The sequence below is a fragment of the Chaetodon auriga genome, chromosome 8 (genome assembly GCF_051107435.1).
Source record: "Chaetodon auriga isolate fChaAug3 chromosome 8, fChaAug3.hap1, whole genome shotgun sequence".
Classification (NCBI taxonomy): Eukaryota; Metazoa; Chordata; class Actinopteri; order Chaetodontiformes; family Chaetodontidae; genus Chaetodon; species Chaetodon auriga.
In genome coordinates, this window is record NC_135081.1 from 20,406,710 (window position 1) to 20,466,227 (window position 59,518).

General features: G+C 43.3%; 1 protein-coding gene across 2 annotated transcripts; it reads right to left on the reverse strand.

Moving 5' to 3' along the window:
• Positions 1-627: 627 nt before the first annotated feature.
• On the reverse strand, positions 628-26,635 carry ube2e2 (ubiquitin-conjugating enzyme E2E 2). 2 transcript variants are annotated; one of them, XM_076737156.1, is made up of 6 exons: positions 26,444-26,635; positions 24,820-25,003; positions 23,741-23,791; positions 7,503-7,635; positions 2,878-3,025; positions 628-1,468 (listed from the first exon to the last, which is right to left on the reverse strand). In XM_076737156.1, exons 2-6 carry the CDS (start codon positions 24,993-24,995, stop codon positions 1,371-1,373), a joined length of 606 nt encoding a protein of 201 aa, XP_076593271.1. In that variant the 5' UTR covers positions 24,996-25,003; positions 26,444-26,635; the 3' UTR covers positions 628-1,370. The 2 variants fall into 2 exon arrangements, with proteins under 2 accessions (XP_076593271.1, XP_076593272.1); XM_076737157.1 differs by having other exon boundaries at positions 26,397-26,622.
• Positions 26,636-59,518: the final 32,883 nt, after the last annotated feature.

The window sequence follows — 59,518 nt, forward strand, 5'->3', positions numbered from 1 at the left end:
TGTCCAGAAGTTCTTGAAGTATCTGAGTATTGAGTAAAGTGGTGGACGGACCAGCAGAGCAGCATCACAATCCCTGTGAGAGCCACACTGACAGCTCGGCTAATAATCATCAAATGTAGCTGAACACACACCAAAAAGCTGTTTCACTACAGTAACACGAGTACTCCAGCTAGTTCATTCCTACAACCTAATTTGACTTCTTATGGCCTCAGAACTGTGATCAAGATCAATTTACAAAGGATATTCAACATCTGGATCATTGCCAAACCTCCTCTCCTTGGCCCAAAGGTCTTTCCTCAGAACGTCACAGATCCATTCACTAGTTTCTCCCTGCAGATAGAGACTCACAGATGAAAACATCACACCTCCTCAATGGCGGCAATAAAAACTACGAGATATGTCAGGAGTGATAACGAGCCACGCCCCACTAAAGCAGATAAATGAGGAGAACTTTATTTGATTTGAGCAGATGTTTCCCACTGTTAAGTTTTATAATCAGGTGTGTGTGTGTGTGTGTGTGTGTGTGAGACATAAAAGCAGGAGATGAGAGCCGGACTGAATGAACGGAGGGTCACCGAGCAGGTCTGAATATCTCAGTCAAAGACAAATCCCAGACAGAGCCGAGTGTTTTCTCACAAGCCAACCACAGTGTGTTTTATTGGGTGCTTCAGTAATACAAGTGCACAACAAACCACTCTGCAATTGCAGAGGTGGCGGGTAGCCAGTAAATATACAAGTCCTGCCTCTTTCACAGGCAGACCTATACTTTTGTGGTCTGCCTCAAAAGCCTTTGAAAAAATACATACAGTACAAACAAAATCAGAGGAAGTTAAAAAGCATGAAGGATCCATTGATGCAAACCTTCCTGTTCCATGCAGATAACATATTGATGACAAATACAAAAAAACAAAAACAAAACAAAAAGGAAAACAGAGTGAAAGCATATATTCTGCATGTTTGTTCCAGGTGCCACTAAGAAAATGAGAATACATACTGTACTGCAGAGCTGGAGGACAATGTGTATGATAATAATAATATTCTGTGTTTTTTCTCCAATACAATACTTCCAACATTCAGATATTGGAAAATAAAAATCCCAATCTACTCTTTGTATAAAAAAGAAGCTTTCAAGTCAACAAGGAACAAAGGACATTTTTTTGTCTTGTTTGATTTTTTTTTTCTTTAAACACAGAAAAGGTAAATAAAATGTCAGGGTGGAGGAAGAGGAGGAGGACGAGGGTGATAGGAGGGCAGGTATACCGTTGCACTTAGTGAGTGTGCTTTGACAGACTATGGGTGAGAGCGAGAGGTAGAGAGAGGTACAGTGAAGGGTGAGGGAGGTAAAGGAGGGGCGTTTGGCGGCGGGGAGTCTATGTGGCGTATCTCTTCGTCCATTGTTTGGCTATTCTGTCATGCTCTGTTCTGTTGGTCAGGTACTGTGTGGCGATGCTTCCCACCAGAGGGTCGGCTGAAAGGTGCAAAGACAGAGAGGGAACACGTCAATCATTCAGCGTCATCACTCGCCTCAGCTGGGCGCTAATCACAAAGACGGTGCAGAGGAGGAGGAGGAGGAGGAGGAGCAATGTCTCAGAAATCATCACAGTTCTACTGGATCATTTGCAAGAGGCAGAGTTTAGGTCGTGTATTCAAATCTAAATGATCAGATACTTGAAAAATGAAATCAAAGGGCCAATCTGTAGTTTTCTGCGATATGTAAAGGTTTGACTGATTGTGCCTTAGAGGCCATTTACACCTGATATCAACCTGATCTGGACACATCATAGAGATAACATCTGATTCACAGGCCTGAAGCATTTTATAATAGCACTTTATATACAGTGTGGAGTATGAGAATAAAGTAATACAGGCAAAATGGACTGTGTGATTTCATACATTTTATCATCTCCATCAACAATGATTTATAAAAACACAATTCGATTTCATTCCAGATGATTAAACCCTGGACAGGACTCATGCTGGCTGATCAGCTGGAGCTTTAACTGAAGAGTCTTTCCTGTAGGCACGGATGCAGCACTCGTTTTATTATGGTGCGCTGACCTTCAGTACACTTGATTACACGGTCTCAAATTCAGCTTCATCAATAACCCGTTAATCACACGGACGCACAGTCGAGCCCTGCAGGAGCAGCGAGGGCTGCGTGTAGAGACTGAGGAAGAGGAGTTGTGGAGAGCCTTAAAGTGACTGTAAAACCACCATATCGCAAGTTAATTCCCTGCACTTGGCTGGCTTCCATTACCCTCACATAAATCATACTGAACTCAAAATTACTAAATGTAAGACAGCAAAAAATGACCATCTTACATCTTTCTCCAATTATTCCTTCGCCCGGCCGAGTTTTCTCGGTTTTTACACTCATTTTCTATCCTGTGCTCGCCCCTCCTCGTTCATATTTCTACCGCTTTATCACCTCAGCTGATGCTTTAACAGAGAGCAGAAATCATGAGTATTGTTATTTTTATAGCATCTCCTCTCTAAGCAGCTCAATTGCTCATTTCTGCTGTGAAAATGTGGTTTTATTATTTACAGCTTGGGGCTGGTGACCGTGCCAAAGACCTGTCAGTGCTGGACGGCCTTGGGAAACAATGAGGGTTTGAATTGGTCATGGCTTACTTAATGCACCCTTACTCGCTCAGTGTGTCGGCTTGAAATTTGGCCTTGAGTAAAAATAAACAGTACATTGAAAGAAGAGAAAGACCTGGCAATGATCTGTTACACAGACTCTCAGTTACATCCAGTGAAGGTGGATGAAGAGAGCTCTTCAAGCCACTCCAGCACCTACTTACCTCTCACCAAAGTCTCTTAACAAACTGCATTCGGCAAAGGTGAAATGGTCGTGTGTGAGGACGATGACGTTACCTGGGTTACAGTCTGTGAGCAGGGAGCAGATGGACAGCAGCACCTTGGAGATGGTGAGGGCGGGGCTCCAGTTGTCCTTCAGGATGTCCAGACAGATCACCCCCTGACTGTTGATGTTGCAGTGATAGATCCTCGTACGAAATGTTACCTGCAGACACACCAGCAGTTCAGAAAGGTCAGAAAGCAAATGAGCTCATTCTCCCAAATACAAGGACACAGGACTTTGGTGGTGGAATGAAGGAATGTGAGCGATGAATAAAGAAAGCCAAAAACAGTTCAAAAATAACCAAGAAACAACTTAAATAAAAGGAGGGCAAGGCAGGGCAGATGTTGTTACCTTTAAAGAGAGGCTGGCAAGCTGTTTCCCCTGCTTCGTCTTAGCTAAGATCAGCTGCAGCTTAATATTTAATAGACAAATACAAGAGGAGGAATATGTGTTTTCCCTAAATGTTGGACTATCTTAAAGACTGACACAAAATAATGAGTACACAGTAATCAAGCTGCTGTTGGACATCAGAAGCAACGCCGGTTTACTCAAAATTACCATAAAATTCAGCTCCAAGTGACCTGAACTTGGGCTGCTGTGACCCTGAAGCCGATGACCTTGCGTGTGAAAGTGGCCGACGATGCCATCGAGCGGCTTTAAATGCACCATGTTTGTTTTATTGCCCTTCAGTAACAGACCATTGTTACAGTGTCTTACAATGAAACAATGCATCACACTGCAGAGGACGCAGCCATCGTGTCACCACAGAATAACACAACTTTAAAGCAGCATAAACCAAAAAATCTGAATCTCAAATGTGAAAGTTTGATGCTTTTTAGCTTTCAAAGTGAATATTTCTGGGTTTTGGATAATTGGCCAAAGTCAGCTATATGAATATGTCAACTTGAGCTCTGAGAAAATGTTTTTTTCAGATTTTATAGACTGAATAATCGATTAATTATGAAGATAATCAGCTGATTAATCACAGCCTAATTCAGTTCTACTTTGACAGCCGACACTGAATTATCTCATTTAAAGACTTTATCCAGACAATCTTTTAAGTTGATCTCAGCAGAACACTGAGCAGTTCCACTGGAGCAGTGGAGGGAAAAATCTTTGACTTTTTAACTTTTCCACCATAATTTAATAATACTGAAAATTTAGAAACTGATCTGCTTCAGAGGTTTTTACTGGAGCTGCCATTAATGATGGGTTCCATTAGGAATTGTGAGATTTTCTCGATTAGTACATTGATTGTTTAGTCTATAAAATGTGGTGAATATATCAGAATTTCCCAGAGCCTGAACTAACATGTGCACATTGCTTATTATTTGCTTTTCACGCTGACAGAGGTTCACTGCAAGAAAGGTGAATTTCAATCTTTGTCCAGGAAACCATCATTATCCTCCATCTGACGTGATCTTTCAAATGTGACTGTGAATTTGTTACCTTGCAGTTACACTTTCAGGCTTTAATTAATTCCATAACTGTCCTCACTTTAAGCAACAAACATGAGTAAAAGCATGTTCGCAGCAGATGAACTAAAAACATGGATGGCATACTTTGTGAGTCAGAGGTGTCTCCAGGAAATGAGTTTTAAACCCTCTAAGAAAGACATTTTTGCTGTGTGGTGTCAGTCTGCAGGTTTATATCAGGGGAGACATGGGGGACAGTGACAAGCTGCTGTGGGCATTACACCTCCTTTTCTCTTTCATTCACATTAACACTGATCTATCAGCATCAGTACCAGTATAATGGGCCTGCTTGATTGCTCCACTGAGGGTCATTTAACACCATTTATCACTGTAGCTGCATGAGCATGTCTCCACAAACACACGGTGTATCTAGAAGGGCAGTATTTTATTGCAGTCAGTGAACCATTTATTATCTGAGCCTTTGAGTTTTTTTGATTTCTTGAAAACAGCACTGGCTCCATCTAAACAGAGAAAAAAACCTCCTGCACTGATAATGTGATACTTGCTGAATCACAATGACCAACAGAGGGCAGCATGGTGCAAAATGAAAGCACAACAACAAACAACAACAGTTTTATTGTCACTTTGATTACTGGACCCACTAGGCGTGAATGAATTCCTTTACTTGCCACAGTGAAAAGTCCATAACATGCAGTCTGCCGCTGCCTTGATTAATGCTGCAACTGTGCTCGTCTCAAACGCCCTCAGCGAGCAAACAGCCAACCCAGCACTGTTTATGCCGTCTGTCTCAGCTTGGATGTGAGCTTGACATCTGTTTGGAGCAGTCGGGCAAACAGTGGTGTCAAGTGTCAGGACCGATCACCAACATCTGGCCCCCCTGACCCTGACCCTCCAGAGGAAGCCTCTAATGAGCCTCGGCATTCCCAAAAATCACACAGGGCAGGACGTTATAAATAACCGACCCCTCTGCAGACCCCGCGCTCCAGGAAAGAAGCACAGAAACACATCCACCTGGCAAACTCGTCGACTCTTGTTCCTCATGTTGAGATTTTAAAAGCTCTGGATCTGCAACGCCCAAGTCTGAGCGCATTCAGCCACTGAGCTCCACTGGAGCGTTTCTGCAGTGAGGGAGAGTATGGCAGCTCCAGGCCCAAGGTTTGGTGTGAGTGCATGTGTATGCAGGGGGGTGGGGGGGTTGGCTGCAGATCACAGTCTGTCGCAGGGGTACGAGGTATTGGAGGGGGCGGAAACACTCGAGTCCCTCTGGCAACAGAAAGCTGGGCTGGAGCCTGTGGATTTGTTTGAGTCTGCTGTCAAACACAGAGCTGGTGGTTACACAGCACAAAGGACGAGAACGAGGGAAAAGAGGGCGAGCGAGCCCGGGGAGGGGGTGTGCATAACAGAGAGAGGAGAGAAAATGAAGGCCAAGTGAAAGGGTAATGGGGTGCGCTGCAAACTAAAGGGAGATTGGCCCCGACGGGTCCGCGTGCTCAATAATGACATCCACTCGACATGTTTAAAGTGCTCTGCAGACAGCGTCACATAAAACAAGAAGAGGAGGTCTTCAGAAGCTGACAAGGGAACGGGTCGGGATTCAGCATGACCCAGATTGTGAGCTCAAATGGCGATTCTTCATAAAACAAAAGTGCAGGAAAGTGCAAACCGAGCTGTGAAGAAGTCGTGTCAGAAGCTGCAGCACTGACTGTACAGCTGCCACCAGGCCGGGCTGAAATAACGTGCTCTGCTCGCTTACTGTTAGAAATACCTTGAACTGGCACTTTATCACATCACACCGTCATCAACGAACATAAAAGTCTGTCCAGCCATTCATTTTCTACACCTCCCTGTCCTGTGCAGCAGGGGGTTCCTGATCCCCGGGCTGTGGACTACTTCTGGGTCATGGAACATTTGCTACCGGGCTGTGATGAAACAATATGACTTAGTGGAATAATACATTTTTGGCCATGATGGCTTATTTTGTGAGAATTACCTTGAACTTGGTGCAGCCTGTCTGTGCAGCAGTTCATTCATCACCCCCAGTCACACCCCCACAACAATATACTGATTTTAAACTAAAGTAGGTCATCAGCACACGAGTCATCTCCACCTTTCAGCAGTACATGAAATCTGTGATCACACCACCTGAGTGATGCTGAGACGTTCTTCTCCTTTCATTCGTGACCACAGTGGAACAAATAAAGTTTCATTTTGTGCAGCGTTTTTTTTTTGCTTGTTTGCTCTCTCTGCCACTTTCTAACTCCTATCAAGGCTTGGGAGGATAACTGGAGAGATGTCTGGTCATGTCTGGACCAAAACTGACATAAACAAATGTTTGAACCTGTAGACGAACCAATGAAAAACCCTGTGTTATAACTTCATCTTCCTTTCTGCTAAGTTAAGGGGTGTGGAGACCAATGCCGCTCCCTCGTCACACCCCGGCCCCGATCAGGAGGACTTTCTATATATAAAAACAGATGGTCCATGGCTGGAGCCTTATCCAACAGAGGTAGGTAAGGGTTGCCACTCTATCACAGGATGATCAGAAAAAACACGTCCCATATAATGTAAGATAATGAGTCTGTTCAAAAAAAACAGTTACAGCAGCTATGATCAAGACTTTTTGATGGAACCCCCTCAGTATTTCAGCGTCTTTCAGCTTCCTCTCTGGTCTCATCAGCCTCATTTACACCAACAACACACAGCTGTTTTCAGCAAAAACAAACTCTGATAAACCTGCTGTATGCTGCACCAAACAGGCAGCCAGTCAAAGTTAGCGACTCAGCGGTAAACACAGTGGAGCATTTAGCAGCTAAAGAGCCAGATGTTTCCTTCAGGAGCTAAAGGGAGAGCGAACACTGGAATAATTCATCAGGTGGCCAGAAATGTGACTCCAAATCAATGCTGATGTTGCTCTGAATCAGCTGGTAACGACAGCCCACATGTCCAGATGTAGCTGCAAATTATTCTGCACAAAACACATAAAACAGAAAGTGACCATGTGTCTATGGTGGAAGAAAATGTGTGGTTGTATGGTGTGTGTGTACCACCACAGGCCAACCTGTGCTCAACACTTACTCAATCTCTTAACTTTTCCACATCGTTATATCATCAAACATATTTCCAGGCCCTGTGCAGGAAGCTGATACTCGGTCAGCCACTCAAACACCCAAATGTTTTAACAGTTACGTCTGCCGGCTGCTGACCTTGGGAGGTTTGAACGGGTAGTCTGGCGTGAAGGCGATGTCCAGGAAGAAGACGCCTCCCTCGTACACGGAGCCCGGGGGTCCCAGGATGGTCGACCTCCACTCGTAGATGTTGTCTCCTTTGGGGCCAGCGCTAGGAAATTGAAACAAAAGACGTGTTAATATGTTAATGAGCGCAGCACACTGGAATCGACAGCCTGGTGTTCAAACTGCCAGCGGGCTGACAGAGATTTGGGGAAGCGAGCAGCTCAGGCGGTAAATGCTACCTTCTGACATGTTAATAATGGAGATTTGGGGAATGCTGAAGCCGTGGAGGTTTGAAGGTTTTCAGTTCAAGGCTATTTTAGTAGGATTTAGATTATCTTTCAAATTTTGATTTGAAGATTAGATTACCTGCAACTGGGAGGCGAGTTAGTGAAGCACATCACACTGACGCAGCAGTGAACCAGTTTGAGCATGCAGCTCAGAAAAACCAAAGATAATCTTTTACATAATAAAAAAAAGAGATACTACATAAACAGGTATTCAGATGTCAACCAGTAAAAAGGATTTCATTTTCCAGCCCGTTTCTCTTCATGAGATGAGTATTTATGCTGAGTGGAGGCTGAAGGTCACAGCTGTTGTATAGGCCCAGTAATTAATTCCATTTCCATATTAAGGGCTCCCTCCCCCACTGTTGTTTGTGGTAAGACCCTGAGCTGGCACAAAGCCAGGAAGAGACCGGGACAATGTCCAGATCGCGAAGCCAGGGACAATGAACAATCCCTCCGATTTCATGTAATTACCAGGGAAGGTGTTTAACGCCAGCCCTCAGCCGCTGGCAGATGTGCTCACAAATGCGCGCAGGCGAACTGGCCGACACGCCGGGTTTGCTTTCACTCAAGGCTGCTGTATTATTGTGTGTACTGTTCACTTTTATTTAGACATAAAGCAATAATCTCAGACAGAGATTTCCTGAATGCGACTGTGCAGTAACCTCAAAGAGCGAACCGTTAAAAGCAGCATCTGGCTCTGAGCATGCCCTTGAAAATAGATCATTCTCCATAAATAGAAATTAGACAGTAGACATTTCCTTCATCCTTCAGTGTCAACACATGCAAATTTCCACTAATCTACTTTGCCACTCTTTCACTCTGCCCCTCTCTTAAGCCTTCTTTAATTAGCTAATTATGATTACTTCTTCTCTGGGGAATTACTTCAAAATACACTGTTGATAAGGACTTCGCCAATCTGGACTTTGTTGTTTGAGACACAAAGAAAACCGTGGATTTTTTTTTTGTCATAGTGAAAATAAAATAACAAAAGAAAAGAATGTACGGGGACCACACTGGACATTGTTGGTGCATAAAAGGAGGACACATGCTGGCCATTTTTCTTTGTAAACTTCATACTGTAAGTGGGACTACAGTAATTGAAATCTTCCACCACACACACGAACAGCAAAACACACATCTGTCAAATAAAGCTGGTGATGTTCACATTAAACATGTTGGGCAGGTTTATTTACAGAGCATTAATAATGCTGCTTTCATTTGTTTTGGTGAGGACAAGCGATGATGTATGGCCAAATGGCACCAAATAACCTGAAACTGCAGGTTTTTGTCTCTTCCAGACAAATTGTGTTGCATTTTGGTTGGACACAGAGAGCAATATCTGAACCAACTACAGGAAATGACTTCAAAATACAGGGATTTATAGGCGCACAGAGACAGATGTTGACATCTGATAGCCAGCAGTTACTTATGCTTGAAAAGCCTGTCATAACAACATAAAGCGAGGGCAGACCGCAGTACGAACTGGTGGTCACATTCAGCTGTTCCTACATTCCTCCGTTGTGTTATTTAAGAAAAGTTCAATTAGAGCAGAGGAGTTCAATATTTCCAACATGCCTTGGCTGGAAGTGGATGAGCATTAAGACGTCAGGTTGTTCAATAAACGACCTACTTGAAGGGCTGTCCTTGACGAAAGAATTCAAATAGTCACAGGAGCTCTTTGACTGATCAATCTGTCCAACGCAGCCATGCAAAAGGATCTCTTTGCCCATCAAAGAGCCAAAGATGTGATGGCTAATAAACCAATCTGCATGAAAAGAACAGGACAAAAACAACTTCAGATTCTTTAGTCCACCAAGAACCCAACGGTTAATTAACTGACCAACTGTCTAAGGCTGCATTCAGGACGACTTCAGCCCTCCACGAAAAAAACACAGCTCGTTCATTTGAATGCAACCAGTGCGGTGACACAGTGAAGTTGGTATTTGGTGGAGTATTTTGTAACGCGAGCGCTGCCTCTCTCCTGTTTACCTCGCCATCATTGTGACCAAAGATAAAATAGCTGCTTTCCAGAGTTGTAAAATCCGGTCCTGAGTGCTGTAAACTGCTTTGCAAGGTTTTGGCATCTGATAAACCTTCAAATTCTTGGATGTGAACTGGATTTCCTGGATTATATTTCATGCTTCACCAGTACCTGAAGCAACACACTCCCACCACCGCAGCCCCTTGCAATTTCAGTCTGAAAGCCGGCTATGACAGGACTGCCTGAAGGCACCTGCTTCAGTCTGACAAACATGCCGACTGCAGACAGTTATTGTCCAGGTGTGCAGAGGTGAAAAAGCAGGCAGGGGTTAAACTTATCTCTCTCATTTTTACTTTTCACAAACTCTTTGTACCACAAATGAATGCAACATTATGAATGCCTTCAAGGACAGACTGTCTAATAACATGCGTCCTCTATGTCCAAATCTGAATACTGATTTTATTCAGAACAAACACTGTAAACGCTTCCGATGTGGTCAAACGACACAATGTACTTAAGTTCATTTGAAGGATTCACCTGCATTTAATTGTGACTAGAAATAACTTTTGATGCAAGTACTGTTTAGCTTGTAATTAGGGATGTTTCTAATGATCTCCCTCATGTTTAAAGAAAAGATCAAACTTAGATTGGTCAATCACTCCTAAAACAGTCAAAATTGAGCACAATCTAATCTGTAGGGAACCAGTCCACTGATTTCACTGGAACACGTCCGTGTTCTTGTCTGAAAATATACTGTATGTTTGAGTCATTTTAAAATGTTAATCACATTCTTCAATAACAAAATCACATTTAAAATGTCGCTGAAATGCGAAACACTCAGCGCTGCGCATCAGGTTTCCATTTCCCTGTCCTGGAAGACTTGCGCGTCCCAGACAAATGGGACAAATTCCAGTCAAATATTACTTGTGTCTATGGACACTATGTTCCCATATTTTTGTGCAGTGACTAATGGTCCAGTATTAAGCATGAGATGGGCTGTAGTGTAATCCCTCTGGGCATTTGCTCACCATCACGGTATGCACACGAAAGAAATGTTTGTTTTTGCCACTTACGAGGTCAGATAGTTATTCTGTGTCTGACAACATTATGGAAACGATCCCTGCCTGACTCCATTTACAGAAACAGCAATTTTATCATTGTAAAACACACTTCATTCAAACTTGATTGAAACAAAATAAAACTCACCAAAAACTGTTCCAACAATCACCAGCAACTCTTGTTTGGTTGAAATAAAAACTCACCAGAATATTTTCACATCTAACTCTGGAATTATTTTCAACACACATTACCCTGTCATCTAAATGTGTACATTAATAAAATAAAAGGTTAAATAGAGAGGGAAGCAGCGTTGACTCTGACCCTGACTTATTACTTGAAACATCTTTTCAAAAGTAGCTGATGACTAAACTTGTTGTGGCCACTCTTCAACCCTGCAAACACGACTTTCTATGTTTCCTGCTGTTGACAGAACTGCATAGGTTTATTTTCCTTGCTCTCGGCAATCTTCCCTCTGTGAAACTTGTGCTTTGATTTCTATGCTGCACACACCTCAGGGTAACACTTCCATTACTGCCACACTATTCAGACGCTTTCCTGACACCATGGTGAAAAGAGACAGCCGTCTCTTCCATTTCCAGACATCCCCAGCAGAAGCAGATGCTCACTTCCTTTGAGGCTGATGAGTTTGTAGCAGTGATAATAACTTAGACATGATGGAAAGATAGAGACGAGCGGGCACGGCAGAGGTCCTCGCTCGGCACCGAGATTGCTGTTGAGGATCTGACAACCACACAAGGGCTGTGGATAAAAGCTAAGTCAATAGCTGAATGTGCATGCCACCGCTGGCTGTTGCTTGGAGACCTCCTCCCCCCACCGGCTCAGGCGTTCCTGTGGTGCTTTGTTGCAGCTGGTTCAGGGCCAGCTCTTTCAGGATGTGACAGTCTCTCTACTTTGCCATTAGCGTTGGGAGAGGTGAGTGGTGTGGCCATCGCATGAAGCTCAAGTTGAGTCATGTCAGTCTACAGATTCGCAGTGGCGGTGAGTGTTTGCAGTGTTTTAATTAATGCATGGATATGTCAAGAGTTACATGGCTAATGGTTTCTTGAAAGTGATTAATAGCTATGCGGAATATTATGCTCAACTGACATATTCAACTTATGACATATTACTGGATAATGAAAACATTAAATAGATTTCAGGTCTGCAAGTGCAACTCCAAACCAACAGACTCATTTCTGCATGTGTCATGGTTCTGCCCTGTCATGCATGGCTGCAAAGTGCCCATTGAAAAATCAGTTTCACTGAATCAATGAGAAGACAATGAAGGCTTTAAGAACAAAAAAAAAAAAACATGATGCAACACCAAGCCCTGAAACTGACAGCAACAGTCAGCTAAATATTATGTGTCACTCCTGTCTTTTCTTTTTTCTCTCTATGGAAAAACAATCTTCCCTTCAAGCAGACAGATCTGCTCAGCATAAATACATGACGTTGGCTGGTGTAACAGTGCTGCTTATGGGCTTTGTTGTAGGCTGCACTAATAATAACCTTTCTGTAAGTAACACTACATCTGCAGCGCACGGTCAGCCAAACGCCTTGATTCACTGAGTATTTGGGTCATTTGTTTCAAGGGTCTGGGATACATTAGGGTGCGGGTGTCCGTGAGAATCTTGCCACTGCCCTGTCCTCAGAGATTATACTGATGTAAGAACCCACTCTGACAGATGGGCCGCTTCCTCCACAACACATCACCAAAACTGTGTTTAACCACTGCTCTCTTTCTTTGAGATCCATCCTTTTCCCCACTTACAGTTCGTCTTTGTGTGACTATTTTTAATAGAAACAACAATACATTTTCCTCCCTAAATGTCACCAGCAGCCTGTATGGTCAGCATGATTCAGTCACAAAGTAGTATTTGTGGTACCTGTGAGAGAGCATGTAATTGCATCTTTCAGTGACCTTGTTCAGTGCTCCACCTCAACAAAGTAAGATTGGACTCTTTGAAACCCAGAGACTGCACACAGACAGCTGTCAGAGTGGGATTAAGAAACTGTTTCTTCATAGAGCATAAAGGAACATTTCACCACAGACCTACTTCGTCATTTTTACCTCAGTTCCTGAAATTGATGCAAGCTGTGCCCTATAATGACTGGCAGAAGTAATAATTTCCATGTATATTGAATGACCTTTCCTCCGCATGATACAGTGCAGCATGAGAGACCAGTGTGTAGTTTGCCAGTTTATTCATCCACATTGCCTCATTCATAGACAGGGCAATCTGCAGATGGGTGCCAATGCCAAGAGATAACCCTTGTGTTGTGGCGTGAGAGCTGGGCTAATCTCCGCAAATCACTAATTTACCTTGACACCCAGAGCCAAGTCCCACAAACATCAGGGCTTGGGTTAAGTTGACGAAAGACATGTAGTCATGTGACAGGCCTGTGCCACTCACAGGTGGATTCATAGGCAAGGTCAGTTAGGACCTTATTTACAGGGAGGAAAGAAAGATGTCTTTATGAGAACATTGTTAAACAACATCTGAAGATATTCAGACAGACTTAATTTGGGAATTTGGCTGACACCCAAGAGCAGACTGCAAAGACAGACTAGAATAAACTTCTTACATCAAAGACAAAACTACAAGCGACAGCTATTACAGAATGCAGAGTCAAAACCACAGTTTGGAGGGAAACCGCAGGAACAAACAGGCTTGTGTACAAAATAACGACTGTGTACAGTAGCATCAGAAACTCTTAGACAGACAATACACAGTCCCACTGTCAAAGAAACCACCTGTTATATTAGTGCCAGACTGCGTGGGCTGGAAACAGTCAGTTCATAGTGATGAATCGAGAACACACAGAGGATGTTCACTGTCCGCTCAAATAAAACCAAGCATGTAAGTCACAGGCATGTGAGGAGTTCCGGCAGTGTTGGGCAATCTGTGAAATTTCTGGCCGACCACAAAGTCAAAAAAATACTGTAAATTGAAGTTCTTCCACCTCTCTTCTCAGGAAACTGCCAAGAAAAAAAAAAAAAAACAACACTCACACCCTTTCAAAGAAATGTTTCTTTCACCTTTTGTATCTGATACAGATATCGATTTCACAGACACGAGAAGGTTTGGGTGAATTTAGCTCCTCTGACACATATCTCTGCAGACTGCTGTAACAGATGGACAAAGCAGTGAATTTAGTCAGAATTCTGTGGAAATGTGACTGGAACATACCGAGCATATGGGTGAACGGTGCCGCAGAAGCGGTCTGAAAAGTCTTTTTGATTTTTTTTTAACCACCATAAAAACTGGTCCCTGGACGAATCCACTGTGACCGGCGTGAATCCAAGCCGACCACAGCCGCGGCCCTCTGTGAAACGACAAACTACGCTCTCTTTACAGCCATCTTTCAAGTCTAAGCGTGTTGAGTCATTGATACTCTAAAGATCAGCTTACATTTAAAAGATCAGACGGGCGGAATATCACTCAAACACAACAACACAAAAGGTCAGAAAACACACGGTAATGCATCACGATGGTCGGACGTGTTACTGCATGGTGAAAACACTCAGCACAGCACAAATGCAGCGTGTTCCTGAAGCAGCCTGTCACGCAGCGAGCTGTTTACGACAGCAGGTAAATAGCTGTCTGAGCCAAGACCTGCACCGAGGGGCTGATAAATAAAACAGGAAAGTAAACCAGTAATTGAATGTGAATCAGTGTGTTTTGGAGCTTGTGAATACCGCCATGCACAAATAAATCCATTATCTGCATTATTCGCCATTCCAGTTCATTCCCCGCGGGCTTTTTTTTCCTAATGGCACCGTCATTCACTTAAGATCTTCTTTTCTATCAGAGTGGCTGCTGCGGTTATCAGAGGAGGAACTTTAATGAAGCAATCTTATTTCCCCCCGACCGTGAAAGAGCCCCAAGCCCAATTACTGTGCAGCTCAACGGCCGAGGTGACACCTCCTTCCTCTGTTCTCTTGTCTTTATTGTCTCAAATGACATGGTTTGTTTTTTAATCAAGCCTTTTATTGTTCATCTGCACAATGAATACTGCAATTACTGACCGGACGGTTTATCCAGCTACAGGGGAAATGGTTGAGTAGGTGGCTGCATTGCACGCTTTCCAAGTCGAAAAGGAATAACACAATTTTATTCCCACAGGAGGGAAGCCTCGCATGCTGGCCTGAATCAATGTGAACAGCAGTCAGTGTTGAACTGAGGAAGTATACTTCGAAAGAGAGGTCTGAAGAACTGGACTTTCCCTCAGGAAGTGTGTCCTCACTGGGGTTTTAAAGTCATGTTGAGGAAGCTGTAAACAGAGCAGAGGTTCTGTTCTTTATCCCAATCCTTCCTTTTTAATTCAGCAAGATGCTTCTGAGGTAAAATTGAGATTTTGGTGCGGTAAGCATTTTTCTTCTCGACATCTGAGCTGCAACATGCACCCAGCCTCTGATGCAGTGCAAATGTTTGCCTCTGGCTAAGAATGAATAATGCAGAGCATATATCATTACCATAACACACAGACTTTGCATAAAGGAAACTGCACAACATCATGAGTCATAAAATATCACTTAGCCAACAAAACATCGCTGTGTACCCAGAGTGAAGGATGACACAAAAACAAATATTAAAAACAAAGAAAGAAGGCTTTAGTTTCATAAATGAGCACTTCATGACCCTCCAACTGAAGTCGTGCAATCTGGCAGAAAATGCAATCATTACCATTTGAGGAGCATTGTTTGAGATATTAATCACACTTGATGTGGATAAGTAGCTCTTTCTAAATAATTTCTGTAAGAACATAAAAGGGGTGTGTGCACATTTATCTTTGTGAGAGCCAATTTGAGTTTTAGGTCTTGGGAGTGAGGACATTTTTTGGAAAGTGAGAACCTTAGACGGGCTGTTTGAGGGTTCAGACTTGGTTTTTAGGGGTTTAGGTTCAGGAAAGGATAGGGAAGGCATGTCAATGAGGGTCCTCACAAGAATAGAAGTACAAACTTGTTTGTGTGTGTGTGTGTGTGTGTGTGTGTTGTCAAGGGGTAATTATAAACATTTGCTTTGCTTGAATAAAGCGAGTTCGAGTTTGTGCTGACATGATGCAAATGGCTTTGCAGACCAGGGAATCACAGGAAAACTGCTTCAGGAAAGGAAACTGCCTAAAAAACAGATTCGCCTCCGAGACGAAACTGCAGCCTCTTGCAATTTATCAACTAAATTAGTCAAGAGTACGGTGTTAATATTTGTAATTTCACAGCTCTGCGCCAAAAGTCTATTTGGTCGTGATTAGAGACAGTGTCTTCAGCCTTTCTGCTCCCTCCACAAAAGCACTGTGGGCAGCCATTTGGCCCCGTGGACGAGGGAATGGACTTATTACCAAAAGGTCAGCGATGAGGACAAGCCGAGCTGCCAGATCTGCTGCGGAGCCTGAAACTCTGCCGGTCTCCTCGACTCCACATTAGCCCTCAGGTTCGCAGGTAGAGAAGTGTAACAAGACTTTGAAGCCGCAGGTTAAACAAATCAGCACAGAGAAAAGGGCATTCCTCTGGGATGTTATTCACTGGTAATTATTCATTTCACCACTTACAACAGAATGTTAAGAGTGTTAACATTTCAGACCACAAATATGTCATTAAGACACTTTAAATCTCTTTGGCAGGAGCTATGGTTTGTGACTTCATGGGAAATCTATCAGGCTCTGAGATCCCAGTCACAGGGGTAACGGGATCTCAGAGCGATTGTTTACTCCACAGTTACTGTATTTGCTCGCTTGCCAGGCGATTCCTGTGTTTGCTTTGGTGTCAGGCTCAGATTACCATTCAGTCATTCTCAAGGACCTAAACTGCTTCTGTGAACGGCAACACTCCACCACCAAACATCCACACACCATGCTTCGTGCTTGGCTTCCCCGCAAACCCATTAATAACGTTCTGGACAAATGTTTGCCAGAAAACTACCTCACAAATGAGGACATTGAGAATTCAGTGACACACATGAATCAAGGCAGGCCATGTTCGCTGTCAAACAAGTGCCGCAGTGGAAAACATTAAGGATAAATTAAACTCTGGGCGGTGTCAGAGGCAGAGCATGTGTTACGTTCTATAGGAGCAAATTTATTTCTTTTCCGCTCAAAAACTATGTGTGAGGGGAAAAATGATGAGGGTTTGCTTGGGAAGAAAATGATTTTCAGCAGATGTTTCATAGGTACGCAGGGAGAACGGCGGCCATAACAAATCAGCAGAGCCCAGTCTGGCACGGTCCATCTGCATGCTGACATCCGTCTGCGCTCACACCAGCCCTGAGACAGCTTCATTTGTCTTCAGATGAGACCGGTCTCTGCAGACAGCAGATTTCTTCCTGTCTTTGAGGACGCTTATATTTATCTAAGATATAATACACTTACTGTCAGCAAATACACAGTTTGAAGTACTCAAATTTAATGTCCTTTCCACTGCTGCAAACTAGAGGCCCTCCTGATAACACGCTACTGTTTTCTCTATTTTAAACCAAAGCATCTTTCACTCCTTCAAAGTTCAGAGGCTGTGCCAATCTGAATCTTTCCAGTACATAGTTTAGAAAACTATGCATGTTTATCCAATATAATGACATGCCATAGAAACATGATCAAGGAGGCAAAACACAGAAGTTTCTCCATTGTGAGGATTTGCTGCTTTTCTCTGTTTTATATTATTGTACACTAAATACCTTTGGGTGTTAGTGGACTGTTAGTCAGACAAAACATTTGAAGGTGTCACTAAGAATTCTGGGAAATTGTGATGGACATTACACAAGTATTCAATCAATTGAGAGAACACTGACAGCTTAACGTTACACAGTAATGTAAGTAAGCTGCAGATCTAGTTTAGAGCTGTAAATTCGTCCACTCAGTGGAGGTTTCCTGAGGTAATCACGTATTCAGCTGCTTTTAAAATTCACAGCCTTTCTCTGCTTCCACAGACATGACAACAGAAAAAAATGTGGCTGAGGTCAAATCTGTAAAGACTTGCTTCCCATTTGTTTTTTCCCCCTCATTCTTTACTTCACAAGCATTCACAGTCTGTTTTTATCCAAACCTCAGTAGGCGCTGACCCGGCCTTGTGCCGATGCAAATGTTTGTTCGGCTTTAGCACAAACATCTCTTATTTTGCTCGTTGAGCAAAGCGATCCAGATTCTGAAACGTTGCCTTTATGAGTGTTCTTATATTTTGCAGTCAATGGACAAGACCTTCACTGAAAGGTCAGGAACATGCCAGCTTCAGACACAGATGGGTGCCTATAGTTCATCAATATTTATAAAGGCGGTGATTATGGAACAAGACATCGATTAGGGCTGATTCATCCAAGGTCAAATGGAACTGTCACCAAAAAGCATTCACTTGCTTTACTCCCTTCAAATTCACATCACATTGCAAAGATCCTACCTGCGATAAGACAGTGAAGCTGCCATGCAAAAATACAGTGATCAACTCGAACACCCAGGAGGTATTCCTGCAGACCCCCCCCCCCCCCCCCCCCCCCCCCCCCCCCCCGGTGGTCCACATCCCTCCGCTCCCTCATGAATATTGATGAACCCTCCCTGCTGTGCTTAATGGTAACGCGGTGAAAAATGATGCTGGGTGTGTCACTCGCACATAATCCCCCAGGGGCATGGCACAAAACTAATATGCAGCTTTCAAAGATATGAAGATGATCCCATCAGCGAGAAGGGAATTAGAGGCCAGAACCTACAATAAAGAGAGCCTCATTTCTTGGTGAGACTCGATGGTGGTGGAGATACATATTCATGCAGAGGCTGTGATGCAGTGACCAGCTGTGAGTGTGTTTTTGAGAACAGAGTTCCCCTGCAGCTTGCATGATGTCATCAGGGAGTGACGGCTCTGTTGTGGGCATCGTGGGGGCATTACGTTACACGCGGAAAATCCGGGGACCAAAGAATGTTATTTGTTCCAGTGACTGGCCACATACATTACAACTCACTAAAGGGAGGGTGGAGTCAGCTGATGCTCTAATCAAGAGACAAATGATGGAAGAACAACACAAACAGGAGGGAATTTGCTTGGAAAGCGAGCATGAGATATTTTACTTATTTAGTTTACAGCTTAGCTGGGACTAATTGTTGGAGAGGATGTAAGGAACAAACAGCAAACTAGACACACACACACACACACACACACACACACACACACACACTCTTTATGTGTCCAATATTGATAAATTTTGCCAAAGAGGTTCAGAGAAAAATAGATTTTTGACTAAAAATGACCTTTGAAACTGGAAAATACTTTTGGCATTAATTCAATAGGAAAGATAAAATCAGCTGATAGGCAGCTCTTTAGCATACTGCAGGTGACAAGGACGGGGAGGCAGCCAAATACATGAAATCTACGTGGCGTTCAACAAAAGAACAGATGCTGGAAATGGAAAAATAAACCCTTACAAGCAGTGATCACACACACAAAACTGAGATTTACCTCAAATATAAAACAATAGTTCAACGTCATCCAAAATGTCCCCCTCGCCAATCCCAACATCCCCTCTTCTACCCGACTCCCTCCATTTTTTTTTTTTGCTGAATTTGTGTCTCGTAACTATATTCTCTTATTTCTTACTTGAACTGCTTTAAAAGCATAAAATGTACAATGGACTGTAAACAATTGTCTGGAAGATGATGGAGGAAACATTACAGTAAAGTCTACATATATAAACAACAGAAAATAAGAATTGACAGTTTGCTAAACTGCTCCCTGAAAAAATGACTGCGCAATCATAGTGTAGCCACCGTAAAGCTGTCAACCTTCGGATTTCACCACATACTGAAACAGTGTGACAGAGCTGTTTGGTACTCTGGATATAAAGAGTTTGGAGGGAGGTGTCCATATGTTTTAGTCCTCCAACACCAAAAATACAAGACATAAGTGTAAAGAATGTAGTAAACAGTGAGTTTGTTTGCTCTAATATAACCTGAACATTAGCACATCTGCTAATTAGCAGACTTGTTTCTGTCTTATTATGTCTTCTGCAGGGATCATTAACCAATGAGGATGCTCACTTTTTGCCTGGGACCTGCTGGCATTAGCTCAATCTTTGAGCGCTCGATCAAGTACGTAGCCACCGAGTGCATTCAAGGCCTTTTACAAGAATCTTGTTTTAAAAGCATCAGTTGAGACGTGAAAAAGTCAGTCAGACTCTGGCCTCTTTAGCTAACTAGCTACAGCTGGTTTTACCTGTCAGCGGCAGGTTTGTGAAGTGTAAAGCTCTACAGGGGCTATTCTGTGATTAAGTTGTGTGAATTACTTGTTGCAGTATCAACCTTATCTGCTTCCACTTCAGTTAGTGGTTCCTTCCATTTCCCAGAATGACTTGTGACAAGCTGACAGTGGAGGGGGGTGAACCTGTTCCTCAAAATGCACCGTGGGTGGCGGCTGCATTGCATTAAATCTATCTGAGCTGCCTTGGGATGAGAAGTCGGTGCCTCTGCCTCTTCTGCAATGGATTACTCTGCTGTGATTACAGTGTACAATAGCAGCTTTACATTTTTTCTCTGAATCTGGATGGGGACACCAAAACCTGACATTCACCAATACACTTTAGGCAGCTGAGCATCGTTCTGCTATCACAGCATTGTAACTGCAATGAAAGTATCTGTTTGGCCATCTGTGAGAGGAGGATAAAGAGATCAAACAGCACATCGGTCCAGAACTGTGAGGTACATCACCAGTAGCTGCTGTTTTAACAACACCACAGCGTCTTTGTTTGGATTTCTGCTTGTAATGTTGGCATTGGTGAATCAATATTAAAAGGAAGGAATAGTAACACAGAACAAATTCAGTTGAAACAAGTCCTCTGATACAGCAGCAACGCAAACGTACAAGACAGAAGTGATAGGTTGACGAATATGAACCGAGAAGCAGAGAAGAGTGTTTTTATGACAGGAGCATGTCGGATGTGGGGGAGACGGAATGTGATCCAGGCAGGAATGTGATATAAAGCAGGGTGATTTTTTCAGGTTGAGAATCAGCACATTGTTCCCACGGTCTCTGGACGTACGAAATACTTTAACCAATTCAGCAGAAGCTTGAACTTTTTGATCCATTTGTTCAACAAAACCATCACGTTAAAGAAGTCACATTGAGCTTCAGGAAATTGTTTTTTTTAAAAATTATTTTCTGACAAGATCAATTGAGAAAATAATCTACAGATTTATCGACAATGAAAGTAGATGTTTGCTGCAGCCCTGATGTCAGGCATTCCGGTTAAAGCTTGACAAGAAATAGAAAAAGGTAAAAGCAACCAGGAGAATTTTCTAAGTAGTTCTTAGTTTCTCAGGTTTACAGTTCAGAACTGTCAGCTCAAAAAAACCAACCAAACCAAACACCTTGTGTGAGTCAACAGCCTCGCTCACCATATTTTGTACCTGCAGAAGTGGCTTGACACTTTTATACGACAACAACATGATTCTGAATCTTCATGTCGTTGGAAATTCAGTCACACCAATGGGCCTGTCATATCTCTCTTTTAGTGGAGCTAATCAAAGTTTTATTCCCGGTAAGATTATTGCAATGTTTGTGCGACTCGCAGGCAGGAGAGCACTTTTCCTTTCAGACGCCGCTTCATTTGCAACAATAGGTGTAAAAACATGAGCCACCGTACAATATACTTGAAGTATATGACAGTGAGAATAATTGCTATGTCAAATCCTCTTGGGCTTCAGCGTGTTCCTGTTCGTTTGATGCATGACAACTGCCAAGGTGACAAGCGAGCTGTCACAATGCCGAAACCGAGATGAAGCTCTGAGACGAATTTAAATACTTGTTTGCATTTTCCAAGTAGTGACATAGCGCTAAAAGTATGACAGTCTTGTTCACGCTCTATGGAAATTGATTTTTTTAAAACAACTTGAGCACTAATATTACAGGAAACATTAGAAAGTGTGTGACTGCTCAACACACACAGGTTACTGTAACACTGTAATACTGAATGCAGCTGAGGGGGGACACAGTAACCTTAGCTGAAAGCTGGAGGAAAAGGCGTGGGCGTTTTATTAGACTGATCAAATGGGCACCGCCTGCCACAGATGTTTCACTAAATTAGATCCTCAACACTTCCACAGCGTTAAATGGTAAATTCTAGCTCTTAGCATACATCCACACTGAAAGACGTGAAGCAGAGCTCTCCATTTTGCAGCGCAAAACGCAGCGTGGTTCCTTCCACATCCCCGAAGGCGATACTGGAGAGACTGTAGGTGATGCGAAGGAGACTGCAGATTTTAACTACACGACGAGGGCGGCAAATCCTCTCTGACCAGGACAAAGCGGCGAGGGAGTCTGAGGGGCCACGAAACGGATGAGATGACATCCATCAACTGGCCCCCAGCGTCGCGTTTGCTGAATGTGCCGAAGTGAATCTCTTTAACACGACTCTCTGTCAGCCTCCTGAAGGGGGCCAACAGTCTGTGACTCCATTTGTCGCGGGGAACGAAATGAATAACCTTTCGGGCTAACCTGGCCGGGAGCGAGGAGCATGTGGCATACAAATGACGACACTGGCTCCACCGCGAGCGCTCGTTCATGCGAGAATGTAAATGGTGCCGCGATCGCTTGCATGAGAAATTTGCCGTTTGATGCATCTGAACCCCCGTCACTGTTAACAGAGGGATAATCTATTTGGGTGCATCACAGAAAACACATTATTAGATTTTGGTATCACTTTGAGCGTACAGAAAAGGGAACACGCGCACACACACACACATACACAGAGAGAGAGAGAGAAAAGGATTATCTTGAAGAAGCTTAATTGTTTCCCAGGCAACTAGTTCCCCACTAAGACGGTGACTGTGAAATTTCCGCTAGCGATTATTTTACTTTCAAATGACTTACTCGTGTCCTCCAGCTAAATCCTTCATGTGAGCCAACCTAGTTTTTTTGGGGAGGTGGGGGGGGGGGGGGTTTGAAATAGATTAGAGTCCTCGAGGAAAACAACATCTCTTTTAGCCTCAAGTACAATAACAAAACTGGGCTGTGAGCTGGAATGAAAAGGTTAGCTCAATGTTTATCATTAATGATGGTGGGCTTCTGATGAGACCCAGCAGGGGTGATTAATTCATGCAATAAACAAGCCCGTCTAGGGTGCAGTAATTCCAAATCACCAGATGAGTCACGCAAAGCCGTTTTCCTTAATCATTTTAAGCAGGTGCCTGTGAGCGAATATGGCCAATCCAGAATGGTCAGGAAACATCAGCATCTCCCACAAGTGTCCTCAATCTTGCACCGACGGGCTTCCATTTTCTTTCTTAATTTGCACTGTAGTGCTGATTTGAGTTATTATTGTATTATGATAAACATGATCGATGTCACTTTGTGTTACTTAAGCTGATAAAAAGCGGGCTCCTGTGCCACATCCCAAAGGCATGCCTTTTGTCATGTCAAGAGAGACTGATGCACATGTGGTCTGCCAGTCGCTCGCGACCATATCTCTTCCTCAAAGGGCTGAGAGCCGCAGCAGCAGCACACAATAACCATTGTCTGTGGTAAATCCCCAGCAGAGCGAGGGGGGAACCACACGAGAATCGAAACAGGTCTTAAAGTCGCGCTGCTGCTCCTTTTCCACCATTTCATCGCAGTCATAATACTGAGATCTGAAAGCCTGTGTTTTCAGCAGAGGTTGCAGCGTGCATTATGCTGCAACAACAGCGCCAGAGTGGGCTACAGTCACTCTAATTCACCTGAGATTACCATCTCAAACAAAAAACACAAACAGCAGCATAATGGGAACGGAGACAAAAGTGAGTGCGTTGCAGTGTGGCCTTTCCTTTTCAACAGCAAGAAGCCTCGCGCGGCCCTGCATTCATTACAGCTTGCACGTCTGCACAAACAGGCTTGTGAATCATTAGAGAAATGCTTTGACGAGATAACGTCCTCTTACCTGCAGTTTGGAGGTGGGTCTAGTGTTATTTCTGCAAGCTCTTTCTGAATCCTGGAAGAGAGAGAGAGTTGATTGTTAAAATCAGTATCAGGAGAACATAAAAGCTGAAGGAATGGACATTTCTCTAACACGTGAAGTGAGTGTTTCCAGCTTGTGATGAGGTAAATGTTGCTTCTAGTCCCACCTTCAACCATGTGGACCTACAGCTGTTAACAACACAGCTGCAGAGAACATTGCACTTATTCCAGTTTACAGCAGGCAGGCTGTAAAAGGTGTCACGACTTCATTTGCTGTCCATATGAGAGGCATAAATTAAAGCCAGAGAGCTCACTTCAGCATTCCAGCTTGAATACAAAATAAATGATTTAAGCGTTCATGTTTTGTCATTGTGGTCATTTGTGGAGCACTCGACTGCTTGGAGACTTTTGGATAACTCTGCAAAAATGATGATTCAGACTGTGAAGGGCGACACAGCGCAAACGCTGCTGCTAAACTCGCTTTAATATAAAGACAATACTTCAGACAACAGCGGAGGCTCTCCGTGTTACGGCCCCTTGTTGTGCTGAAGGCCCTCGGAGAGACTGTTTTTAAGCGAAGCACAGCCGCACAAAAGGGAGATGATCATAACATCACTCACTGTTATAAAAAGACTCAGCGGCCTCAGCCAACCCTGTGCTCATGCGGTTGCATAATTCTGTCATCGCCTGTCTTTTTTTGGGAATAAGTGCTGAGACTGGTGGAGGTAAGTGTTGGTGGTGGTGTTGGCGGCGTAGGAGAGACAAAAGCGCCGCGGAGCACGAGGCGCGTCTACTCAAACAAACAGGCTGGAACGGGAATATCTCTTTCAAATGACAGCGACGACACTCGAGTGCCGAGCTGTGCAAGACACCACCTTCCTGTGGGTTCGGTGTCACGCTGAATAGCACGGATGTTTGAAATGACAATGCCTGCGGGACTGTAGGCTTTTTATATACCTTCACACCCCCGTGGGCATGAGGAGAGAGGCCTTTAGTTTAACAAACAACCCCCGTGTAGCTGTCGCTCTCCAGAGAAGTATTCACACTCCTGTCTTTTCTTACCTCTTGGCACTCGTTGAAAGTTTAGCAGCGGTTTTACTCGAGATCTTGGTCTCCTTCTTTTTGGGCTGTGCTTGCTCCCGCTCCTGTTCGGGCGGTACCGATTCCCTTTGTTCAATGTCTGAGCTTCCCCCGCTGGTGCTGGGGCTGTCGTCCGGTCTCTGCACTTCGCTGGACATCGTGGGCCCTGATCGGAAAACATGGACGGCGTGTAACGTGAGCAATGCAAGTTTGCACCATAGAGATGATTTAATGTCAAACTGCTCGCTGGTGCCACCTCAGCAAGATGAAGCCACAGGAAGGTGGGTTTAATCAATGTACAGCTGGACGTGGATAAGGAGGGGTATGCAAAGTGTGAGCTGATGAAAAGACATTTGTCAGCCTCTGGTGCTGTGAATTACAGATGTATAGAGCCCTTGTTAAAAAGAATATAACAAGCCACTGGCCTAATGATCTACTCTGGGTCATATATTACAGGCTAATTGTTTGGCAGACTTTATATCAGCAGCTTTACTGGCTTAGGTTTCTAAGGCAGACTAAAGCCCTTACTGCTGCCCTATGTCTTCATTTCCCCTTTTCTTTAAACAAATACTGGATAATATTGTGGTTTTGGGTCAATGATGTGACCCTACAAGATGGATTAAACAGCTCATGAAAGCCTTGCAGGCTGATTTAGTCAAAAAGTGAGACGTGTTATCAGTGACAGATGAGACAAGACACTTGAAAATGAAGACGAGCATCGTCCCGGTTTGTTTGACATGATTCAAGCTCTGTTTAACAGACGACAAAGACACGGCTAAAGCACAGAGGCTGGACTGGAAATGTAATATAAGAACAGAGATGTGATGGATGAGAAGTTAATCAAAGCGATGAAGTGGAGAGGCGGACAGCTCGCCTTTCCCGGGGGGGCGTTTCACGGTAACGATCAGGGGGCATCAACGGCCGAAATGTACCCGCTTCAATGGCCGTTGGAGAGGACGAGGTCGATGCGGAGACGTTACAGTCCCCCAAAATACCAAGGGAGACAAGTTAAGATGTTTGTGTGTGGGCAGACATCACTTCACGGCGCGGTCAAACCGGGTAGGTCAACATTTGAGGGGGTGAAAACACAATAGGGGTCGACCGGGGGGCTGAAACCGAGCCGTCATACAAAAGCGACCGTAAACATTAAGCTAGCTAACGTTCCGAGGCCGGGGGGGCGGAAAGTAGGGTGCGTTACGTTACCGTTGAGGGGTAATTTTAAAAGAAAAAAAAAGAGCCGAACAGGCCTCGGTGTTTTAAAGTCAATGAAAATGCGCATAGGAGAAGGCGTTTCTGCCGGGCTCGTCCCGAAGAGCCGACGACCGGGCTGATGGAGGACGGTCAGCGGCAGGGCCGAGCGGAGCGGCGGCGGCGGCGGCGGGGGCGAAAACGTGCGGAGCCTCGCCGTTTCTGGAGTGTCCACATTGTGCGTTGAAGAGCGGTGACCCTGCCTCGGCACAAAGGGAGGCTCGTCCCACACATCCACCTCCTCCCCCCTCACCCCTTTTCCTCCTCCTTCTCCGCTGGAAAACGACACTTTTCACGGGACATTTACTTACTTTTCGCGTATCTACGAGGGGCCGCTGAATGTGTGCGTCGGTATTACCTGGCGGCTGGCCGTCGATGCTGCAATTCCGCGTCGTAATCCCAAAGGTACCGAAAAAAGTATATCCTCACACGGCCGTCTGCTCGCTCCCGTGTCCTAGCTATTTAACTGGAGGTAGCAGCAGCAGAAAAGCGATTACAGAAAACTGAGGCAGCCCCGGACCGCCTCCGCGCGCGCTCCCGGCCTGCGCGCACTGCTCGTGCACGTGGGCTGCATTGGTAGCAGAAGTAGCCTGTGCAAGGCCATGCTCTGTAATGAATTAATTAAAATGCTGACAATAAAGGCAACAATGCTGGCGCAGATGCATGTAAACGGTGCATGAAATGTCTTTATTGCCGTCTCCTGTGTGTGTGTGCAGGGGTGTAGCTAGAAATAACGGGCCCCATGTGCAGAAAATGTTGACCCCCTGCAGTTTCGTCTCCTCCCTTGTTGCAATGCACACAGCACAGGGGTACTCAGCCTGGTCTCATGCCCGGGGCATCAAATACTGGTGTTTTGTCACACCCCTCTGTATCTCATCCAGATTCGTGAGGTACCCTTTAGCATCTGCATGAGATGGACCAGACCACGCCAATATTAAATGCTCAGAGCAAGGTGATGTAGTATAAAGAGCAAGAAAGCCTGCAAATGAAGGAAGGTGTGGTGGATGGTTGAGTCAAACACATGCACGACTTTCACTCAGGAGACTGGGCTTCATGTCCTTTGACGAACCAACAGAGAACAGTCCTTTCTTGATAACCAAGGAGTGTGAATTTAACCAAACCGCCACCTTTTCTCAACATTAACCACATGTTGGAAAGGATTTCTGGCAGGAAGGATTTGTGGCAAGAGAGGGACGGCTGCAGGCTGCGATATTGCTGCAGATAGGTTTACATTGGAGTTGAAAGCCTGGTGCGTCTCATAACAGACACTAAAAGATACCTTGTGCATCTGTCTGAGATGTTCTGGGAATGAGCTTGAAGTACTATGGGCACAGTTTCAACGTTCACTCATATGAACATGCAGAGTTCACAACCTTATTCAATATTCTGGTGGATTATTTTCACAATCCGCAGCTCTGGAGCATCACTGCAGAGCTCTTTGATGGACAGAACTGGACAGAAGTGCCAGTCTAACATGGGGAAAATGCTGGTCTTTGTTATATCTGCGTCCCTGCCTTTAGGACCCAGCAGCAGACCATTATCATGACTAAAATATGAAGCCTGGTTTGCATAGCATGGTTCTGATCATTTTAGTGAAATGGTCCAAAAATGCTGAGTGTCAAGTATGTATGTGGTCAGGAGGCCCCGATAATGTTACATTATAATCATCATATCAAAAGTGTAAACCACAACATCATGTTGTTTTGCACATGAACACAGACTTCAAGTTAGGTCATCAGGATAAAACATTTGAACCCTCCCCTTTCTTCAACAGCCTTTTAACTATCACTTCATCAACTTTGCGTAAGTGTGTTTTAATTTGCCCAATCAACCGGCACCTTAAATGTAAGCCAATCAGAATGAGGCCTTTTCAGTGTGGTTGAGTGGGGTCACTGGCTGAAATCTGCACTCGGGCTGAGTTTCAATGTCCCCTGTTATGCACTCACAGACTTTGACGCACTCTCCTGCTAAGTCTGGCCCAGGGCTGTTTGAGTGCTCTGGTTCATGTTCTACACTTTCCATTAAGTCTACAAGTCTACACACTTTGCTCAAGGGAAGAATCCACAATGCATAGCGTTGTGACGTTTAAACAGCGACAATGTTCACTTCTGCACTGTGAAAAAGGAGCTGCAAGAATGCATTTTCTTGGTAAATATAAACGCACAGTGCTAAACTTATGAAGGCATGGTGGTGACTTTAAAATATGTCTGTTTGTTCCAACGGTGCTCTTCTGCTTCTATCCAGAGAGCAAACAACACCTTCATTAAGGTAAATATGAGCCTCACTCCCTACTGTCAGAAATGCCTCTGTCCAGGTAGCTCGACTCCAAAGTGTGGTCCTCTTCCTCATGCAGTGTTTGAAGCCCTCTCATCCTCCTGCACTCAGGCACTGCTGCGTTCGCCTCATATAGGATGGATGATGGTAGATGGGAAAGATTCCCTTGTTTTGGAACTGAGCCACAGAGTGTGCACAGAGTCCTAAATGTGCTTTCAGGCTGAACATGAAGTGAAAATCAGAAGCTGTGAGGTTACAGGCAAACAAACGGTCACAGATTTGACCAACATGCCAATTCAGGTGAATACGTTGTGATTTTACATGAGCAGCAGGAGCAAAAGCAGGACAACAAGCATTGTTTAAGTCTAACAAATGATCTAAGCTCGTAGGTCCACTTACTAGCTTTCAGTCGCATCATTCAGCAAAGAGGACCATGATGCAGAAAGCTCGTAAGTGGATCTTTGAATTTAGATTATTTGGTTGGAGTTATTGTCGGTGAGGATTAAGAGTGAACTTCTATGCTTAAAACTGGTTTTGAAGCCACCCAGTCTGACCTGTTGCACACCCACACACACACACACCCACACACACACACATAATTGTTAACTACAGGAAATGTAAACTCTGGAAAAAGCAAAAAAAAAAAAAAAAAAAGGGCCTTGAGTTAAGATGTTTCTGTCTTTCTCTCAAGATTAGGATGAAAATCTTCAGGGTATATGGTGAAAATTACTGTGACAACTGTGCGCATTCGAGTCACCTACGAGGCTGTGCAGCACCTCATATTTGTAAATGACGGTGGCATCATTGCCTCAAAAGGAGGAACTGAAACTCCTGATTCACTGAGGTGCTTTTTTTTTGCTCTTTTGAGGGGATGTGGGGAGCTGAGTTTCCCTACTGTGCCAGTGAAATGCTGTAATTGTCAGCCTCATAGTTGTTATAAGAAGCACAAAAATAAACTCAAAAAGCAACATGAAGATAAGACATAAGATAAGATAAGACTGTATTTATCCCACGCTGGGGATTTTCACCTCTTATACAGCGGCAGAATGAAAAAGGAGAGGGAGAAAAACAGAACAAGTAGAGCAAAACAGACACTAAAAGATGCAAAATAAATGTATGTAACGCTATGTACATTATATACAAAGAGTCTTTATGACGACACACACACACACACACACACACACACACACACACATATATATATGTATGAAGGTGCAGTGCCGGCACCTTCCTGTTTGTACACATGTTCGTGATGAGTCTGGCAGTGGTTGACATTTATCTGCAATTTTCTTCACAGTGATTTGTGATATTTTCCCTGCACCCCATTAATCCATGATATCCATCAATAAATAGAGCAAAATAGTTTTGTCTGTTTTTGGTGTAACAGATGTGAACATGGCCTGAGGCTCTACACCAGGCAGAACAATATTATCGACCAACTAGAGGCTGGTGAGCCGAACGGCCAAAAACCAAGAAACAGCTCTGTGATTTTCTGACTGCAGCGGAAAAGTCAATGCATGAATTAAACACTTTGTTCAACGATTCTCTTAGTTCAAACAAGGCTGTGCTACGGCAGCACTTTCATGGAATATTTAAAGTAAGTGTAATCTCACTCGCTGTGAAACTATGCAAACCCTCCCGTCCGTTCAATCAAGTGCCCACAAAGCATGAAAACACTTATGCTGTCTCTAACTCCAGTTCCCATCCACACTTTGTAACCACATGGCAGACCAGGTTTCAGTCCACACTGGTTCCAGGTCAGATGGTCAAGTGAAAACAGGAAGAATGCAGTTTGCAGCCATTATTCTTGCCATTAGCCCACTTTCAATAGACTTCAGCACACTGTTAGCTGCCTCCAACGGGTTTGATTACATTTAAATTATAAATGCCATAATAGACTTTTCCAGTTTCTCTAAACAGGAATTATTTCTGATGAAGACTGTTTGCAGTTCTGTAGATTTCTACCAGTCCCATTTCAAATACATTCAACATAATGAACATTTAAAAATATAGAATATATATATTTGAACACGTTACAATGCAGATTTACATGCATACTTGCACTTTTCCAACTCTTTCTCCTAGAAGTGATATTTATGATGTTTTTAACAGCAGATATCTTTAGAAAGAAATGTGATGAAGAAATGAAAAGGTTGAAAAATGTTTGTTGACAATATCTGCTCTTGTAATATTTGCTTGTAGCTAATAAACCATTATGAAACAGTTTTTTTATGGTTGTGTGACATAATACCAACAAACACACATCTGCACATGTGCTCTGGTTCTGCACCTTCATTTATTATCTGATTCACTGACCTGAACTTGTACTCTAATGGTGTTTGCTCCTTGTCTTGTATTCAAGTTTGATGCTCAGTTCTGCAGCTGAAATGACCCACGTTCCCCACAGGGACGGTGAACGCTTCATCTGACCCAATCAGGAACATTTGTTTCAGCTTACATTCCTGCTGGCCTGATTTACATGTAATTGTTATGGTGTCACATGCGAGAAGTCCTCAGCAGAGGGTCTACAAGTGGTGTCTTGCCTTTACCGGCATTTGATGGCCCTAATTATGTTTAATTCAAAACAGCTAAAACAAGATAAGTGCAACCATATGACTGCCAATTCAAATTACAGCTTCCTTAGAGGGGCCCCCTCTGTGCCAAGACAGGGGGATGTGAAAGCTTAGAAGCAGTTCAGAAATAATCAAGTTCATATTCTGTAAAGAAAACAAGAGAATGTGACACCTTAAGTGGCACAATGACCACTGAAAATGAAAGTGAAATCTAAATCTGAATTATAACAATTTTATTGTGATTACAATTGCGCTAAAAAAAAGTGCATAAAAACAGCCGTCATGTGTAGAAATCTCCTTCATACAATCATGTGTTCACAAAGTGGTGAGCCTCGTTCCATCCTCACTCGTGAACAACTGAGCCTTTCCAGGATGCCCCTTTCATACCCAATCATGATACTACCACCTGTTACCAGTGAACCTGTTTACCTGTGGAATATTCCAAACGGGTGTTTTTGGAGCATTCCACATCTTTCCTGGTCTTTGAAATGTGTTGCTGCATCAGAAAAATAAAAAAAAATCACAAAAATCAATGAAGCTGATCATGAAAATATTAAATATATTGTCTTTATACTGTTTTCAGTTGAGTTTATGTCAAAAAGGTTTCACAAATAATCACATTCTGTTTATGTTTTACACAGTGTCCCAACCTTTTTTTTTTGGTATCCAGGTCGTATTAGATCATTACTTAAATTCCATTTTTGCAAATCTTTGATTGTGTCACAAAGAGGCTGGAGCAGATGCAGGAGACGGTCTGCTTTACTGAAAATAACAAAAATGAAACCACAGGAAAAGGCAAACTGAGCAGACGACTCAAAAGAGTGGCACAAACTAAACTAGGAAGAGGATGAACTGGGGATGAGGTGCAGGTGGAGAGATGGGTGGAGAAGCTCAGGTGAGGGCAATTAGGTGAATGAAACAGGGGAACAGAGAAGGAGCTGATAGCTGGGAACACGGGGAGCAGGCAGGACTAACGAGGCTGATGCATGGCAGGAGTGGGGAGAAGGTGTGGAGGTCAAAGCAGGAGAGGTGTACAGGAACACAGGATGGACACACAGTGCAACAGACAACACAAACCCCCAAAACAACAAAACCAGAGAGGACCGTGACAGATAGATGTGTTAATGACCGGGGACATTTATGAGGTTTCAATCTCACTGCATTCAGAGAGAGATATTATACTTTTAACTCTATACACTAATTCCCCACCTTGACCAGTTACAACAGTTAAATGCTACTGACACACTGATGCGTTGGTAATGATAATTCTTTAACACACTATATCATAATGTTACACTCAGAGGAGCCTGTTTTCAGAATTATGTGCACTTTTATTCTGATCCTTTCAGTACATTTTGCTAATGTTGCTTTTACTTCCGCCGTCACGGGTTAATAAGCTACAAAGCTGACACTATTATCCTTCATTGTTACTCAAATTGTCAGTTGTTTGAAAACACCAACAATTTTCCTGCACAGTTGCTGTTGCTCTCTCTGGAGTGCCAGCTGAAAGCCCACACTGCAGATGTAAAACACGGGTTACTGAGAGCTAAAGTCTTTATTGTCTGGATTAATAACCCCATAGTCAGTGGTAATGGTTTACTGGGAGCACTGTTCTTTTCTTCTGCCATCACGAGGCGTCAATCCACTGAGATCTGTAGAAACGCCTGAGGGGAAGCTCAGACGTAAACTAGGAGGAATAAATTGTTCAAGAACTGGCTCCAAACCAGCTCTCCGTGTGAAACTCGCTCCTCCTGTGTGAAATGTCATCTAATTACAGTTCTGCATATTTTGAGTGTCTTCAAATAAAGAAAAATAGTAAATCATGGTTATCCAACATGCTTCACAGTCTCACCTCCACGTGGGATGATTGTTCAAAGGTCAGTAAAACACATAATGGCTCGGTGTGATTGCAGCATGTTATTCTTGTTGCATTTGCATAGAGATTTATTGGAGCGAGGATGTTTATTTTCACTGTGTAATTTATTGCCTGAGAATGTGACCGTGTGTGTGTGTGTGTGGCAACAACAGGTTTCACATGAGTATACTTGGCTGTAAAAGGTGTGTTTGCATCTGTAATGTCTAAACAAGGTATAATTTATGACTTTTACAAAAGGCTGTGTGCGCAATGTTTGGTCCAATTCAACATAATAATCATAATTTAGATTTTCAGAGTGCTGAGAGTGATGCATTAGCTCTTATGTTTCACTTAAGAAATACTATTTAAAATGAATTGCAATGAGCATTAGCAGTATCTAATTCCTGCATTATGACATTGTTGAAAAGTAACAAGCAGCGAGTTATTGGAGAATATTAGAAGTGTTCTACTAAATAAAAGCTCTGCAGAGAAAATGGTAAAGTGGGTATGGAGAGATGACAGTGTAGAAAAATTAGCATGAATGTTTTCTTTGAGAGTTTTCAAGCACTGATCTCCTTTGAAGGGTTTGGAGTTGACGCTCACCGGGTTTGTTTGTCACATCTCTTGATCCAGCACCAGAAATAAATGTATTCACACACGGTCACAGCATCACGTAGATAGATTACAAGCTTTTCTACAATTCAAAAAGAATACATCTGCATTTAAATTCGCTAAACTGTGACTTTTCCACCACAGAGCATCTCTCAGTCATGAGCGTCACTCATATTGTTTGATCCATAAACATGCAAACACAATGAATGTGGGCCCGTTGGGGCCCGGAGCCCTGCGGCAGTTGTCTACTTTGCTCGGCTGATAATGCAGCCCTGCCGATAAAGCTCTATTGTGTCTTTTATCCCCATTTTCCACTGGTTAGATACTCTGAAGACATTTTGTCAGAGGCTGAGAAATGCCAAAAAACTCACATTTTTGACCAAATTTATGTTACATAATAAGTAAAACTCAGATATAACATTTTCTCACTGCCTCACTGTGAGAAAGCATCACTCCACACACACACACACACACACACACACACACACGTATATATTCTGTATTTCTATGTTCTTATCCTTAAACGATGCTGTATTACTTCCCGCTAATTTTGGGGAATCATTTTCTACGGCTGCTACGTTACATGGAATCCTTCAGACGTCTGCTGCATCATTATAAACACATTCCCCTGTAATTCAGACTAACATTTGGTATTCTGGGAAACGCTGGCCTCTAGACTAGAATTATCAATTACGCTCGGGGTTTGAACAATCCTTGTGTGGGCAACATGACTTTGTAATAATCGACCCACCAAACGTTCTGTTGGCCTGAGGAGGCTTAACTGCAACACTGGAAGAACAATTATGAAGCGCAATGCTCCGTGAGGCTGCACTTCAGCACAGCAATGCTCTGAGTTTAGCAGCTTTAATTTTAGAATGGTCGCAATCTTAGTTTTGACCACGATCATCTGCACAAAACTTAATGGCAATAGCTGTCATGATATTTCATTATGGACCTTTCTGTCCTGGAGGGATTTCGTGGTGTTGCGTTTGGTTGTACCTTCACAGCTCCACACACCTGGCCAATCACGGCGTAAAGGAATCGGCGTGCTTCAAACAAAGCGCCCGTCGGATCATTGAACAGCACCTGGAAACCCCTCCAACGACACCTTTTGCACAATTTTTGTAGCTTTCCAGGACTGACAATCCGATAATCACGGCCCCTTCATGCGATGATTGGCCAGATGTGTGGAGGCGTGAAAGTCCCTCACGCTCTCTTTTCTCGTCACTTTTTGTGAGTACAGCAGAAGTTTTTGCCTTTCACTGCGGCCATTTTTGCCTTCAGATGTGGTTTGATGACAAATTATACAAACTTGGCATTCAGATATAGAGAAATACTCTCTTTAATATGCTTTGAAGCACAATAAGCACAATGAGCCCCTTAGCCTGTTAGCAGCATCCAAGACTATAAATACAATGTTTTTTCAATGGCAAACTTATCCAAATGTTCTTTTTTTTGCCTTTACTTGGCTGTGAATGACTTGTCATGCAAGTGCTATCTGATTTATAATCAAATATTTGTGCAACCGCAACACTGTTCTCACAGCTGCTCCTAATGAGATATTTATCTTCTCTGCATTATCACCCAACCTATCCATGTCAGAGAAGACACTATGTGAAAAAGTGGCCTTCCAGCAATGTGTTATCTCTGTGTGGCGCATGTGTCCTGTGAGGCACTGCTGCTTTATGTCTGTGAGCAGTGTACTGATTGCTGTTTGTATCTCTGGGGGTGTTTCAGTTATAAAGGAATTCCCAACAATGAGATCAAAATAAACTGATGAATTATAAAAACAAAAAAAGGTTTCGCTATACTGCCTTTGAAGCTCAGCCATGTTGGCAGGTATGGGGCACAGTGTCAGTTCAGATCTAGCTGATTGTGTAACATGCCACCCTCATTCAAATGAAGCTCTTTTGGATTACCCTCCACAGTCATTAGATCAGCATAATAAAGGGACTCTAGCCAGTGTAAAAGGAGAAGGAGGTGGGGCGAGGGTCGGGTACTCGGTGTGATAGACAGCGACCTATAAGGCCTACACGTGAATGGGGGATGCTTCAGTGAATTCACTTCCTCAGTTTGTCCCTGGCAGGCCCCAAGGTCACGTCTGCTCGCCTCTGAGGAGGCTTTTGTCATGGAAATCCTGTGGATAAAGTTTAACCCCTAGAACAATCCAAAACCTGGCCCTCCATGTTCACTGGTCCCCCCACCCGGTCACCCCTGCTCCAATCCAGACGCAATAGGCTGCGAGTCCCGTGGCAGATCCTTGTTACTGGACCTGCCTGCAGATTGGATGGATAAGTGTTAAGTATGCTTGAGTGGGGGTGACATTGTGTTCTTAAATTTAACACAGATGTTGCAGAGGGTGGATGGGAGAAACAGAGAGAGAGAGAATGAAATCCATCTGTGACAATGTGCACAAATAACCAACTGAAGGAGAAAATTCTGTCCCACAGTGGCACATACAAGGAAAGATAAAAAATATTTGGGACCATCCAGCGCCAAGTTCCCCTGTGAGGGCAAAGTTAAACAGGATCGCTCCCCGATCCTCGTCGAGCCCAGCTTGTTTTATGCTCGCAAGAAGCGTGAAATCAGTTTAGACACCAAATACACGACTGTACACACTCCATGCATCCTCACTATTCATGTAAAAGTAAATGTGTTCATGTCAGTCGGCTGACTAAAATGTTTTTCATGCCAAGAGCACGATTCATCTCTTCTGCTGTACTGCTGATTCACCGTGATCTCATCCTCTGCTCTGCACAGCGGCGTGCCATCAGATTTCCAGGCTGCGATCTGTGAAACTCACTGTTTGCTGTTTAATGGTACATTTAAAAACCAAGGACATGATCTGCTTTAGAAGCTGGCCGTACGAAACAAGAGTTTACAGCTATGTTAACGGCTCCATGAGGCTACACTTAAGCATGTGCTACTTTGAGCAAAATGCTAATGTTAGCATGCTAACATGTTCCCGATCTAAAAATCCTTTTGTGGTTCCAAACAAAGCTGTGCGAAGTCTGATAATTGCCTCAAGTGATGTCACTTGAGGCAGCGTCTGTTCGGTCTGAAGACAACCGGTTTGAAAATGAAATAAATTGGAGTTAGAGTGAAGTTAGAGGAAGTCATCTTGTAGCCCACTCCTCACCTCTGCTTTGGGCTAGAGGGTCCTGGCAACATTAGCAGCTACTAGCATAACATGCCTGAATCTGCCGATGGTCGGGTTGCATTGTGGGTTATGCAGGCGCCAGGTTTTGACCAGAAAGAAGAATGTCTGACATAAAAAAGACGTCTTTGCTGCATTGATGTTGGTCCTTTATTTTCTGACACTCCATTCAGAGTGCAGTGTTAAACAGGTGGAGCAACATTTTAAAATGGTGATGTTTAGCAGGTAAGATTTACTATGTTCACCGTCTTGGCTGAGTATGCTGGTATGCTAATATTTAGTAATTAGCACTACACACAATGTATACATGCAGCTGTTGGGAATGCTGGTACCTTTGCAGGTATTCCACAACGAGAGTATTGGACAGATTCAAAGTTTTACCTGATGGTGGCGTTATATGAAAAGGTGATGGGCCAACAAAGTGGTTACAATTCAACCTGAGAGAAACACGTCTGAACAAAATGTCATGGAAACTCATGAAATATCTGTTGACATACCTCAGTCGAGATAAGACTGGTGAACTGACTGACATAGCATGGCTAAAAATACAGCTGCCAGTTGCATGACAGGCAATGACAAGGCATGAAAATGACTTTACACACTCAATTCAATATGCTTAAGTAGCATGAATGACGAAAGATTCTCCCCCTGAAAGTTGCATTTAAATAAATCACTCAGACTCAATAATAAGCATCTGTTCCAGTTTTATGAGTGTGCATTCATTCGCATGTGAGCATATCTGTGTGTGTGTGTGTGTGTGTGTGTGTGTGTGTGTGTGTGTGTGAGCCTGCTTTACTGCCTTGTAAATGACACATCTGTGTTGCTGTGTATTCACCACCTGAACAGTCAGATTTTCCTGATTCTGTGAGGATATCATCACTCCCTCTCTCTCCACCCTGATGTGTGTGTGTGTGTGCGTGTGTGTGTGTGTGTGTGTGTGTGTGTGTGTCACTTCCCACCTTTGAACACAAGGTGGGGCTGTGAGACCTGTGCTAATCACCAGACCTTCCTGCCTCATGTTCCTCATCTCTCTGTACTTTTTTCTCCATGTTGGTGCTGCTGTCATCTTGATGTCACGGTGGTGGAGTGAAGATGGCGTGACGGTGGTGGTGTGTGCATGAGTGTGTGTGTGTGATGAGTGTGTGTGTGTGTGTGATGAGTGTACGTGTGTGTGTGTGGATTCCTGGCGGTCTTGTTTTCCCTCTGCCGCTCAGGGATGGCAGCACTTGAGTCTGGGAGACATTGATTTGGACGGGACCGCCGCTCTGTGACGAGACAAACCACGGCACGCCAAGGTCACTCAAACCCATCATCTTTCTATTCAAAGCAGGACGGGCTCTGCAGTGAAGCGTGGGGAGGACGGGCTGTGTAAAAGCTTCCCTTATAGTCCCTTAAGCATGGAAAAATGAACTCCCAGCTCAGAATCGTTTGATGCTCAATGATCCTTCAAAGCTTTAAATTGTTTTACCAGGTGTAATCGCCCTCCTGAAATGTCACAGAAAGGCAGTTGGTCTCAAGGGACTTTTATAGCTTTTCTTTGATAGTATTGAGTTCTTAAAATCAGCGATAAGTTGGTTTGACAGTGGGTTTTGGCTGGGAGAGAAGAGAGGTTACCACTCAGGTAATGGCTAAGGTAAAGAGTATGCCTCTGCTGTCACATGAAAACCTTGTATTGGCAGGTGGGAGAAAAAAATCTAATTTGCTGCAGGTTGAAAAATCAAGTTTAGTGTGTCTCTCACGCCAACAGACCAACAACTGTTTCACATTTTATCCCCAATTCTGACATTTCTGGGCTCAAAATGGACATAAATGTTAGTTAGTCCCTTTAGAATAAAACATTCAAATCATCGAAATTGGAGACATGAGGTTTTTCCAGCGAAACAGACCCCGTCCAAGGGTGCAGGGGAGCTCTTTATGGCTGTCTTGTTCTATTTCAGGTTCAATCATGTGAAACTCACTTTTTAAGTGGAGCTGGACTCGTTCCAATTCAGTCAGACTCAGGGCTGAAGAGTTTGCTGCAGCACAAGAATGAGAAAATACTTAGTTTATTAGAATTAAGGGGTTTGTGTTGCCATTATCGCAACTGAAACATATGGTTTTTAACGTTTCCTCTTTTCCCTGCAGCTCTATTAACAGAATAAATAATGCTTTTTCTGGTTCTTCACCTTAATGTATCCAGGGAGCAGGTTTATGGAGCATGCATGCTGTTTTTGCATCAGCAGCCTGGTTTTCATTCATGTACTTTACACGCAAACACAACTGGGAGTTCCCCAGTGCTGGTGGCCAGTCAGTATCTCAGCTGGAGCAGCTGGGTGTTGGACTTAACCCAGCGACCCCGTCCTCCATGTCCCAGTCCAACAAAAACATATGTCCTGTCACATCACAGCAATTTCCTCTCATTTTTAGCCTTCAAAATGGATTTTTCTTGTTAAAAACTCAGTGAGAAGCTCACCCAGAAAGAATACTTTCATGTGCTTGTTCCTAACATATTTGTGTATATATCCTGAGCTGTCATCTGAGGATCAGCTTTCGGTGTTCCCATTACTCTAACCCATCTGATTTATCCATTATACTGTTGCTATCAGACTCTAAAACCGCTCTTTACTGCCTTCAGCTGTCATTTCATGGGTTCCTTGACACACTTCACTTCTCTGCAGCCTATTTTCCTCAGAAAATGTGACTCAGCTCAAAGTCCTGTGCTGTCAGCTCCACAGGAATCCCCTACAGGTCACATCCATGCGGTTATCCTCAGAGTATGGTCTCCTCTTTCTCCACCAAAACCATCAGCAGCATCTAGGCTTGAATGTGGGGGAAAACCCTCTACTGATGACTCTTTAAATAGGCCTCCTAAATTGCCATATTTTTCTGCATTAAGGCTCCCTGTGGAGTTATGTTTGCATTTAATGTTTCTCACGAAAATGCATTTTGAGTGTCCTTAAAGACAGAGAAGCCTGCTGAATGAATTTCTGTCCTCAAAACATTTGCAAAAGCAATTTTTGAATCACTTTGTTTACATTCGTCGTTGCTGTCTTCTTCTTCTTCACTGCCTTTGTTGGTGCATTGCTTCACTTTGTGAGTCGCCCAAGCAGCAACCGCCAGGTCTGACAAATGAAGCTGATGCATAAGTGACAAAAACTGCAGTTCCTCAAGTGGCCACTTGAGGCTGCCTCCATTCCCATAGACCCCCATATTAAAATGTACAGCTTTATAGCAGGAAGATGCTTACAGCCTGGTTTGTGTCTCTATAGCTAATTTCCTTGTTCATATTCATTGTTCATTGTTTTTTATAGAATTCACCGCATAATTATGAGCATGGCCGCTATGAGTGGGCCACTAGGTTTCAGCAACCAGGCTTCATTTGGCTGCCTCTGCTGCTCCCACCTTCCACCTCTTTGCTCATTTTTGCATTAGCTGGGAGTTTAGTGGAGTCAGGCGCTTACTGAGCTTCACTATGGCTCTTCAGACACCTGTGGGTGAAGTGTAGACTATGGAGACCACTTCCATGTTTACGGCGTTACTGCCACCAACTGTCAATCAGTGAAATTGCGTGAAACCAGCAGCAAGGGTGTGAATCACATCACCATGTGCTGCCGTGTCTGCATGTGCATTCACAAGGTGCAAATGAAACACTCCTAAAAAACATTTCTCCATAGAATTACTATTGGTCAAAAACTCTATAGACTTTACTCAGAACCAGTAATGAAATCCGAGCAAGAAAGCACATCTTAAGATAATTAAGGACATAAAAGCTTGAAAGTGAAATGCTCTAACATACAAAGTGCTTGGTAAGAAGATTTATCGTGTCAGACAAAAAACAAGCACATGTGGCCTTGGTGTTGCTTTTTGCAGTAATAGATTTTTTTTCTCTTGTTCAACAAAAACACATGACTCAAATGAAGCACTACACTGTTATTTTTGACACAGCATGGTGCTTCGCCTTCACCCACCTACTCGTTTGTCATTTTAAAATCTACCCTTCAAATGTTTCTCCAACTGGGACTCTTCAATAGAGTCATTTCAGCCCTGCGGTCGGGCTAAACTTGAAGCTGAGAGTAGAAGTGAATTGCTCTTTATTTGTGGGAACCACTTTCTTTACCCCCGTACGGACACAGGGTGCTCACAGCTTGGCTGCAACAAGGCTTCAATCAATCAGCAGCTATTCAAACACAATCAACCATGTTGTGCCACGGAGCCACATGAAATTCCTCTCCAATTACCAGCACAATCACATCTGATTGCTCATCGTGTGTGCTGGTCAGTTTCCAGAAGGTTCCTGTGCTCGCTGGCTGTGTGGGAGCCTGATTTCAACTCCATGACTCAGGCTGAACTCTGATGTGTTCAAACAGCATAGAGCACATGCATTGCGCCACGTTGCAAAGCGCCTGTGTAAGTTCATTTAGCATCGTTTTTTCACAGGTTACTTTTTACTGTAACTACCAGATGTTTCTCTGTTCCTTGTTTTGTTTATCATTTTTCCTTCTTTTGGCAGCACAGGCACTTTTACCGGCCAATAATAAAAGCTGCAACTGTGAACGTAACTGAGAACGAGAAAGACAGCGCTGCCGCTGTTTGTAGTTATTTATTCATACTCCACACAAACACACATTTTCAACCACTTAACATCCAGACTCCTGACATCCTCTCTGTCTCTCTCTCTCTCCCCCACAGTAAAATATTAATAAACTGTTTTGTTTGCGGTTCCTCTCTCAAGCAAATACACTGTGGCCTTATCGTTTGCATCATCCTCCGAGCCTTAACGGCATAGTCTAAATAAGCAGGAGAAAGCATTTAGGAAATGCTCGCTGTGTGGGTTGTTTTTCTGCTCGACAGGAGGAGATTAATGGTCTGTTTGCATTCCCTGCGTGCTGTTCATCGCTGTGCTGTCCCAAGAAACACGCTGCTGTATACATACTGGACATATAATGGGAGATAAATGTAGCAGGAGGGGGAAAACGCTTCCTGAGGGATCGCTGTGCAGATAAGAATCAGTGTAGGAGGAATTTACTGGTAACAGATGTCATGTCCGGAAACTAAGATGCAGTTTATGCTCATGTTGCGGTTTGTTTTCTTTCTGTGTTTAGCTTCTGACCCCTGGACAGTCGTGGAGACTTGTCATCACGACACAGTGTGATGCTGCAGCCTGCAGGGATGCAGGCAGAAGCTATATAAGTGGCTGCTCAGAGGGTCAGTTTGCTCCGTCAGAGCTGCTTGTTGGAGTAGCTTTGGAAACTCCCTCCCCCGCTCGGGGTCTGTGGTCCGACCATTTCTGGAACTTTCTGAAACCGATGATTTGACGTTCACACCTGCTTCGTGCTGTGATTGGTCACCTGTGAAGAGGTGAGAAAGGCGCCAAGGATTGAACTCTATTGCTCGAAACACCATGAAAATACTCCAGGAGACACTTTGTAAAAATGTTCTTCATTATCACCATATTTAAAAAATATTGCTTTCTGAATTCAGTGCCAAATCACAAAATATTGTGAGCTGGGAAGTCATGATGAAGATGCTAAAAAAAATAAGTAGATTACAAAAAAATAACGCTTTGGTCGCGACGCTGCCAGCTCTGTGAAAAAGTTTTCAGACAGCAACATCGATGCTCTGAATGTGAAATCAGCAGCAGGGGGCGACAGTGCTTCCCACCATAATCTCACCATGCAGCTAAATAGACGCTCATAAATCATTAAACCATAAACATTTTTTGTGTTAGTATATGTTTTGGAGACCTTTGCCTTTGCTCTTCTGGGAGAGTGGGGTGGGACATTCTAATAAAACTTTGGGTTTCGTGGTGCTACATACAGACATTTATGGGACGCTATAGCAGATTTTGAGATTCGGGGAAGCTGTGACAAATGTTGGATTATAAATTTGGGATTTAGGTATGTTTAATGTTTTAACAAACCTTTTGAGATTCAGTTTTGGGATTTGTGTTGAAATCCTGCTCAGGGCCCACAGTGGCTTGTTCTGGCCCTGGTAGGTGAGCGGAAGCTGTTTCAGTGTCTTTGAAAATTATGTTATTTTTATAGCCAAGCAAGATGTTTGGCAGGAGAAGATGTGGAAAATGTTTGTTTATTCATCTCTGAAAGCTGGCGGGTTTGCACATTAATCCCTTGGGGACAGATTGACGTCAGCCTTTGAAGTCCAACAACATGATCATAATCCCCTTTTGAACTCAAACATAATTGGTATCAGTTGCTGAAAGGAGGCGATGAATGAAGAAATGACTGAAAACGGGTCTCGGTGTCGCTTTACATGTTAATTATTTGGCTTATCTGTGTAATGAAACAGCAGATCGGTGAATAGATGTGTTTGAAAAAGCGAAAGGTTTCGTTCCTACAATCTGAAATTCATCAATCAACATTTCAAAGGGAAATAAGTAATTCATCATCAAAACATCTTGTAATGGGAGGAAAAGGTCTGAAGATGATGATAAGTTATAATTCATAATCTGCTTTTTATTGAAGAAGAACAGTCACAACTCAAAGTTTGGTCTGAAAACAATGTGATACAATCAGCTGCAATCAAAGCTTCACAGTCTGTGCCTGACAAACTTTTTTCGCCTCAAGTTAGAACAATATTACCTGCATACAAAACCATGTGCTGTTTGGAATTCACTGTCAAGAAAACGTGTTTGTCTGAATGGTGGATGTGTTTCATCATCATCACCATCATCATCATTCAGCAGGAGAAGCAGCTGTCTGCCTCCAATCCAGTCAGCTACAGATATTTAAATGTTGGAGCTGAACTCTGGTTCTGGAATACAAGAGGAGCAGCTGGAAGCCCAAATATAACTCTTTCCACATTCCACCTGGTCTCCGGTTTCTTCTTTTTCCATCACGCTGATCGATTCTGATCACAGTCAGAATCTTTGCTCTGTGTTCCCTAACGATCTTAATCTACGCCTGGAAACTCTCGTCTTTAAGCTTTGTCTATCTTGACTCAAGCTGTACTTTCTGTTCTCTGCTATCAATTTGTTTTCTGGAGAGCCGGCAGGGTTTGCATGCGTTTTGTTGAGTCGTCATTAACAACCCGTTGGATGTTATTTGTGGGAAGAAATCCATGCAAACATAATTCATGACGGAGGAGAAGCTGTTTGCTCTATTCCAGCCACATCTATTTTTAATGATGTTGACTTTTCCGGCGGAGAAAAACAAATCAGGACACAGTGAGGACGGCATGCAGTGCTGTGTTTGCCCTGCAGGTGACAGCAGTAGCATATTTAAAATGCAAACATATACATGCATACACACGTGTGGCGTGAGCGCACTGAAGCACACACAGAAGGAGGAATCCTCTCTATTCTTGTAAATGAGATATTCCACTTCTTGCTCATATCCTTCCTTATAGAAACAGGACTGATCGGCTCCTTCTGACACGACTTCTTCCCCAGAAACCAGCACTCGGCCTTCGCTCTGTCACTGCTTCAGTCAGCTCGAGTCTCTCCGGGCTTTGCTCTCTGCCCTTTTGTCAGAACGAGTGTCACCGCAAGAAAACAAACCATCAGCAGATCTGTGCTTGTGTGGAAATAATAAAGCAGAAAAAAACAACAGTTTCAATCAAAGAGGGGGATATTTCTTTCACAGTTGTGCACAATTCCAATAATGTCTTCTGAGATTTGAAGTGCTGAGGGGAGCAGCTCAAACCCTGACTGCTGCTGTTCTCACCAGACTCCAGCTGTGTTTTTCCCACTTTGCCCACTAAAAGAAAGCAATGCAATTGCTGACTTCCCCCTCGGCTTTAAAGCGGTGACAAATAAAATTAGGTTTTCTTTGAACTCTGTGTGCACGTTTGGCCCTTTTTCGTGACAGGTTCATTGGCTCAAAAAAAGGAAGATAAAAAGCAAATCACATCTAAGGTTTGCATCGAGTTAACTAGGATGCCATAGTAACTGCTCCGAGGCACTTTTCCGACATTTGGGACAGTAGTTTTCAGCGAGCGCGCGGCGTTCACGGGCAGATAATCTGATATAATTGGTAGAAACCTTCAGCACAGAACAAGGTTTCCTTCATGACTTTGCTGCTGGAAGCTGTGAGCTTTTATTAACCTTAATTCATCCGGCCAAGGCTTTTGCTGAGCACGCATGTTGTTTTCCAGGCCTGCTTCACATTCATACAATTGCACACATTCTCAGCTGGAAGCTGTCCAGCTCCACCTCTGGAGCAGCTGGCTGTTATTTGCATCTCTCCACAGCAACAGCAGCGGCCACATAAGGTAACCCAGCAGACAAAAGGATTACTTACAGCAGCTCAATCTTTCAGCAGAGGGCCATTGAAGAGCCCGTGAAAAGCCAAAGGCCGCATAGATCAGCCGCTTCAGTTTGCTTTTATTGGGCTGTCTTGGAAGTAGAAACCATCTCATAAAGTCATTTTATACGACTTGAAAGTACTCAGGAATGAGAGAGGAGGTCTAAGATTTGGCAAAAACCGAAGCTGCCCTTAAAAGACAGCCTCCCACAGAGAGAATAAAGAGCCCTCGGCTGTGCAAAAATTCAAATCATCACCTAAGCACAAGCCTATGTATTAGATTTAACCTCATGTAACATCATCTCCCTGCTGCTGAGGATCAGAGTGCAGGTTCGTCTCCGTAATAACCTTTAGCGAAGACATCCTCCTGGGCAGCGAGGGAGGCGGAGGGGGGGGGCTCCTGTGTTTTGGGAGAAAGTGATGAGGTGGTGGTGAAATTAAGAGTGAAGAACGTGAGCGAACTGTGCGATGTGAAGCGAGGAGCAGCCGGCAGAGACGCCTGTTTGTTTTGTTTCTCAGGCAGAAAGACGAGGAGGTCCAGTGATGTTCTGGCTCTCGGCAAGCTTGTTCGGAGAGGAGCCGTAATAGTCAGATCACAGAGATTTCACACATTTTCCGACAAAACTCCCATTTCTCTGTGTGTGTTCCACTTTTAGGAAGCTGCACGAAGGCCTGCGGTGCAGCCTTATCGCCACTCGTGCTACAATGATGTGACTGTTGTCAGTTACGCCGCTCGGCATTTATTTGCGATGCTTTGTAAAACCCAGAGGAAGATAAGTAGTAGAGGCGTTTAGGTGGAGCATTTTACCACAGAGCGTGTCGCCATGCTGAGATCTTCACACCCACGCGAGAACCGAAGCAGCTCACAGATGCAGCACTGATGGCGAACACACACACACACATACACACACCAACATTTAGACACACATGCTTGCATACATATTCAGAAGCACACTTGCGTAATTTACACATCACTGCTGTTTAAGGGGGAAGCGTTGTATCTCCACAATGTTTTTAGTTTTTGCAGACCAAATTATGAACTTCAGAGTCCGGTTTCTCCTCTTTTGGTGGAGGCTAGCTGCCTGAAGCTCTCTGAGCTAATACGTCCTGCAGCAGTTTGTACACTGAGGACCGAATTGGTATCAACCCTCATCAAATAAGAGAGGAAGCCAACTCCCAGACTGTCCAAGTAATGGAGCAGTCCTGGATTTAGTGACTGGAATATACTCTAATCTCTGAATTTCTAATTGGAATCACTTATCTACTTGTTACAGGAGAGAGTAATCACATTACTGTAATGGCAAACAACCCGTGCTGATGGTATTTCTGACCTCAAGTAATGACTTTGTTAACTGCAGAACCAACCGCATTGGTGATTACATGATATGAGGATGTAGTGAAACCAAAAGTCTGATTCATGCAGTTTAATTCTGATATTTACCGAAAACAACACAAAACTAATGTAATTTCACTTAAATAAAAACTGAAATAATGAGCCTGAGGTGACTTTGCACAATAAAAAAAATCAAAATCTAAAAGAATTTAGTTTCATTTATTCCACAATAAATTGAGAAAATCATGCCTTTTTGTTTTTTTTCTTTTGCTCTGCAGCCTCTCGGTCCAAAACAACACCACTGAACTCTTTCAGCTGATGATCTTGAAATTCTTCAGCTCCTGTGCAATTATGAAAATCAGAATAAGGGTTACAAGGTTTTCTGCAGTGTGCCGTTCACACAGAGCTTTTCAAAGCCCTCTCTCTCGCTCCTCTTTGCTTTTTGCTGCCATTCAGTTGAGTGAATTGCATTTGTTTTGGGGGTTTGTTCATTTGAGGGGATAAAGTAAAGCATATTAATAGACAACTGCGCTCCTTTTTTCCTCCCTCCGGTTGAAATTGCATTGAGAAGGAAGAGCAGAATTGTAAAACACATTTATCTGCCACAGACAACGTCTCCACTCTGAATAATTAATGCTCCAGGCTTTATGTGTCCTGCTGGTTTGTCCTTGGGGCGTGTTGACTGCGGGCTCTGAGAGTCCAGGTTCCCGACGTGGACGCCCGCCGCCGTACGTCAGAGCTACGGAGCGGCTTGACATTCAGAGGGTGTCGGCTGACTGGACCAAACATTTCTTCAGTAATGGAAACAGATAATCGTATTAAAAGCGGCTGCAGCGACTGTAACTGGTGAAGTGATGCAGAAAGGAAAGTAATGAGTGTGTGACAGTAAATAAGTGATCATATCGCTGTGATCACATACAGTAACTGTACACATTACACTAGTTAGAGCATAATTTGAAGCATGTTACATCTGTTTAACTCTGACAGGAAATAATGTTGAGTAAAATGAGACCAAAAGAGCAACAGACGAATAAATATTTTAAAGACGCTTTCTTCATATTACAGGCTAGAGCAGAATGATATCATCGCAGTAATGGCCTGATCTGACAGACGTGAGCTGCCTGCAACAAAAACGAGCATGAGGCACAGCACTTTGTCATTTACTCCCTGTTTTGTGCCATTGTGAACGACAACTGATTTCGTATCTAGGACACCTCATGAAGCCGTGACAGCAACAGTAGCATGTGAGAATGTTTTCCTGCACTGGCCTACTTTGACAGTGTCCATGACGCCATGCTTGTTTGTCTCTGGACGCTCTTGTGATGCACGTGAGGAAAGAGCTGAAGTCGGTTTGGGTTCAACATGTGTGTGTGATCAGCTAATGTGAGGCAGTGACCACCTGGAAATAAATAGATGGTGATCTTTGCACTGGAATCACTTGGAGTTTATCCTGAAATATCAAAATGCTGCAAATGGTTTTCACAATGTGGGTCAGTTGCTGTGATCTGGGCACGGCGCCATCGCAACAAGACAGTTCGACTGAACAAGAAATATGAGTGTAAACAAATAGAAACCGGCGGTTCCCAACCTGGGGTTTGGAAACCCTCCAAGGGGCCTCAAGATAACTCTCAGGGGTCACATTGAGTTATCTAAACTGCTTATTTGGAAGTGAAAGCTGAAGTCATAATGGGGGTTGTATTTGCTTATTGCAGCGCGGCAGTTAGCATGGTCACCCCACAGCTCGGGTCTGATTCCAGACTGGGGCAGGGCCTTTTTGTTTGTAGTTTGCATGTTTCCTCCAGGGTCTGCGGTCACCCCACCACCAAAAATATGCATATTAGGTTCATTTTCCTGTAAGGGTCTTTGACCAAGCACTGGCTTTTTTGCATTTCTTGCAAACACTTTGTGAAAGTCTGCTAAAAATAGCATGCTGCTAATTAGCATTAGCAAATACAAAACACATTTCACTTGTTTTTAAAGGATTTTTTGGGGGCATCTCAAAGATCCTGGTTAAGGTTAAATGAAGATTAATGTCTTGGTTCGTTAAAGAAAAAAAGAGTCCCCCACTTTGTTGGTCACGTGTTTTAGCAAACATACGAGTCACAGTGATAACATCAGTTTCTCTAAAAGATAATTGACTGCCGATGTTGGAAAAACCTTTCGGATCACCTTTCTGTTGATCTGGAGGTATTTCCAGAATCTTCAAACCATCTGGATGAAAGAAAAATCCATCCACTGAATGATAAAACTTTACTTTTAACTTGTTCTCCATCCAGGTAGCCAGCAGCTGCCGTCTTTGTTTTGGCAACAGAGCCTGAAGTTGTAGATAAGTGAATAAAAAAAGTAATAAATACCAAGTTGGAAGCAAAAATGTGCGTTCTCTTCCAAATATTTTTAAACCGCTCACATTTGTGCTGCAGTATAATAAGATTTTTCTGTACAAATATGAAAACCAGGCTTAAAGTTCCTTTAATAGTAGTTCATTAAGGCTCATTTACTTTTTTCAGTCCAATAAATCCATTCCGTTGAGTAAAATTTGTCTTTATTTGAGTGAAACTGTTCATCCATTGGAGCGAGAAACTGAAAACCCTCATTGTATTTAGGTCTCACAAACACTAATTGTACTGATATTCTCATGAACTAACTCTGTGCCACTAAAGCTACAACTCATCAGACTATAATAAGAGTGCAGTGACAGAGACACGGCGTACATGTGAGACTGGTTTAATTGCTTTCAGGCCGACAAAGATGTGGATTTTGAGGTGTCGAGTGTGTCTTTTCCCCCTGAGGTCAAGTGTCTACGGGAACACGAGGAACACGGCATCTGAGTGCCTTTAACAGCACGGCGGGCTGAGATAATCCTGCAGACGAGGAAAGGCCTCTCTTCTGCTTCTCATCTCTCACATTTTCCTCAGTACAGCGAGAGGAATACAATGAACCTTAATCCTGCACTCAGTCGCCGGCAGCTGCAGCTCTCACTTCGCCTCCTTCACATTTTGATAATTGGAGGCAAAAAATCAGCAGCATTGATTACTGGTAAGTGTGGATGTAGAGGATTTAAGTCGAATTAAAACATGCTGTTGCACATCACAGAATTCCCCCGCCGCTCGGCATCAACACCAACACATTTAAATCCTTGAAAGAGTTTGTGTGGTTTAGCTGATGTTCTCGGCCGTGGGGTCAGCTAATCGCCGTCAGCCGTTCGCTTCATCTGGATTGTATGAAAGGGAAGAGCGGCTTAAGCAGTTTGGATGAGTGCAGGACTAAAAAAAGGAGACTCGTTGTGCAGAGCTGAAACTCTAATTTTGACAATTGATCCAGACAGAATACTAAACATCTTCTAATCAGACAACAATTCAGATACCTTTAAACGAGGAGGTCGGGGTGCAAATCGCTTTTTTTTTTACACTCAAAAATGATTGTGCCAGTTTGAGGGAATCATACAGCTGCTGTCGGAATTATGTTCAGCTGCGTCATTTTTTCCAGTGTGCTGCCTTCATTGTGTGTTTATGGAGGGGTGGTTGGGCGAGACGGAGGGTCTACAAAGTGTAAAACATTCCTCCCTGAGGCTGAGGTATTCATGCTGTGGTGGTTTTGGTTACATGTTTCGGCTTTTTCAACATTTAACCAACCTTAACCATGTGTTGTGTGCCCCTAACATAATCAATCAGGAGATTAATGCTATATTATTATTATATATATGTGTTTAATAAATTGCCTTTATTAGAGTTTTGGACTGTTGGTCAGCCAATCTTCCTGCTTTAAACACATAAAACATATTTTTAAATGCTGATTTAAACACATCTGCTGGTGGAGAGTGGTTAATTAAAATTGCTTTTAAAATCAGGGGCAGGGTGGTGTTGGATATGGGTTGTGCGGATGTGTGTTTTCTGAGCCCACTTTCCACCAAACCACCAACCACTGCCTATCACCTGTTTGAGCCTGTCCTCTCACCTGTTTGCACCTGTGCTCTCACCTGTTTGAGCCTGTCCTCTCACCTGTTTGAGCCTGTCCTCTCACCTGTTTGAGCCTGTCCTCTCACCTGTTTGAGCCTGTCCTTTCACCTGTTTGAGCCTGTGCTCTCACCTGTTTGAGCCTGTCCTCTCACCTGTTTGAGCTTGTCCTCTCACCTGTTTGCACCTGTCCTCTCACCTGTTTGAGCCTGTCCTCTCACCTGTTTGAACCTGTCCTCTCACCTGTTTGCACCTGTCCTCTCACCTGTTTGAGCCTGACCTCTCACCTGTTTGAGCTTGTCCTCTCACCTGTTTGAGCCTGTCCTCTCACCTGTTTGCACCTGTGCTCTCACCTGTTTGAGTCTGTCTCCTGTGCACTCTGCCGGCCACCAAAATACCACACAGCTAATTTCAGTGTCAGGAAAGAATAACCAAAGTGTTGTTGCTTGTGCTGGTTGTTGGATTTCAATTCACTGCTTTGCCTCCTTTCCAGCTTGTGAGAGCATTAATAGAGAAGGATATCTAAAATAAGCATGAAATTACAATAATGTCTGCAGAGATCTGAGGCAATTTGTCTCTGCAGAAGTCTCTATAATCCTGTGTGGCAGAGATCTGTGCAGAGCTTCATGTACAGTAGACCTGTTCATAGAAGAAGAACCGCTCGGGTTGAATTTTCCTCTTCGTAACCACACCCGTACAATTCTTCTTCTTCGTTTTTTCATTTTATGTTAATGTTTAAACTGCAGTCTGTCAGATTCCATCACTGTGAGATTTCTTTAAACGGGAAACTTTTATATGCATCACAGAGGCTTATAAATATTTATATCCTCAATTGCCTTTTCATTCATTTTCTTTAGCTGTCTGTTCTCTGCTGCCACCGTGACCCAGTTTCCCCCCATGGGAGTCAATTAACTGGGTCTTATTATATTGTAACTTACCTTAACATGGTTTGCGCAGGTCTGTGCAAATGTGTCCTTATAAGAACGCCACATGAACTTGTCTGTGTAAGAAAATAATAGTAGACATCTCATGCTGACAAGAATATTGACAGAGCATCGCTGCCTGAACGCCTCCCTGGAAGATTTGAAGACTGGTGCACACAGGAGGGAGAATAATTTGACGTGGCAGCGTAACAAGAAGCGTTTGAACAATGCAATAAACGACAAAACACTTCCCTTTTCTCAACAAACCCCCAGGAGCTATTCAGGTCTTTTTAATAATTCCGCGTAGCTCCTGCTGACAGCCGGGAGCATTGATTATCATTCCCAGAAGTTGTGTGTGAAATAATCTGCGCTCAGGGCTTTGTTGACGATAATTGACCTGCAGGTGCCTGAGGTGTTCACGCTCTTTTAAGTGGAGCAAGAAGGTGAGACAGCAGGGAGGTGAAGGATCAGGTGCTGCCGGACGGCCGGCTGTCTGTCTCTTTGTTCAAAAGGACAAATCTTTTGGGTGAGCCATCTGAACCGAATCACTTCCTGAAATTATCTGTTCGTTTCTCTGCGGTTCAGCTGAGCTCTCGGTCAGTTTTGAGTGAAAGTGTTGGGACAGACTGAGTCATTCAGGAGGAATGAGGCGTTCAAGACAGCAAACACATAGCTGCAGTGACTCAACAACACTGACCTTAAACTGCAATCCAGATACACAGTATGACATTATCTAGACTGATAGTATATGCACGTTACGATTAACGTTAATGCACGCACACGCACATAGTTACAAGGATCCACTCACTGAACGGAGAGCAGTGTCTTATCTTACATTAGTGGAAGGAAACTGCATGCTGAGAAAAGATGAGCAACACGATTAATCTTTTCTAATCATATTCTGACACAGCTTTTACAGTTCTTATTACTGCACACTAAATCGCTCTCAGGCTGAAACACGTGATCTCATGTTGTAAAATATATGAGCACCAAGTGTGGAGGCCACATAATCACAGGACATTAGAAACTGAAACGTCAGGACCTCTCAGCACTCCTGGCACAAAAGTTGTGATCACTGCCTTCATCACTGTGCTCATGTACATCAGCTGTGTTTGTTCTGCAAGAGCCTGCACGGGGGAACAGGAGGCCACGGGTTAAGGGGTAGCTGGAATAGACTGGCTGCAGAGGAGGAAGCTTTTATTCCTGGACACAAGAAATGATATTGCTCTTATGTGGTCTCTGTGGCAACATTTGCAGCATGATGTAAAACCTGCACAGCATGTTTAAGCAGCTCTGTCTCAATAGTTGAGTAAATACTGATTGAACATATCTTAAAGCTGGTCACTGAATCAGGTTTCTGGGTGCAACAAAGATTGTAGTAGGGGAAACAGGAAGGAACACACCAAACCCAAACTGGGGATGGGAGCAGGGAGTGATGGGAGTTACCTCGCTGGATGGGTACCAAACAATAAAGTGTCTGGGTTGCAGTGCCCTGAGGAACAGGTGGTGCACGGAGAAACTGTTCAAAAACAGGATAAAACCACAGGATCTGGGATGAGAGTTGGAAACAGGTCCAGCCGTCTTTGTGAGGTTTGTGCTGCCTCACAACAGCAAAGTAACGATCGGCCTTAAAAATGGGAAGAAAAAGCCTCCATCCCCTACTTTGATCATCACTACGCCGCACTCAGATATCATCTGCACTTTTTGGCAGAAACGTCACAGAATATGTTTTGTCTTCTTCCTTTTTATTGTTTTGTCTGTTTCCACTCACCTGCACCTGCATCAGCCGCTGGATTTCCAAGAAAGAAACTTTCTATACCCAGAAAATGAACATGATGACGGTGATAGCCGAGAGAGAAGAAGAAAGCATGCGTCACATGCTGCTTTATTGAGGCTGCTGTCAGAGGGGAGTTTTCAGTCTCTGCTTCTGCTGTGATGGATTTCTGCCTTTATGATCGTTGAATGTAGCTCCAAAAATTGTGAGTCTGAAACCAGAATCCGTTAGTACTCCATTGTAAGCGAATGACACCCAAAGCTGATATTTATATCGGTATTTCAGACACTCGACGCCCGCTCTGTTATTTCACTCCACTTTAGCTGCTGGAAACATGACATCACATCACACGTCTGATACTTCAGGTCGGCTGGATGATGGCGACTCCACAGATGTGCCGTCTAACCCATGTGGCGAAAACAACCAGTGTAGCATCTGGAAGCTAAAGTCTTTTTTTGGCTTCTCTTCTGAGTCTGATGACTTTTATGATGTGTTCTGTGATGCTGACCCATCAGAGACTTGAGCTACTGTTCACAGCTCTGAACACGGTGGAGGGAAACAGGAATGGTGTTTTATTTCCTGTAACTGAACCTGCAAACGTTTGAATTTCACCCTCGAATCAGCTGCATTATGGCAGCGACTCCTGGTCTTAATGGCCCCACCTCAGCTGGACCAGGTCTAAATTATACTCGGTCTAATTGGGTCTAGTAGAGTCTTCATTTACTGTCATTGTGTCTAATGTTGATTTCAGACTTCGTGATATCGGCCCAACAACTGATGGTTTTATCCTGTGTGGTGTATTACAGTGGACATCTTACAGAAAGACGAGCAGCTCAGAAGGTTTTTGCCTTGAAATTAAGTTTATACTGAACTAATGAGTAACAGCAAATATGTTGAAGGAAACATAATGCTGCCAGAGTTATGTTTTATCTTAACATAATGAGGAAGTCTTAATTAACACACTGTGCAAAAGTTGCTAAATGTTGATATTGAACGTATGTTTACTGACAATGTGTTTCATATGTCGTCCACCAAAATAGGCGCCTTGCAATGAACTCTCCACTCGTAGTGACGACAGCGTTATTCAGCTGTTTTATGGTAATGTTCAGGCACTGGCAGCACTTGGTTAATGTTAAGTAAAGATCACGGCCTGTTTTAACTTTAACCAAAGTGCTTTTCTTGCTTGAACAGATTCTCAGTCTGGACGTGAACTCTGGATTCTGGTGGCACAGTCCTGCACTTTGCACAACCTCCATGCGCCTCCAGAGCGGTACGTGAAACGTTGTGTTTCATCCACTCGAACATACGTTGACTCTGAACGTAATCCAGGCAGCGTTTGCCAGCACAACATAATTGTGAATACAAATTGTACATAAACCTTATTTCTCAGAGGCAGGGTTGCAGATTCCTCGACGTGCTGCAAACGTTGAGCAGTGTTCCCACAGAGCGCTCCTCCACTGTAAACAAGAGAAAGAGGAATGATGTTGTTGGTGCTGCGAGGTGGAACTGTGAAACAGATTAAAGGTCACAGTCGTTTTTTCTTCCTTTTTTTTCAGGCTTTTCCAAACAGGAGACAGCCAGTATGTTACACAGCGCTCTTGATGGTGGAAGTCGCCCCCAGCTTCCTGATGCCATCATGCAGGTCGTGAGGGAGGGCAGACCATGAAGGTGTAGTCTGTCATGTCCCCCAAACAAGTCATGGCGAGGATTTATGACTCTATAATGACCTAATCTGATGCTGTGACCATCGGATCAGCAGACAAAATACTGTGGGGTCCGAATCACGCAGAAGTCAGAGTGGATCAGATCTTGTGATCGTGTGGTGCCTCACATCAGTGTCCTGTGTAATAAAACGTATGCTTTATTCTTTGTTTTTGATTTGGAACTTTTAAAAATGATCTTCTGTCTGTTTTGTTGTTGGTGAAGGAGATGGAAATATAAACAAACATAAACCTCACATTCATTATTTTTATGTTACTGCTGTCTTCTTTGTTTGGTTCGACCTCATTTTGGATCCGTCTGATTCCTGTTTGGGTCCGGACTGACCGTGCTCGGGTCCCCTTCAAGTGGCTCATCTTTGAAAGTGGATTTATGTAAGTCGGGTTTGAGCAGGTTTTACTCGGGTCCATTTCAAACTGAGCGAGAGGAAAGAAGGCACAGCCCACCTTCACCCCCGAGGGAGAGATGACTAACGACTCCAGGTTTACTTTCATTCATAAAAGCCTGATTACAGACAGAGACATTTGTTGGTGCTGTGCTGTACGCCAAGCTACGATTGGTCTGGGTCTAACAACAGCCAAGAATGAATGACTCAATGAAAAATACAAGATAAGATAAAAACTTTATCAATCTCATGCCGGGGAAGTTATAATATTATAACAAGTCAAAGAGAGGAATAGAGAGATCGAGATAAAAAAGGATTCAGAATAAAAAGACAAAAATCAACCATATATATGTATATTATGTACAAAATTATAAGAATACTGTTGCTGATATTGAATTGTGTTGAAAAATATTGCACATGAGTCAAATATGGATAATAAATACAGTGTTTGCACTCTTTTGATTTTAAATATGAGTGATAATCTGATATATTTAAGATGACTACAGCTTCTCTTCCTCGTTCGTTTTCTGTGCAAACTGTTGCGCATCATGGAAGACACCTCACATCCTCTCAACGACCTCCTGATCACACAGCGGAGCTCTTTCAGCCACAGGAGGTCCTTCCTGCCAGGTTCAATCTGGCCGAACAAGCAGACCCTCTGTGTGAGGACAGGAGGGGTCAGCAGGTGAAGCCTCACACTGCCACCTAATGACCAACACATGACGAATACAAACGCTCCTCCACCTTTCAGCCCCTGTGAATGAACTGATCCATGACTGAGCTGCAGCTTTACAGTATCTTTGCATTTCATTTGCACTATTTGCAGAATGTGCACCTCACTGGATGAAGCTGTGTTACACATACATGCAATGGCTGATAAGTATTCTTTGTCTTTGTGCCTCTAAGCTGCTGTAATGGTACAATCTCCCACTGGGACTAACAAAGTACTCCATCTATAATCATATTATGTAATATCCTGGTGTACACTGTTATAGCTGACGGTATCATATTACTCTGAATATACTTTGCTGACTTTGCTGCAGGTAATCACATCATGACGTGCTCGAGACAGTATTGCACTTGCATTAGTTCAACAGCAGCCATTTGTTTGCACCGTATGTGTACCTTATCTACGTGTATCTTATTTTATGTACTTTTTGATGTGTTAAGTTCTCTGTTTTCCTGTACTTTTTTCTGTCCTTGTGCTGCTGTAACTCCTGAATTTCCCCTCTGGAGGATGCACAGAGGATTATCTTATCATACTTTACACGATATGAGGCTTTCACTCTGAATTCAGGTCTATTGCACGTTATTAAAACGCCGCTCCCTCCTTTAAGCCCAACTTTCACCTCCTCTACACAACAGCAGGCCGATCCATCCGCAGTCCCTTCCCGAGTTCGACCGCTCGGCAGCCGAGTGTTTACTGAGGCAATAGTATTTAAGTGCTTTACTCAAGGACAGCTGCATCGTCCTCTTGAGGGAAACACATTAATGCAACAATGATCTAACTGCCAAAATAACCAGGCTGCTCCCAGCTCGGTATGCCAGCTAATGCACTGTGTCTCTGCCTACCGCGCTGATTAAAACCTTAATGGTGCTTTTGTTACAGGTCCAAACTTTTATCTGGCGCTGCCTCCCTTCTCAACTGTTTTATTGATGTCATATACAAACAGTTTTATTTCTGAGACATTATATACCCTATAAATACCCCTTCTGATAAAAATAAGTACCTGAAGTTCATCGTTACAAGAAATTATTTAGACTTCGTGGCGCCGTTTTCCAAGCGATGGAGATTTAAAGACATAAACTGGCAGTCGGCTGACGAAGTAAAGCCACTGAAAATTAGTAAGTAAAGAACATTTTCTGCAACAGGAAAACTATAATGTCTGCAGCATGTAAGCATGCATGCAAAGCTAACTTTTATTTTATAATCAAAATAAACTGAATTAAATTCTATAAAAACATCAGACATAATAAATGTGTTTGTTTGGGCCTTTGCTTTCAATGAGGACACGATGAGGTCAATGAGGTCATGACCCCATTTAACATTTCTGTACATTTCTGTTTTTATAATGACAACAGGAGGAGTTTAAATTCTATGATTTGACATGTCGTACACATGTTTGATTGCAGACTTTGGGATTTTAGACAACTGAATTAGAATAAATGAGTACTAACCACCAGAATTATGCAGACAGCACAAGGACATGATGTAGGGCAAATGTGTTGACAGAAAATAGAATTTAATGGTTCAATAAATAAAAAAATAATGTGGAGTTTTGTGATTTTCTCTTAAAATTGTACAGAGTTTGGTTAGCTGGCGTTCCCTTCATTGATTGAGCTGCTTCTGGATCCTATTCAGCAGCATTTTTTGCATGATCTCTCCATTTTCCTCACATTTATCTGGAGGATTTCTTGCTGTCACACGAGGCCCTTGTTCACTGTAAACTGTGATCATCATCTTCTTGCAGCAGGAAACACAAAATAACACCCAGGTGAAAATCAGTTGAAACTGATCTGCTCATTTTTATGTGACAAAACCAACAGTTTCTCAAAGTTGTCACGTATTAAAAAACATCCCATGAAAATAATTCCAACTGTTCTTCTCTTAATATGGACAGAACTCACATGAGGTGTGACTGAGAGGCCTGGTTTTAAGGCAGTGGTTGCCAGATTAAAACTGCTGCTTTTTCTGTCTTTCCTGCCAGGTGGTTAATGGAAATTAATTGCATTCGCTTTGGATCCCGAGAGTAAAATAACCTCTGATTAAACAGCTAAAATGAAATCCGGCAGCTTTGGGCGGTGATGACCCGGCTGGAAAACGGCTGCTTTAAGAGGGACGCCATCACGGCTTGGTGGCTATATTGCCAATATAAAGAGTTCCAGTACGAGGTTCATCTTCCTTCTCGCTCAGCCAGACAGCCGGTATAATTAGATATTGATAGAAGGGCAGTAATTAATGATGCGTCTGCCAGCAACATTATCTGCCCCGCAATTTCATCCACACGTCCTGTGCTGATTGGGCCGGTGGGTCACCGAGACGCAGCCAATCATTTGTCAAGTTCTCTGACCTGAATCTGTTGTAATGGGATGAAGACGAGCAGTGATGGAAACCAACAGAATTCCCAGTCAATAGTTTAAAGATGGCGGCATGCTCGGGGCCTTTACAGGAGGGATTGTCCTCAACATTATGTTTCCTTATGACAGTAATCTAGAGAAGACAAGGTCCTGCTGCAACACTGAGCGATTAAAAAAAAATGCAGAAAAATGGTGAGAAAATGCATTTGAGCTGCTTATTGTGCGCCACGGTCCACTATACATAAATAAATTAATACATATATAAATAAATAAATAACGTAGAGCTTATGTGGTGCACATAAACTATATACTATTTTATATACTGTTGTAAATTCAGTATCATATATGTTTCTTTTTTTTTTTTATCAATAAGACCTTTTTATAAATAATCGAAATAAACACCAAAAAATTGCCTAATTTCAATAAAAACCTTACAAAAAAAAAAGAAAAAAAAAAGAAATGCGACTAACCAAACTTAGCTTTGGTTTTCATGTTTTTCATGTGGTACATTTTGGACATTACATGTGACAAATGCACCTGAAATAAGCATCATTTTCAGATATTTCACGTGTCAAAACAATATTTTGTGTGTGATGATTCACATCAAAGCTCTCGTGTTCTTCAGACATTTTACGAGTGAAAACCTGAATTTGATGTGTGTTTCTCTTTTTATGTGATTCCTTTTCATCCTCTGCCTTTGAGACGCGTTTAATCCAGTTTCTACTCCAGTTTTGTTTGTTTTTTGGAGACTTTTACAAGTGTAAGTCAAAACCACCAGCCCTCTCTGTAAAAACAGGGAGTTATGGAGACGTTTGTGTGTTTTAAGGCCTTTCACAAGTTTTTACAAGCTGCTAAAAGCAACTGAGACGTAATTGCTCTCCAGAAGTATCTTTTTATTTTTTTGTTGGGAACATGAGTAATTTGGTGTTGGTGTTTGAGCTCAGGACTGATGTTACTGAGGGGATGAGATAGAGGCAGGAGGGAAAGATAAAAGAGGAACAGATGTTACAGATGTGCAGCTCAATGAAAGGAAGACAGGAAAACAGGTAACTGTAGTCATGTTGGTGTGTGTGTGTGTGTGTGTGTGTGTGTGTGTGTGTGAGGTGTGACAGACAGGAAGGTGAATCACAGGCAGTTTGTCCAGTCTGCCTGCAGGAAGGTGTGTGTGTGTGTGTGGCAGGTGTATGTGTGTGAGTGATGGTTGTGTGTCTGAACCGGGGTTATGTGTGTGCACTGATGCGTGTAATAAACGCCACCGTCTTCCCCCCCTTCTCCTCCCCTCAATCCCCCAGCCTGCCACACTGCATCCTGTACAGGACCACTCCCATCAGCAACACGCCCTCCTTCCTTCGCCCAACACACACACACACACACACACACACACACACACACACACACACACACACAGACACACACACACACACACACACACACACACACACAGATGGTTGCTGTACAGTATTCGCTCCTAATCACGATCACGTTTGGAGATCAATTCTGGTTTCTCCGCCGGCTTCACTGCTCGCTGGTTTGAACCCACAGTCATTTGAATAATGG

Excerpts from the sequence above, each read along its gene's own strand:
- ube2e2 (XM_076737156.1), bottom strand. The coding sequence starts at position 24,995 with ATGTCCAGCGAAGTGCAGAGACCGGACGACAGCCCCAGCACCAGCGGG. Across the intron at positions 23,792-24,819 it reads CTTTCAACGAGTGCCAAGAG|GATTCAGAAAGAGCTTGCAG; the intron begins GTAAGAAAAGAC and ends TCTCTCTTCCAG. Across the intron at positions 3,026-7,502 it reads ACCCGTTCAAACCTCCCAAG|GTAACATTTCGTACGAGGAT; the intron begins GTCAGCAGCCGG and ends GTGTGTCTGCAG.